The sequence below is a fragment of the Mustela nigripes genome, chromosome 16, assembly GCF_022355385.1.
Source record: "Mustela nigripes isolate SB6536 chromosome 16, MUSNIG.SB6536, whole genome shotgun sequence".
Lineage (NCBI taxonomy): Eukaryota > Metazoa > Chordata > Mammalia > Carnivora > Mustelidae > Mustela > Mustela nigripes.
Genome location: NC_081572.1, coordinates 59326415 through 59395615, shown reverse-complemented (window position 1 = coordinate 59395615; position 69201 = coordinate 59326415). Strand labels below are relative to the sequence as shown.

The 69201-nt window shown below is 61.5% G+C and overlaps 1 protein-coding gene across 3 annotated transcripts; it reads right to left on the bottom strand.

Moving 5' to 3' along the window:
- Positions 1-35284: 35284 nt before the first annotated feature.
- Positions 35285-65128, bottom strand: WSCD1 (WSC domain containing 1). Of its 3 annotated transcripts, none has more exons than XM_059379986.1 (9): positions 65043-65128; positions 56990-57690; positions 52255-52369; positions 51166-51350; positions 49830-49951; positions 42684-42843; positions 42068-42232; positions 40069-40269; positions 35285-39071 (listed from the first exon to the last, which is right to left on the bottom strand). In XM_059379986.1, the coding sequence occupies exons 2-9, from the start codon at positions 57414-57416 to the stop codon at positions 38719-38721; spliced, it is 1728 nt and encodes a 575-aa protein (XP_059235969.1). In that variant the 5' UTR covers positions 57417-57690; positions 65043-65128; the 3' UTR covers positions 35285-38718. The 3 variants fall into 3 exon arrangements, with proteins under 3 accessions (XP_059235969.1, XP_059235971.1, XP_059235970.1); XM_059379988.1 differs by lacking the exon at positions 65043-65128 and adding an exon at positions 64449-64631; XM_059379987.1 differs by lacking the exon at positions 65043-65128 and adding an exon at positions 62696-62867.
- Positions 65129-69201: the final 4073 nt, after the last annotated feature.

Below are 69201 nucleotides of genomic sequence, written 5' to 3'. Positions count from 1 at the left end.
CGGTCTCCTGGCCTGGATGCAGCGCGGACGTCAGGAGCTCCTCTGGCGTCCTCCACCCAGGCCGGCTGTCACTGGTGGGCCTCGTGGCTCTGGAGGGTGCCAGCAGATGCTGCTGCCGAGTGTGCTTCCCCGCGGCCCCGCTCCGAGCACCCACCCTCTGAGGATGCCGAGAACTCCGTCCGCATGAGTCTTCATGAATGTGCTGCGCCGAGTGAACATCCGGTCGGGGAGACCAGCCTGCTGCCTTGCGTTAAAGAAACTTTTTTTTTTTTTTTTTAATTTTAGAAAAATCTAGGGCCTGCTGAGCCCACTGACCCACACTTCCAGGCAGCGCTGGCCTCCATGTTCCCCCTGGAGTCTCTTCTGTGCCAGGCCCTTTTCTCCACCGTGCTGGGTCTGGAAGGGCTGACGTGCGTGGGCAAGCATGCCCAAGGGGCACAGATCATCGCAGGGTGGGGGGCGGCAGCCAGGGGCTGTGCTGGGAGCTGGGAGCAGGTGCAAGCCAGGCGGCATGTCACCATAGGAGAGGAGCCATGTCCATCAAGCTGGGACTGGGAAGGTGTCACTGGGAGAGGGGTACGTGGGTCTTGAAGGGTGAGAATGAGCTTCCGGACACGGATGGGGGCATATCCAGGCAGAGGCAGGGGAGTGGCAGGCTCCAGGCAGGGGTGCAGGGGAGCCTGGCATGGGTGGGAAGCATTATGGGGCTGCCGGCTGGGAGGGGCAAGCCGTGGCTGCATAGGGTCTGCCCTGGGGTCAGAGGGCTGCTCACTGTCTGGACCAGGGGCCTGGAGAGGCCCTGGGACCACTGCCCGGGGGGCTCTGGTTGAGGATCCTGATGGAGGGCCTCGGTGACACCACCAGCAACCCGCCGCCCTCCCCACCGACCCAGCCCGCCGCAAGTGTGGGTTGTGGCTTTGCCCAGGTGTCCGCCCAAGGCAGAAGTGCCTTGTGTGGTCGGAAGAGAGGATGTTTGTGGCCTGTCTCTTGGGTGTGCGCCAGGGCTGGAGGAAGAGTATGGGTTTCTTGCCCACGACACTGCTTGAAGCGGCCAAATGCCGCAGGGGTGTCTGAGGTCAGCGCGGGATCAGCAGGCCCAGCGGCTCTGTAGGTCCACGTGGGAGCGCTCACGGTTGTGGCAGAGGGGCAAGGACAAGGGGCACGCGAGGCCCGGGTTCAGCAGGGCAGGTCGACTGCCGCTAGGGGAGAGCAAAGGGCAAGCCGGGAGTGGGGGGACGACGGGTGCAAACTCCAACCCCGTGTTGAGCGCCGGCATCGTGGAGCTCCCCCACGGCACCTCCTCTGTCTGGGGCCTCCATCCACGTGCTGTCCACCTTCCCTTCTGCTGTGCCGGCACTCACTGCACCAGCTGCAGACCCAGGACCTGCTGTCAGGGGTGATTCATGCCCTTGAGGGGAAGTCACCCCTTCTGCCTGCAGTAGCGAATCTGAGGTGGCGGCTGGGCCGTGTGGGTGGGCAGACGGACAGATGGACAGACGGTGGCCTGCAGCCACGCGAGTGACAGGGCGGGCTGGCTCTGCTTGTCTCCATGCACAGGACCTAGGGCTGCCTCGGCAGGGGCTCTTGCCAGCGGGGTCCAGGCTGCTCCACTCGCTGGGATCCCGGGGCCGCCTGCTGCAGCCCTGAAGCTTAGTTAATGTGAAGATGAAGTGCTCTCCATGACGGGTCACGCTCAGTGGCTGTCTCCGTGCCAAGGACCCCGGTGGGGCCTCTGGTGTCGGAAGTCTCGCCAGCTTCTGCTCCGGCAGCAGCTTCCTCCAGGAGCCTCATTAGAATTCCTTTGGTAATTAAAACAACAGATGTTCTAATTAAAAGGTTCCTCATTAAATCACAAGTAACTGAAGCTCGAGGTGTGTCCTCCCTGAATGGTGTCATCCAGTCACCTTTGGAGGGAGGAAGAAGCATGCAGGGGCGGGAGGGAAGGGTCCCAGGCCGGCTGCCAGGTGCTGAGACGTAGGCATGGAGGGAAGCGCCCGGGAGGGGGGTGCTCGGGAGCCCACAGGGGGCAGTGGGAGAGCCGTCTGCCCATGAAGGGCTCCGTGGGGCTGGGATGGAGGACTGTCCCGCTGGAGGAGATGGGAGTGCCTTGTCTCCCTCATTCTTTCATTCTCAGGGCCAGGTGCAGAGGGTGCTCTGACAACACCCGAGTCATGGGGAGCTTGGAGCGGGAAGCCCCTGAAAAGGGCTCAAGACACTCGGTTTCCCCCGGTGGGCCACTCATTCCCATGCTGTCCCTGAGCGAGCCCTGTCTGAGCTGCAGCACCCTCGCTGGGAAAGCGACAGGGTGTCCCCCACCCATGAGCTGCTGGGGCGAGGCATGTTCCTTCAGTGTGTGCGGGGACCAAAGCATCTGGGGTATGAGCTGCGGGCTGTTGCATTTCTGAAAGACCCGGCGTCCAGGCGCTCTCTGGGTCGGGCTGCGTCTGAGGCTGAGCCTGGATCCTGCCCCTGGGCATGGGATGAGCTGCCGGAGGCTCTCCCAGGAGAGTGTGGGGGTGTCTGTGGCTAGCACCAGTGTCCACCACACCCAGCAGAGGGGCACAGCCTCTCCCACAGCCCCACCCCGGCCATGCTGCCCAGCAGGGCTCTGAAGGGCTCTGGGCAGTGACAAAGGGCTTTCGTTGGAGGACCCCACTGCGCCCTCACCGCAGGAGTGGAAGAGGAGGCTCTGCCAGCTGTGCCTCCCGCCCCACCTCCTCTCAGCTTCGTCCCCAGGCAGCTGTGGCTCAGCCTGTCTCTCATCTATAAGCCAAGGGCCACGATACCTGGAATGAGTTGCCTTGAGCATCAAGGTAATAAACTGGGGAAAACAAAGGTCCTTGCAGAGCTTACCACATGCCAGGAACTTTCTAGAACTTCACCTATGTCAATTCATTCAGTCCCCACAACAGCCCTCTGGGAGGGGCTGGGAGAGGGAAAAGATGAGCTGGGTGTGGGACTCTGGGGCTGGGGGCAGGGGTGGGATCTGGCGCTGCCCCAGGAACCTCCATGTGGCTCAGGGGATGGCGCTGACTCTGGTGCCCTAAGGCTCTGGCCAGCACCATCTTGAGCTGTCTCAGTCATCACTGAGACCCACCTCAGGGCAGCCCAGGTCCGAATGCCTAGGTGGACAGGTACAGAGGGAGCCAGCACTCCTCCTCCGGGTGACCTGACCCAAGCCAGGGTACCCAGGTCAGGTGGGGGTGGGGTGGAGGGGGCTGGATGGAAACCAAGGCCACTGCCTCAAAGACCAGGAGAAGAAGAGGGAGCGCGGGAGTGAGGGAGCTACACAGCGCACTCTTGTCCTATTTACTCCCTGTTACATCACGGGTCTTCACCCTCAAAACACGCAGTAAATATTGGTGCGTGGATGGATGGATGGATGGACAGACAGAAGGACGGAAGGATGGATGATAGATGGATGGTCAATGGGTGAGAAGCTAGAGCAATGGAGGGGTCCTATAGTTCCATTGATCGAGTACCTACCATGTGCCAGACACTGTATACCTTTCTTATCTATTTCTTACATTAACCCTGCAAGGTCAGCTTTTATTATCCCAATTTTACATAGAAAACTGCAGTTAAGTGAAATGCCTAAGTGCACGCTCCCAGAGGGTGACAGCACAGCATTCGAACCCTGAGAGGAGGATGTCCAGGGCTGTGTCCCTCCCACTGAGGCCCACAGCTCTTGCAGGACCAGAGCCAAAGTCAGCTCACCAGCTCTGTTTAGATGAGCTCTGGCCTTCCCTAGGTGTCCCCACAATGCAGTCATCCCCCTCTACCCCATGCCAGGCCCTGTGATGAGCCCCAGGAGGACAAAGATGACTGTGACTGTGGTCTCTGCCCTGGAAAGATCTGTGGTCTGGATTCAGTCCTGGCTACACAGTGGGGGGTTCTGGGTTTGAGGGATGTTCAGGGGCAGGGAAACCCAAAGGTGTAGACAGATTCCACCTGGCGTCTCTGTGAGACTTCTGTAGCTGAACTGGGTTTTGAGGTCAAGGCTGGAGCCAGGCAGATAAGGGAAATTGGGGAAGGGTCCCTCCAGGCAGAAGAAATGGCATGTGCACAATCAGAGAGGCCTGAAGCAGACTTTGAAGGTGGGCTCCTTGCTGTGGGCAGTGATGGGGTGGGGTGGCAGGGACAGGAGATGAGGCAGGAGAAGGGGAAGTTGAGGCCAAGCTATGAAGGGCCTTGAACGTCAGGTCAGGAAGAAAGGAGCCATCAGGGAGGTTTGAAGCGGGGGAGTACTGTGCTCAGGTGTGTGGTAGGGAAGCCCCAGTGGCATTGGGGATAAGGACAGCCAGAGGTGGGGACACCTGGTGGGGACAACTGGATGAGTCCAGTGGTGCTGATAAACCACAGAACTGGGGCAGATTGGGAGGAGATGACCCGCGGAGACCATCTCTGACTTCCCTGTTGCATAGCTGATGAACTCGAGGCTCAGAGAGGGGCAGTAACTGGTTCAGGTAGCTGACCGGCTTGGTAGTGGTCAGGAGGAGACGTCTTTGTCTTCCGTGACTCCTGGGTGGTGAGCAGAACCCAAGTCGTGGCTTCATGGATTGTAGAATCCCAGCACATCCGAGAGGTTTGTGTAAAATGATGCTTGTAATAAATTTTTCCCCTCGAGGACCGTGAAGTACAAAAGGAGGGGGCGAGTGCTTCGCAAGGGCTCTGATTACAGCCAAACACAGACGTTTTCAACAATTCAGGCTGCCAGCACTGCCAAGAAAAGAATGACGTGGAAGACAGCAGCTCCAGGCCCGGCTGGGAGAGAGGGGGTGTGGGGGGTTCCAGGAGACTGGGACAGGCTGAACGGGAGGCTGCAGGTGTACACCCGTCCCCCGTCTGCAGGGGACAGTCTGTTCCCTGCCCTGTGTCTGCACCCCTATGCTCCTCCCGCCACACAGGACAGGACTGGGTCATGCAGACCGTCCTCGAGGGGATGTGTCTGTGTGGATTCGTACAGAGGTGACACACTGAGTCACCCTGTGGTAGCGTGACTCTGTCCCCTGTTTTCAGAGCGGCTTCATCACTGTGCCATTGGAAAGGAAGTAAGTTAAGCGACTGAAACTTATAAAAATCTAGAATTGTATAAAATAAATTATAGCCTGCAGCCCAAACGCCTTCCTCCATTCTCCAGACCTGAAAGACCTGACCTGTGTGTCACCTCCTCCACAAAGCCTTCCTGGATTGCAGCAGTCTGCTGTGCTGCCTGCAGAACAAGACCCACAGCCACTTTGGGCTCTCAGAAGGATGGGTCTTCAGTCCCCTCCTTGGCTGGCTATGCCCCTGGACAGACCCTGCCCGCCCCCACGCCCCTGAGAGCGGAGCAGAGAAACAGACATGGTCTCCCACCCAAAGCCTCAGACGTCCCCCAGAGACGCAGCTGGGACCCGGGTGAGGGGGCCTGGCTGGCACTGCGTGCAGGAGAGGAGAGCCCGGCCCCACCCAGCTTCCATCCTGCAGGTGTGAGGTCTCTCCTCAGGCGTGGGGCCCCAGAGGGCAGCAGAGTCCCAAGTGTGGGATGTCAACCGTGAGGACGTGGAGAATGGACTGGCTGGACCAGCAGCGATGGAGACGCGCCCTTCTCTGCCTTCTTCCAAGGCTCTGACTGCAAACACGCCGGTTCCACAGACACACGGGAGGAGGGAGACTGTGTGCTGTCCTCCCCGGGGGTCCTGGCTTTCTGCAGAAGTACCCTTTCTTAGCTTCAAAACAGGATGCCGCCTCCCCGTGTCCCCACGCAGGTTGAGGAAGTGCCTTTCTTCTGGAATGTTCTTTCCCTGACCTCCCATCCTGGGGTTCCTCCCAAGAAGGCCCACCAGCTGCATCTGGATGCAACACACGTCATTCTCCGAGAGGACATTGGAAGGACACTGTCCCCTTGCAGGACGACACCCTCCTGACCCTGTTGTCTCAGCTCAGAAGGCCAGCCCCCAGCACTCACCCAGCAGTTGCACCCACACACACCCTGGGGCATTGTCCTGTGTGAACACCCCAGACTGGGTGGCCACTCAGCCTGTGGTCTGGCAGTGGTCACTACACCTTGTCACTAAGGAAATGACCCCGTTGGTTTGCTTCAGAGGAATAACAGGAAGGCGCCTCTTAAGAAGGAAGGAAGGGCTGGACCGTCCAGTGCGGTGAGGCCGAACCCCGTGGAGATGCTGGGCAGCTGCTGGGGAGGGGACGCAGAGCCCTGGTTGCCTCACCAGCTCCAGCTCACTGGCCATGGGGCCCAATGTGCCCGCCCTGGACGTGGTCATAGCGCGTCCTTTCCAGGGGCCCCTGCCCGTCTCCTTCCCTCCTGCCAGGCTGGCCTCCTTGTGGGCCTGGACAGGTCTGGCCCCTGTCTTGGAGCAGCTGCCTTCTGCTGGGGGGAACTGTTAGCAAACCAGGACGGTCCCATGGGCCACGGCCCTGATTTGGAGCATGCTGTGCTCTGCAGAGAGGCCTCTCCCAAGCCTGGGGGGCCCCGGGGGACTTCCTGGAGGAGGCAGTGTTAGCACTGTCTGGTGAGACTCTGGCCGGCTGCGAGGCCGTCCCATTAGGAGACTCTTAGAAACCTGGCACAATGACCCAGACGGCTCACCCCATGGGTAGGTCATTTCTGGGTGTTACTGTCCTTCAGACACAGCATTGTGATAGTTTCCACACAAGGTGATTCAGAAACACATGCATTAATTTCCCTTAAAATTGTCCACTTGTGCTGCTTGGCAGAGCGCAGCCCGAGACCTGAGGAACGGGAGGCAGCGGAGACTTGCATGGGATCCTGGGCTGGGAGGTCGCAGGGGCTGGAGTGCCGAGATCCAATCCCCAACGGCCACGGTCCAGCCATGTGGCTCAGCACAGTCCCACCATGAATAAACTGGCACCGGCCGGCCCCATCCTGGCTGAGGAGCAGGCTCCGCGGAGAAGCCCGTGACACTCTGTGTCTCTGAATTCGCTTGTTCAGGTTCATGTTCATGCGTGTCACCCCCACTGCGCCCGTCCAACGGGTTCCCTGTGTGGCACCAGGTGGCTGGGGTCACGGCCAGCCGTCTTGGAGGCGGATGCTCATGGAGGCCCTTGACCCCTGTCCGGGTCACCGGCAGAGGCTCCTTTGCCCACGGTGGTTCCACTGGGATTTGCTCCCCCCTGGGACTGAGCCGTGACTTAGGGTGTGTCCGTTATAGCCGTTGGGCTGAGCCTGGTCTCTGAGACCTGGTCCCTGAGACGCTGCCCGCGGGCCTGTCCTCCCATGTCGGCAGGGCTTGGGGACGGGCCGGGGCAAAGGAAGTCGGGGAGGGCGGGAGGCCGACAGGGCAGAGTGATGGGCTGGAGTCAGGAGGCCTGCGTCTTCCGTCACTGGACCCACTGGATGCAGGGGGCACAGCGGGCCCTGCCAGAGAGGAGTGCGGAAAGCGGGCGTGCGAAGGTTAAGGCAGTACCCGGGAGTGGGGGCAGGGAAAGCACACACGTGAGGTTGGCCGGAGTCCGCAGGCGGGGACAGACACGCAGTCTGCACAGAATGGGGAAGGCTTGGAGCCTTCAAGAGGAACGGAGAAACCTTGTGAGATCTGTGGCTGGGGCAGGTCCACAGTGCCTCAGTTTCCCTGGCTGTAAAATGGAATAACAATAGCACTGTCCTCCCGGCGCTGTTATGAGGACTAGAATAGGCGTCTGCCGGACAGAGCACAGGGCCGGCCCACCCTAACCGCCAACCAATTATGATTATTGATGTTACTGGTGTAGCCACAGAGGCTCTCAAAGGCCGACACTGTGGATGGCTTCAGGGTGGAGGGGAGCCGTGGGAAGCTCCAGGGTGGGGGTGGCGGGCATGCTGGAAGGGAGAGGCGGGCTGGGGCCTGAAGGACAATGCCAGGACCGATGGACACAGAAGTCGGATCTGGAGGAGCCCACTCCCAATCACAGCTGGCTGGATGGGAAACCGGGTCTTTCGTTAGGAGGTGAGTTCCCCGTCACTGGAGGCGTGCGAGTTGATGGCGAGCAGTCAGTGGGAAGAGATGCAGAACATGAGTGTGTGGGTGGGTGGGTGGGCGGTGGGCACACATCTTCTTCCCTGAATCCCGGCCACACGAGCCCTTCTGTTCCTGATGGTCTGTTCTCTAGAGGCCTGGGGCTGGGCACCCCACAGCTAGCTCAGGCTGGGCTTCCAGCTTCAGGGAAAGTTCACACAGTCGCCAGGCTCCTGCCAGCCTTGAGGGCTGTGGGGACGCTGTCCCGGACGGGCTGCAGCTCTGGGAACGGAGGGGCAGTTGTTAATCACAGTGCCAGTCACGGGTGTCCGCGCCGGTGCTCGGAGCCGCTAATAGAGCTTCGTTACGCTGTTTTGCTGGGAGAAGGTGATATTGATCAGGACTCCCTGGCCTGGTCACCCCGAACTGCAGTGGCTGGTGACGGCGGAGAAGGCCACGTCTTTCCCTGCTGCTGGGGGAAGTGCCACAGTGACCGAGGGAGGGAGAGGAGCACGGAGGAAAAGAGAAGGAGGAAGGGACAGGAGGCAGGGACAGGAACCCACGCTTTTTTCCGCCCCTGAAAAGTGGGATCTGACCAGCCAGCCAATGCCTTCACCTGGAGACAGAGGTGCATCCCTTGGGAGGCGCCACACTCACCAGCTGTCCCAGGGTGCGTTTGCAGGACTGCGGTTTCCGTCTTATCCTCGGGGATGAGCCGCTATGAATCGCTCCTCTCTGCTCTGCCTCCCTCACCCCTGCCGCAAGCATGAGACCCTCTGTGATGTGCTCACGAGGGATCCTGCAGCCTCTAGGGTGAGAGCGGGGTGCTGGGGGCGCCTGCCGCAGCCGAGGCCACAGGAGATGGGGCTCAGGCTCTCTCTGGCCATGGACGGAACCTGAGCTACTGGCAGGCAGTGCTCTCCCTCTGTGGCCCGCGGGTACTGCTGACTGTGAGCCCGGAGTGTCTGCCCCATTGCCAGGTGCTCAGCACTGAGGAGAGAAGTAGGAAATGGCTGGAGAGCCACATGCACTGTGCCGGTGCTGAGAGATAGGAGCAGGGCCAACACGAGGCCAGCCGGCAGAGAAGGGGGCACAGGACACTCCGTGGAAGGGCGTGGTGTGGCATGGAGATGTGATTCATCTTCTGGAGAGCAAGTGCATGACTAGGCATGAAGCCAGGGCTGCACCATGAAGGGCCTCTAAGTTCAGTGCCATGGAGGTGTCCCGAGAGATAGTACAATGGGAAGTGACGGGCAGCGCGCGGATTTGTGGGCTGGGGACAGGGCTGGATGGCGACTCCAGCTAGGGAGGCCGCAGAGGAGGCACTGGTAACCACCCCTGGGGCGGGGGCTGCTGAGACTCTGAACTGGGGTAGTGACAGGAGTGGTGACACCAGGATAGTGACCGAGGAATGCGTGAGTGGTTGGGCGTGGGACAGAGGAGGGGCATCCAGGGCCATGTTCCAGTCTCGGGTAACCGAGGAGACGGTGGGGAACATGGCTGTGCTAGAGCTGCTCTCCCAGGAGATTCAAGGCACAGGTGCTTGGGGGGAAGTTGCAGGTGCTCATGGCACAGGTGCAGGTGCACAGGGGCTCAGGGCACAGGTGCAGGTGCATGGGAGAGTGGGAGGCAAAGAGGGTTTGCCTGGAAGGAGCAGGAGCACAGAGCAAAGAAAAAGCCTCTGACCGAGAAACCCCTGTGCAACCTCTGGGAGCGAGCTTAATGAAGGGCAGCCCAGGACTTCCACAAATTCTTGGTTCTGAGAAGCGGGAGAGGGGAGTCCCGAGTTTTAATAGTAATTTATCTCAATTTAGGCTTTTAAACCTCAATTTATCATTGTCGTTGACAACACTTGGATTAATCTGCTGCCCAGCATCTTGTGGCGGCTGCGAACCCCAGAAGGATGAAGGGAATTAATACACATAAAGTGCTGGATTTCAGTGAATGCACACGCGCGCTAATTCCCCAGCACATAACCCAGAAACATTCGCATTCATTTCGCTTTTGTCGTCCCAACCCTCGAGGGGAAAGATGCCCAAGGATTTATTTATTCTTCCAACCTCAAATTCATCATCAAGGGCGTTTTGGGGAGAGGGGACCAGCTGGCCCTCACTCCTCCTAAGGGTCCACAATTGGATTTGCAAGGAAGGGACTGACTGCCCATTCCAGAATTTGCTAGACGTTTCCTGAGCACCTTCAACAATGCTGCAGCAGCTGGAAGTTGGCGCCCTGGATGGCTCCCCGTGGAAAGGCAGCATCTGGCACTGAGGCTGGCCAGTGTCTGCCTACCCCCATGCCCAGCTCCTGACTGCCTGGGTGGGAGCCACGTGGGGTCCTGATCCTAGAGCCTAATTCTGGTGCAGCAGACGGACTTCACCCTGGTGTGTGAGAAGAAGGCAGGACTCTGGGATGAGTGGCCTCCCACCCACCCTTCCTGCACCTGCCCCAGGCTGCTCCATGTTTGCAGACCTCCCTAAGCTTGCCTGCCCTGAGCCTGTGCACCAGTGGGCCCCTTGCCCAGCCGCTCCCTGTACACACTCGCCACCAAACTCACCCTGCTTTTTTTGCCCAGAGCAGCCCAGCTCCTGATCTGGAGTGCCCTCTCCGTCTGCGTTCCCGTAGCTGTTCACCAGGGTCAACGGCCTGAAGACAGAAACAAGCCACTCACACAGAGGTGTGCCCAGAGCCCCAGCAATGGCCCGGGAGCTGGAGGGTCCTCGGGGGCCCACTCTGCTCAAGAAGTCCCGTGTATTAGCAGGGAGAGGGCACCCTGCTGCCTTTGTCCCCAGCACTCTGGCAGGTGTTGCCCTAAGAGACTGTCTGCCCAAAGGGGCAGCTCTTGCTAACCTGTGCTCCCGGACGGTCCCCTTATTCCATCTGACACAAAGGGTAACCCTCACCAGGCACCTGCTACCCTTTGCCAAAAACACTCAGGCGCTCAGGCCATAGTCCACGCTGGAGGACACATGGTCTGCATCTCTTGCCCTTCTCAAGCTGGGCCTCCCCGACACATCCTTACACGCTGAGGGCAGTGATCAAGGTCATCATGAGGAGTAAGGAGCAGCATTAAGGGCACGTTTAAACGGTATCTTTTTTTAAAAGTGGCTGGAGAGGTTCTCGGGCTTGGCTTTCTCACTTTCTTGGAATTGGGACTGTAGGGTTTGAACTCAGCTCTAGGGAGAAAGCCCTGGGCACCTGCCCCCCATCCCAACCACCTCTGCCCCCAGATGGCTGCTAATGGTGTCTCTACGCTGGGGGCACCTCCCCATCCAGTTGGCGGCCAGGGCCTCCCCTAACTCAAGCTCCCGCTCCCCGTGCACCAGGGGACGCCCACCTCCACCCAGCGGACCGCCTCCAGGCTGGCTCTCAGCCCTCTCCTCCTGTCACCTTCCCTTGGGTGGGGCCCCAGCATGAAGCTGGTCCTGTGAAAGTTTACACTCAGGAGGCCTTCCCAGGGAAGCCAGTGGTGCGGAGTGCTGAGGTGGGAAGGGAAGGCCAGCACGGGGTCGGCCCCTGCTCAGCTCAGACCCCCCAGGGTACTTAGACCCCAACCCTTGCAATCAGAGGTTAGGCCACGGCTTGCCAACCATGTGCCATGCCACTGTGGTGGAATGGTGGAATGCTTTAAGTTTTGAGACCAGACATGGAAAGCTGTCAGACACCACACTCGAGACAGTTCACAGCTCAACGTTCGACTGTCCTACATTCCCTTGGATGACGTCACTTCTCTTCCTTCTCCCTGCTGGGCGGCAGCGGGGGGGGGGGGGGGGGGGGGGGTGGTGGGAGGGAAGCAAGTTCTGTGTGAAAATCCACAGGAAACAAGGAAACGAGGCCGGTGGTGTTGTCCAGTCCCAATCTAAGAACTGAAAAGTTGTGCAGTGCCCAACAGGCACACATGTCCCATTAGTAAGAAACTATGGTTATTTATGAATGAGGCAAGAATAGTACTTTTTGTTTTAATTTGCATATATTGTATTTCCAGCCAGCTGCTCAGCTGCTAAGCTGTTAGGATATAAATATTTGTTAAGTTGTTTGGACCTTGTTACTTAATCATGGGAGCTATTGGGTATTTCTTTTGGGCTCGGAATGCTTGCTGTGAGGAAATCACTGGGCCATCAAGGGCTCCCTGAGCTGTGGACCTTCTGCAGTCTCAGGGTTAGGGCTGCCCTGGGGGGCTGTCAACTTCCAGGCCCTTCTGGCTGCCGGCAGAGGGGCCTCCAGCAGCCCCGGGGGGCGGCCCTCCAGCCAGGAGGCCGGTCTGCATCTGCTGGGAGGAGGCCCGTGGGAGCGGGCGTGGGAGCCCCGCGGTAAAGGGAACTGAGTGGGGACGGGCAGACGCGGGTTCACGGTATCACGGTATCACGGGTGCTTCGCGGGCGCCCCCGGGGATCTTAAGGGCTGCCATTCTGGCTCGGGGTCCTGGGGTAAGGCCTGAGACGTCCCTGCCTAACATGCTCACACGGGTGTGTGGTCCCCACGTGGCGCCCCTTCGGGGCTCACAGACTCCCCGTCCGCGAGGGACGCGGGTTCGCAGGGAAGCCCCAGAGCCCGACGGCCCCGAGCCTGGTTCGGGGGCCGGTTCAGTCTCGGCTGCTGGCAGTGCGGAGCCCCGCCCCGAGGGGCCGCGGCTAGAATCCAAGACTCGGACCATCGCCTGGGACAAGGATGGGCGCGTGGAGACAGCGCCGGCGGATGCAGGAAGGGGGGACCCCACCACCAGAATGCTGGCCCCGGGGCCCCGAGCGCCCTTCACAGAGGAGACACAGGGCCAGATCGGCGCTCAGGACCTGAGACCCCAAACCGCCCCAAACCCGGTCACTGGCGATCGCCCTGAGTCCATGCCCAGCAGCGGGTGCCTGGAGCCCCAGGAGCTGGCAGGGCCGCCAGCACCAGACTTCCGGGTGCAACGCTGCCTGCTACCTTACCGGCGAAATGGGTTTATTCAGGGACAGCAGCGCCTGGCCCAGCGGGTCGCAGCGGGCGGGACCCGAGCCGAGCTCCTCCGTGGGACGGCGCGGCTACTGTTAGCCGAGAGCCCATTGGACCGCGCTGGGAGCCGCAAGTGCGCCGGCTTCTCATTGGCTGGGCTGTTGCTTGGCCGAGAGAAAAATCTGCCTTCCCGCTGCAGGGGCGGCGGCTCCTGTCCCTGGGTCAGCGGTGAGCTGTGGGCGCCCCACTCCACCAGAGTGGTTTCCCTCCGTCCTTACTGGAATGTGGGGCTCGGTGCCCTGGCCCAGGCGTTGGGGCACACACTGGGGAGAGCAGCGGTGTCAGCGGCCACCCTGGGCAAGCAGCAGGTGCCCCCACTGAACCTGCTCTGGGGTGGGGGCTGGCTCCCACCGAGCCAGGTTGGCTGCAGTGAGCATCCTGCAGGGCCCCCTGATGCACCAGGCACCCAACCCACTCTCCTCCCGAGGGCGGCTCCGTCTCACAGACCCCTGCGTCCGTCCATCCCTGCTACCAACACCAGAGGGATCCCAACTCAGGCTGTGCCCCGGAAGATGGCTGGAGAAGGCAAGCCAGCTCTCTGGGGGCTTGGACATCGGAAGGACCCGGGTCTGATCCTGGCCTCACCCACAGCTAACTGTGTACTCGGACTGTGCCATGGTCCCCTCTCCTAACCCTGCTGCGGAGTGGTGCTCCCACTCCTGTCCTCGAAGCACCTTGCTGTCCCTGCCTGCTGAAGACCTGAACAGGAGGTGTGGAGTGCCTGCCCTGTAGAAGGCTCCCACTGATTCCAAGAAGTCCTTCTGTAAGTGCAGGACTGACAAACGGGTGCCCACTGCACTGCTTGGGGCAGGCACCATGGGGCATGGATTTAAAACCCTCTTCCTGTTACAGGATTCTTATTAGCTTCTGACTGATGAGGTGGAGGTGGAGTCCTCCTTCCGCACATCTCAGACCTCCCGGCCAGGAACTGAGCCTACATCCTGGCTTCGTGGGCCTGGGTTGTCTTTTTTATGAGTTTCTCGGCAATAGACACAGCTTTACCAACTCCTGTCACTCCAACAAGAGAGTGAAGGTGCCGGGTGTTTCCAGGACACTAGTAATAGCAATGCTGACTCAGTGGTCCAGGGAATGTGGCTGGAGACCCAGGGTCCTCCCCCGGGCACCCCAGGGCCCCTCCTCAGACCTGTGCCCTTCTCTGGGGCCTGGGGCTCTGCTTTCCAAGTACATGTAATGATGAACCTCACTCTGTGACCTGCTCTGTGCGTGGTCAGTCCAAGATTGGGGGGGGGGGGTTGCTCTCAAGATGGGCATTGGGGCCCTTCCTTGGGGCCTCCTTTGAATGCCTGTGAGTGGAGAGGGTGGCGGGTCAGTGTGGATCGTGCATCAGTCTGGACCCCTGGCAGCTCTGGGGTTTGCTGATGCCAGCTTCTGTGATGCCACAGGTTGGGCCCGGGGTCAGGAGTGAGGCCAGGTGAGGCCTAGGTGATGTCCAGGGCTCCTGGGGCGTTGGCAGTAGATAAAGGTGTGAGCACGCCGGGGACAATGTGAGCCCTTAAGCCCGGCCGTCTGTACCACAAAGGACGTTGTGCCCATGGTGAAAACGGCTTCCTCTGCTCAGACCTTGAGGCTAATATGTATTTTGATATGTATATTATATTATTTTATATAACATGTATATATAAAAATGTAATATGTATATTATATTAAGAAATTCAAATAAAAATATATAAAGAAGAAAAGGCAAAAAAAAATCACACAAGATATCACTACCTAGAAAGGACCACTGCTAACATTTTAGTGAACATGATTTGGGCGGATTTTTCTTTATGTGTGTGTGTGGGGGGGTGTGCGTGCGCGTGTGTGAACCGCTTTCTGAGGAGGGTGGGTTTTGTTTGATGAAACATCCATGGGGAGCTGGCCCCGTACCCCTCAGTGGGTTTGGATGCAAGCAGGGTAGCCTAGGTCTGAATTCAGTCCTCAAAGGAGAACGGAGTTGCGGTGTTTCATGAGGTGAGAAAGCACTCCGAGGTTTCGGGGCCAGTCAGGGGCTAGAGTGAGCGATGGAGCGGAGAGTAGGCCAGATACGGAGCCCAGCTGGGCAGGAGGCTGGACCCCTGGCTGTGGGAATGGCCACAGAACCTTTGAAAATCAGATGAAAACACCAGGGACTGAATTTTAGGAGCTTTAACAGGCTTCCCCAAGCCTCCGACGTGCTGGCTCCCCACACGGGAGTGTGAGTGTTGGGGGTGCTTGGGGGACAGGGTTGAACCCACAGCATGGCTGTCCTGGTCTGGAGCCACCACAAGGACACGGGGTAGGAAGGCCATCCTTCTGCACCAGGACAGGACAGGGAGGGGGACAGAGGTGGCCACATGAGCAAACTCCTTTGGGAACTCACTGAAGGATTGGGGTCAGGGGCTCCCCAACTTGTGGATGGGGGTTCAAGCCATGTTTCTGTGGATGAGAAGCGGTGGACTCCCCCAGCCACGCGGGACATAGACTTACGCCCGCAGAGTTTTATTTGAACGGTTTTCCCCCCACACTCGCTGTTTCGCATCTTTTCCCTCCGACCCATGCCCTGCGCTCCGGGCTTGTCAGTAACGGGGTGTCTAAGCCCCTCTTCCCGACGTCCAGCCGGAAAGTCCCTGGAGAGGAGCCGCCTGCGTGTGCTGATTGGCTTTCCGGGGATTTCAGACCCTTGCGAGGTTAACTCTCTGTGTGTGCCTTTCACGCCCGTCGAGGCGGCCACTTAAGGGCTCGGGTTAGAATCTCAAAAAGCTAAAATCCCACTGTTGGGTTTTTATCTCTGTTTCCTTCCCGAGAATCAGTTGTCTGAAGGCAGGCCCCACGCGCCCAGACGGTCTCCACAGACTGTAGAGAGTGATGCCGATTTTGATAAAAAGCCCTTCGGGCTGTTGCTGATGCAGAAGTCCCCTGACTCTGCCCCCCCTCTCCCCGACTTTGAGGCTGGAGCCTGCCTGCTGGAGCCTTTCCCACAGCCTCACCTCCCGGCCCTGCCCCACGCCTGCAGCTGGGAAGAGGGCAAAGCCTACCCAGGGGGGAAAGGGTTTCGTGTCCCCCGAGACATTCCCCAGTTCTAGCGGCAGAGATTAATCAGCCACAGGCCACTTTGGAGCCAACCTGGTCTGGCATCTCCACTTAAGACGGGGAAACTGAGGCCCACAATCGCACAGTTTGCAAGTAGGGCAGCTGCAGACGCTCTGAGTGCTGGAGACACTTTAGGTGACATTTTAAGAGACGTTTTAAGTCTTTCTACTTTCCATGGCACCTTTCTACTGCCGTCTTTCAGCGGAGACACAAGAGGCAGGAGAGAGGGGGTCTAGAGGTCACTGTGCCTTCGTGGCCCCCGAGCGGTCTCTGCCTTATGCCTGTCTGTCCAGGGGTCTGTCTGTCACCGCTGTGAGCCTGGGGACGTCCTGGCTGGACTGCATACATGAATAATTCAGTAAAAGTGGATAATTTCCATGGCAACCTTGCTGGCACGTGACCTGCCCCGGCCTTCTGGGGCTGGGCTTGCCCCAGTAAAGAGATGCGTTTGTCAGGCTGCGAGGAGGGAACGGGGATAGGGCTCCCGCCTGCGGGACTGGAAGGAAAGTAGGTCGGCAGCCGCCGGACGGGAGCTCACAGAGCCCTGTTTAAGGCGGGGGCGGCCAGACAGATGGACAGGGCTGTGGAAGGCCCCATGCCGCAGTGTTGGGAGGACTGCCCTTCCAGGCAGGGGACAGACACGTCTGTTGGCCCCAGGAGCCCCCGAATCTGGGATGAAGACCATGCAAAACCCTTTATCACTCCCCAGCTGGCCAAGGCCATCCAGACCCTCAGCTGCAGAGCCGTTGGCACATCCCTTCAGGGTGAGACAGGGAGACCGAGGCCCAGAGCTGCCTCAGTGGCTTAGCTGGGCGGTGACCAAGCCTGGACGTGGACCCCAGCCCGGCAGCCTCTCTACCGTGGCCCACCAAGACCCACGTGTGGAAGCTGCAGTCGGAAGGGGGAACGCGGTCCGTCTTCCCATTTAAGCCAGTAACTCAGATGTCCGGGCCACCTGGGGGGGTCTGAGGACACCATCTGGGCACCTGTGAGGCTGAGGTGAGGGGTTGGCTTGGGGGGAGTGGGGGCTAAGTCTACAGCAGTTGGGGACTCAGACCAAGGTCAAGGTCAAGGTAAAGGCCAGAGTGTTCCAGTTGGGCTTGTCCTGGAGGAACGGGAGCCGTCCCTCTGTGGAACTTGCTCACGGTGCTTGGTCGCCCTCGCTGCAGCATCCAGAGCCAGGCCGCACCTCCAGGAGGGAAAGGGCAGGGTCCCCAGGGGCCTGCCGGAGTCAGGGGAGAGCAGACACAGGTGTGGCTGGGGTCAGGAGTGATGTCACACCCGGGGGCTTCAGGAGATGGGGGCGGCCGATGAGGGGCGGGGGGGGGGGGGCCGGCCTGATCGGGAGACGGCTGCCACCGTCCCGGCCCTGCTGCTCTCCCCGGTGGGGTGATGTGGCCTTGCAAGCCTCTGAGGGCCTCCCAAGTGTGCTTCCTCGGAGGGCAGGGAGACACAGAAGTCAGGGCGGCCCCTCCAGGTTGGTAGGCGGCCGGTCTCATCCGGGGTAAGCACAGGCATCGGGAGGGTCTGTGCTGGAGGAGGCCTTGCCCGGGCTCAGGCACACAGACAGACCCTGCAGGCGTTCTCAGCACCCCCGCAGTCTGGGGGCCGCGTCCTGGGAGCAGCCTCTGAGAGCAGGAAGGAGAGCTGCGTGCACATCCCAAGGACGGGGGGCTGGTGAGGCACCTCATAGGGCCGGGGGCCAGCTCTTCTCTATGACTGCCCCAGCGGTGCCTGGGACCCCGGGCTCCTCGTGAGCGGCGAGGGGCAGGGTGCTCTCTTCACACCCGAGGTGGAGCGCTGCCCCTGTGTGGGGATCCTCGCTCTCTCCAGCACTGTCTCCGGCCCGCGGGGTCTTGCCCGTCATCCCCCTTCCGGCTGCTGCTCTGTGCCACTGCCCAGGCCCCCATCCAAGCCCTGAAGGTCTCGTCTGCTCTGGGCGGAGAGCTCAGCACACGCTCTGGCACATCCCGGAAGTAGGGCTCTGGGCACGCCCAGAAGTGGACCTTTGAAAGTGCTTCCTCCCTCCCCTCCGCCCTCCTCCCCAGAGTCAAGCCGCTCATATCCTGCACAGGTGGCCCTGTAGGTGGAGACCCTTCTCCTGGCGTTCTGGGCACTCTGGGTGATGACCTCGCCACACCCAAGTCTGATCCTCGGAAGTCAAAGGGGCTTTGGTGGATAGGACTGACTTTACGGTCTGGGGATGGGAACTGACCCTGGATGACCTGGGGGACCCTCCCTCAAGAGGAAGGCAGAAGGAAATGTGCTTGTAGAGGAAACACGTCCATTGAGGCAGGAGGCCGTGCCTAGAGGAGCAGGGAATGGGGCTGTGGAGGTTGGAAAATGCAGGAAACAGGTCAGGCCAGGGATGCTGGCCCTGTGGACGCCTGGGTCCGGCCAGCAAGGTTGCTTAGGATGTCCACCCTCCAGACTGCAAGAAAGCAGCGTTTGTGGTCCTGGTACTTGGGCGGGGGGGGGGGGGGTCCTGCTCGGTGCCCCACGTCCACCTGCTGCTCCCTCAAGGCTCCCAGTCTCATGGACACCGGCGTGCACCTGCTCCATCCCCCAGCCTGGCAGCCACGGCCAACTCAGGGTCTGCTGCAGAGCGGGAGTCAGGCCAAGAGGGAGCATGAGCTCCTGTGCTCCTACACAGGGACAGGGCGTGGTCATGAAGGACATCACTCTCGGACGTGTCTGGTGGGGGCCTGGGAGCCCTGTGCCCACTTTGTGCTGTCATGGACGTCAGCATTTGTCTGCAGTGTAAATGTCACCCTGGGTGGAGCTCCTTTGTGCAGTACACAACCGGAACAACCACACAGGGTGGCCCTGATGAGCTGCTTGGCCTTGGGCAAACTGACATCTGAAAGCCTCTCTCTCTTCTGTAAGATAGGAGTACTGAGAACAGGCCCTCAGAGTGCTATCCCGACTCGTGTGGGCTCTGGAATAAGCCATTAATAAGCAGGCGTGGTGTCATCGTGGCTGTCCTTGTCCTGCTCAGAAAGGTAGTCCAGGCACTCCCGGCCCGAGGTCACACAGCCAGCAAAGGGCAGAGCCGCAAGGACTCAGACCTCCTGAGTCTGAGGGACTTCATGCTTCCTCCCTTCAGCTTCTAGGCAGAGGACAGGGGAGGGGGAGAAGGGCCCAGCAGGTGGAGCTCTGCCCTGGAGCCCCTGTGTGGGCTGGGGAGGGGCTGGCACCGCCATGGACTGGACCGCAGCCACAGGAGAGGAAAATGAAGTGACAGTCTCCGAGCGTGGTCTCTCTTTTTCCGATTCAGCTGCGTCTGCCGGCAGCCAGTATCCTCATCACAGGCCGGGGGGACCTGGGTCTTTGGGAACCTCTGTCATAGCAACATAAATCTCAGCCCTGGCAGAGACACTCCTCCAAGTCACGCTGTGCACTCCCACCTTCGTCCTGGGTGCATGCCTGTTATTTGACAAGTTGATTTGGAGGCTTTGCAGCCACTGTGAAGAGATGTCTCCTCCTGTGTCCCGTTACGGGTTCGCTCAGCAGGCTGGAACAGCAGGAACAGCCACGGGGCAGCCAACCCCGTGACCGGCAGATGGCTCACGTCACCTGCAGTCACCGTGCGGCTGGCGCCACTGCCCTGGAGGGTGGGGGAACAGGGACCTGTCTGGGCACCGCCAGCGTGGCCTGCCCACCCCCCGGCCTTTGCTAACCATCTGCCAGCTCCTGTGCTCCACCCGGCGCCCGGGCCTGCATCCCAAAACAGCTGCAAGCTGGAGGCCCAGATTCTGAAGTCCTGGCCTCTCCACCTAGTAGGCTGTTCTCCATCAGGGCAACCGTGTCTCCCAACCTGGGCCACAGGGAGCCAGGGTCGTTCCGCATGACAGGGAGCCAGGCCGGGGCGAATGCAGTGCAAGGACACCACTCAAATCCCACAGAGCCAAAGACAGCCTCTCAGCAGGGAGTGTCAATAGTCTGGCTGCTGGGAAACACGTGCCGTGTGGTGGGGTGGACACAGAGTGGTGAGGGGGAGACCCTGCAGACCAGAGTTTGGAGCCAGGGAGACCCCGCGGACCAGAATGTATGAGCTGGAGAGACCCTGTAGACCAGAGTGCAGAGCCTGGGAGACCCTGCAGACCAGAGCTTATGAGCAGGAGACCCCACAAAACAGAGCACGTGAGCAGGAAAACCCTGTTTATGCGCCTGTGCTGTGTGCATGAGCAGGGAACCCCGCAGACCAGGATGGGTGAGCCGGGGACCCTACAGACCGGAGCGAGTGAGCCAGGAGACCATGCAGACTAGAGCGCGTGAGCTGGGGCCCCCACAGACGGACAGTTACAGCAGGCGCCTTCCAAGCACACGCTGTGTCCCAGGTGGGCCCTCTCTTCTGTCCATGGGTCCATTCACCTGCACCCTTAACTCCACACCAACCCAGGGAGCAAAGGGTTGTTTTTACCAACTTCCCCCTCCATTTTACAGAGGCAGAAACTGGGGGCGAGGGGTTAAGCACTCTGCCCCAAATCTCAGGGCTCCTGGTCTGCGTGCTGGGGGTGGAATCCTGGTGAGCCCTGGCCTCTGGGAGCCCAGATTTCGTGGCACCCAGACACGGGGAGGCTGGGACTCTGCCCCCTCAGCACCCACGAGACTCTAACAAGCTGCCTGCTGCCCCTTAACTGTCCCTGGGGGATCCGGAATCAGTGGTCCTTCCAGCCCCGCGCAGCCGCTGTGGCTCCGATGTCCGTGGCTGTGGCTGCGTCTCTCCATCTGTCTCTGTGTCCGTGTGTCCTCTGCCCTGTGCGTGTGTGTCTGGTAAAGACACTTGTCCCTGGGTTGGGGGATGATCTGGGACCTGATCTCCTGTTGAGATCCTTCGTTTAATTACATCAGCCAAGACCCGTTAAAGGTAACCGCTGCAGGTTGCAGGGTCGCGAATGCAGCTGTGCCTCTCTGGGGGTCGCTACTCAGCACCCTGCGGACTGCGACGCCTGCCGCAGTGAGCGTGGTCCTGAGAGTAGAAGCGCCACCGCCCACAGGGGACGAGGGAAGATCTTAGAGGAGGCACTTGTGCGCGTGGGAGGGGCTGGATGACCCGCGGGAGACACTGCACACTTGGCTGGCAGTGGCCCGTGGGAGCGAGGGCGAGCCCTGTGCTCTGGGCACCGGGGGCTGTTGGCTGTCCGTGGCTGTGGGCTATGTGACCGATGTCACAGGCCGGGCAAGAGGGGTGCTGCCCTTCCCACCCCTTCGGCCAGGTGCCGCCGTGGGACCGCTCAGCGGGCGGGTAGAGGGCACCTGATGTTGGGTGGGGGCCGGGGTGAGTCCGGCAAGAGCACGTTCACACACAGCGCGGGACACCGCAGCACACGGCGCAGAGAGAGGAGGAGGACCCGGCTGCCCCAGGCAGGGTCCTGAAGGCATGTGCCCCGCAAGCAGGGGCAGGTGGGCTGAGGGACATGGAGGCTCCAGGGAGCCAGCGGGTCAGCTGGATGTGCAGCTGGGGAGGAGGCGGGGGCGGGGGCGGGGTCAGGAAGGGGAGGAGGAGGAGCGGGCAGGAGGACAGGCTACCTGGGGCACTGGGAGCAGAACACGTGGCGGGAGCGAGAGGAGCGCATGGTGGGGGCTGGGCATGCAGGTGGGGGCGCGAGGTCTGGTCAGAGAGCAGATTGGTGGGTTTGTGGACAGTCCCCAGCTATGCTCGCAATCGCCATCCAGCGTGGCCTAGGGAAGGGACCGTCATGGATGGAGCCTGATTTAGGGGGTGTTGCTCCCTTGGGGGGTGGCAGGGTCCAGCAGACCCTGGGCCCTCCGCTCTCCGGCAGGCGCGGGCGTGAGTGCAGAACAGAGGGAACTGGGAGGCCAGAGGGACGGTGTGCACTGCGCCCCCCAGAACTGGAAAGAGGAGCCTGACTCACAGGGGGCAGGGTGGGGCTTCGAACCCAGGGAGGCCAGAACCCAAAGCACGCGCCTGCGCCTCACACCGTGCCACCTCCTGGTCTCGGAAGGCTGCGGGGTGGGGGTGGGGGGGGGCGGCCAGCTGTGCAGATGTGCAGTGCCGCTGGAGGTGGGGTCTCGGTGCACTGATGGCCCCGCACCCTCCAGACCCACAGAAGCATAAATGAGCTCGCACTTTGACGCTGGCCTCGGCTCCCGAAGACCCGTCAGCTCTGGGGACACTGAGGAAGCGTGACCCTTTGTCTTCCGGTCACAAGGCAGGTTCCCCGGAGCATGCTCAGGCTGGCGGGGCAGGCAGTGGTCCCCACCTCCCCCGTGGAGCGCCATGGACCAGGGAGGCAGGGGTGAGGCCTACTTGGAGTCCAAGGGCCCCAGGCAGGGCATGCCCCCCCATCCCGGTACTTTCCCCCAGGGGGTGTTTCCCGGCCCATTAACACATGCGTGCTTGGCTGGGTCTCCATTTGTCGCGGCAAACATCAGGCATGTGGTAATGGTTCTCTTAAACCATGGCCGGTTGGGTCTTAATGTCTGTTTAATGACACCTGCTATGAAGGCTCCCATAACGGAGCTCATAATGGCAGACGAGGGGCTGTTAGGCCAGGGAAGGACAGCTCTGGATGGTGGGCTGCCTCTTGGGGGGGGTGGAAGGACTGGGGGGAGCCACCTAGAGCTCCCCTTGTTCTGCTGGGCCCCTGAGAGCAGGGGACACAGAAGTGGCTCTAGGGGATGTGGCCAACACCAGAGCCATCCGGGTTTCCTTTACCGACCACTAACCCACGCTGAGTGAACAGGAAGCACTTGGTTTCCCGTGCGGGACTGGGGGTAAGAAATACCAGGGATGGGGAGCTGGGGACAGGTCCCTCCCTGCCAGGTCCCTCCCAGCGGCAAGTGGGTCCCTCCCTGCCCTCCTGCCCCAGCCTCAACCTCCACACTCGGGTGCGGGACAGAGACGGCTTGCGAGGGTGCGTAGAGACATCACCGGCCATCGCGGCCGTTCTCAGACGCTCTCTTTGTCCTCATGCCTCCCCCCTTGTGGTACTGAGGTGCACTCAGACAGCTGGGGCCTGCTTGCTCCTGGGGCACCTGCCCCCCTCGGGAGGAGGGGTCTCTAGGTGTGGGCGTCGTTGGTCACACACGAGTAACCGGAAGCCTTCCATGATGAACAGAATGTCCCCTGTGCTTGACAGGTGCGCGGTGGGACCAGAGGCCGAAGTGGTTAGCACGGCCGGCCTGCTGGGCGCTCTCAGACGGGAGCACACCCGGGAGTTTGCCAGCGGCCAGGGAGGACGCTCTGTGAGGAGGGGATGGTGTGTGGAACAAGGGGTCACAGGAGGCCACCCACGTCCCCCAGACGACCGGACAGGGAGCTCCTGCATGCCCTCTGAGGGGGCGCTCAGAACTGCGGCTGAGCACCCAGCATCTTCCTCGAATACGATTAATTCTTTCCATTGGCAGGAAAGTTAAAACATTTTTATATTGAAGCCAACAAAATATATCACAGTAAAAAAGCAAACATTGCATGATCTTTTTTTTTTTTTTTTTTTAGGATTGAATTTTAAAAAGTGAGGTGAGTTTTGTGTCACCCCGGGCCTTGCTGAAATGTCCGTGGAGGGCAGCGTCGGCACTCGGGGCCTGGAGGACGGGAGCTAGAGGGGCTGTTGACGGCGAGGGTCACTCTGGGGAGGTTCTCATCTGGGGGTGAGCTGGGAGCAGACCCGCGTTGGAAACAAGCGAGGCGGACGGTTCACGAAGGACTGAAGGCAGGAGGCAGGCTTGGAACCTGCCGGAATGGCCAACATTAGAGGCCCCATGGGATGGGACGATGGTTGGGAGGAGCAGAGGGGTCCGCCCGGAAAGATCTCTGAGGTTCGGAGCCCGCGGCACTCCCACTGGCTGGAACTGCAGGCCCCGTGAAGCACCTGGCGTCCACACCCGCTCACCATGCCGCCATGCCGTGTGCTCATGACATCAGCAACCACACAGTGTGGCCCTACGGAGTGCTTCCTGCACGTCCGGCGCCCTGCGGGCTCCCACTCTCTGGGGCACGTTCACCCGCGAGACAGCTGCTGAAGCCAGAGCTGCCTGGGACTAAGTAGACCGCGGCTCAGACAGGTGCCCAGGAGCACATCCGGAGCCCAAGGCCCCTCCAGCATGTCACTGTCCCCTGGGTCCCAGGTGGTCAGAGGTTCCGTTCAGGTGTTTCTGGAGAGAAGGCAAACGAGCAGAGAAACTTTGTCCTTTTACTCAGAAAGGAATGTGCTCACCAAAATTTCCATCCGTGCTCATGGACGGGGACCAGGGCGCGTGGCCCACGTGGCCACAGGGAGCCTGGGAAGGTGAGCCGTCATCAGGAAGCATGGCCGCCCCGACCCACGCAGGGTCCTCTCAGGGAACAAGGGGGTGTGGTGGACGCGTGTCGGCTGACGTGACTATCTCCACCGTCCTGGGATGTGATTACCGTTTCCTAATTTGACAGAGGAGGGGATTAAGGGGCAGGCAAGCCAGGTCATCTTTTCTGAAGACTACATAGTAGACGGGGGACCATATCTCTGTAGGCGACCTGAGGGCAGGACCGTGTGTTTCTCCTTTGCTCTGTGTATCTGTGACCCCAGCGCCAGACAGAAGCCACCTGGCTCGACGCCTGATCGAATGCCTCGTTGATGGCCCAGTGAAGTCCCGTGCACGTCTCAGAGGAAAGAGTTCCGGAAGCCTCCCCACCCCGGCATGTGGTTCCTCTGGGCCCAGGCAGCGTGGCTGTGCCAGGAGGACCAGGTTCGGCCAACCGCCAGCCCAGCCACGTTCAGCCGAGCTCACCGGGACCGAAGAAGGTTCTCAAGGAGTGTTTTTAACAAGTTGTAAATAATATCTCACCAAGTCCCATCGCTGCCTAGAACTGATGCGGCTGATGAAACGCAATCATGATCCCGTGAATCACTTCTGTCTGTTTACAAGAACGTTTCATTCACCTCCTTCCAGAAGGACGCACAGAACACGCTCTAAAAGAAGACATATCTGGTGCTGACATACGGGAAGCCGGTGTTGCATTCCGATTCCTCACTGGCTTGTGCAGTGTGTGCAAAAGAAGGGAAACTCGTGATTACTGGGGATTTAAAAAAAATACTCACAGATAATTTGTCTTAAGAAGAACCACGGGCATCTGCAGAGCGATGACCTTACCTCCCCGTGGTCTGCTCTTGGGTCAGAAACGTGGCCGGCGCCCTGCGAGGTGATTGCTGGCTTCTGGCCCGGCTCTCTCCCTCTCAAAGAAAGGGCGTGTGTCTCGGCCTCCTGCAGAACCACCCCGCCCTTCTCCCCATCGCCCCTGCTAAGGCTGACACAGACCTCCGTATGTTGGCACATGAACTAAGGAATAAGCCTCTGGAATAAAGTTGGAATATTCTGGACGGGGAAGTCTTCCCTGCTGCAGCAACCGTCCGTATGACAGTCGGGCTTAAGGAGGAAGAGGGGGAGCTCAGACGCCCAGGTTTGCTTCAACCCGTGAACCGAGCAGCCGTGCCACATAACAAAGCATCCTGACCTTCGGTGGCTTGAGACAAAGGCTATTTCTTCTCATGGCCAGGGCTCAGCAGGTCGACCGTGCTACGGCTGATCTGGGCTACCCTCGTTCAGGGGCGGGTCAGCAGGGCATGGCTCCAGGCTCCTGGCTAGACTTGGGTCTTTTCCTCGGGTTTCTCCAGAGGCCACATCTGAAGTGGTGCCTCTGCCTGGTGCATAACCTTCTTGGGGATCCCAGGAACGTGAGCTCGCCCCACTCCAGGGCACAAGGACATGGCAAGCCTCCGGCAGCATTACATCTACGAATATCTTGTTAGTCCAGACGGGTCACTCGGTCCACTGTGCACCTCCCTCCCAAGGGCAGGGAGCAGGGCCGGGCCTTGGGGCCCTGGGGCCCAGGGAGGGGCCGTGGGGCCAGGGGAAGCCTGAGAAGTAAGTTCTATAATGAGGCAGCGAAGCCTCGGAACCGGGGATTCGATCTGTCCCAGAGGAAGCCATGGGGTGGTAGAGTGGTGGGGTGGGGTGGGGTGGGGTGGGGCGGGGGGAGCAGAGAAATGCAGGAGAAACAGAGGGAGGACACGGAGGGGGCAACAGGTGGAACATGCATGGGAAGGGAAAGGGCGAATCTGTCCTAGGCCCCCCGCGTCCAGTTTCAGCCCCAGAAAGGTGAGAGCCACAGGTATAGGTGGGGCATTCCTGAGGGACGCAGCCCACATGCTGCCAAGATGCTCTGGGCTGGAAAGGTCACAGCCGCATCTGCCTTCCCCTGCAGAGAAGCCGTGAGCCCTAGTTTCCCCGCAGTCAGTCGGTCTGTTAGCAAATACCCGCCGTGGTGGAGGTCTGGATGGCAGGCGGGCGAGCAGACCTGCGCCAGCATGGGGCTCCTTCCCACCGTCCTCGGCTGCCACCCAACCTCTGCTCCCCAGGCCCCGCTTTTCTGACAGTCTCTCGCCCGGTCCCCGGATCGACTTCCCTGTTAGCGAGCGACACAGGCTGCCACTCCTTCATGAGACCTCCCCTTTCCCCGGGATTCTGCTTTCTGGCTCTCATTAGCATTTCCCTCCGGTCCCCCTGAACATTTCTCCTCAGTGTCTTTTCCCGGCGCACTGAACGTTCAAGGAGGGGAGTGTTGGCGGCAGAGATGCAGAGAAGCACTTAACAGGAAATGGTCCAAAATCTTTTGCCCTGGAAGCGCCGGGAGCCTCCTGCTCGCAGCCTGTCCTGTGATGTGGGGTTGGGTGGATGACGAGCTCGTCTGACACCTGTGTGACCTGCTGTCCGTGTGGGCAGTGACCCCAGTGACCCACCCTGCCTCCTGTCATAAGTGGCATTGGCAGAGTCCTTTGCACCACCCTTCTGGGCTCCTGGGGGTTAGGCCCGCAGCCAAGGGAGTTGGACCGCCCAGGGCCTGGCCGGGGGTGGGCTGCTCTCCTGACCACCCTGCACAAGGGGAAGGGGCTCAGGCTTCACCTACAAATTTCATCGCCTGCTTCTCCCACATCAGGGACCTTCAACCTGCCTTTCCGCTCCCTCCCGCACTCCCCCCTGCACTCTGCTAAAACTGCCCCGTGCTAGTCTGAACTCCTGCCCACCCTCTTCCTGCCTCTTCATCACGCTTGACTGTCACCTCCTCCATGAAGCTCTCCCTGATTCTCTGGCAGGAGTCATCCACGCCGCCTCTCTTCTGGAGCACTCATTGTGGTGCAACTTACCTCCTTCCCCACCTGACTGCTGCTTCCTGGCCGTGGGGAATTTGCCTCAGGCTTTGCTTTCCCCCCCAGTGCCCAGCTAATGATTCCAGTGGAGTAGTTCCTCAATAAGTAGGCGAGAGACCATCAAATTGGGGTAGGAGTGGCAATCGGAGAGCTCTGGTCCCCACCTTGCGGCTTCGGAAGAGAGGAGAGTGAAATCAGTTTTTATTGAATCGGCCTGCTCTTTGCAGAGTGATTTTGTGATCTCTTTCATTGGGCCAATTACAGTTATGAAGATGAATTACGACAGGCGGCCCCCGCGTGCCTGCATTACCGTGTGCTAGCTGCGTAATTAGTGGCCGGCGTCTAGGAGGGGAGTTTGTTGGATGTTTCCATCAGAAAAAAAAAGAGAAAGAAACACACATTATGATCCATAAAAAACAATGAACAATGATAATTTCATTTTTATTGGTCATTTTAAAACATTCGCTGATAATTTCCCCCATGCTTAATAGGCACATGCTTGCGTCCTTCAAGTAAATCCATAAACTTGTCACAGAAACGCAGTCTTACATGATTGTTCAGCGTCCTGCTGTCGTGAAGCCCAAATGAGCAACTTCCCAAGGCACCAGATGTGGGGTTCCTGGAGGGTGTTGACCCGGCCTTACGGGTTACCGGGGGCAGAAGGACTCTCGTGAGAGTGAGCACTGACTGTCCAGCTGTCCTCCAGCCAAGGGGGTTTAAATGTGAGAGCGTTTATCCTGTTTTGCATTTGATTTAAAACAGGATGAGCCCTTCTAACAGGTATAGGTACTTTCTGCAGATAATTAGGAGGAGGCTTGAGGTCCTTGGGGTGGGGGACGGAAAGCAGCACAGATAGGAGCGAAGCCTGGGCTCTGGAGGGAGGGGCCTCTGCAGCCTTCAGGATGCCCACAAGACCCCCCTCCTGTCTGTGCTGTGGAGCTGGACAGAACTCTGAGTAGTGCGTGTGTGTCTGTGATCATGTGTGTGTGAGCGTGTGAGCATGAACATGCACATACCCGTGTGATCCTGTCTGTGTGTTAGTGCATTGGGACATGCGTATGCATGTGCACGTGTGTCTCCAAGTGAGCAGGTGGGTCGTGTGTGTACGTATGTGATCATGTGTGTCTGCCTGTGAGTTTGATTGTGTATGCATGTGAATGAGTGTGCACGTGTGTGCGAATGTGTGTACATGTGCACAGATGAGTGTGAGCACGCATCTTCATGTGATCATGTGTGTGGACGTGAGTGTGTGGACATGTGTGTGAACACGTGTGTGCATGCGAGTGGGTGGGTGGGTGTGAGCATGTACGTGTGTGTGGGTGGGTGTGAGCATGCATGTACACACATGATCGTTTCTGTGTTACTATGTGGGGAACATGCGTGTACGCATGCGCGTGTGTCTCCGGGTGGGTGTGCACATGTGGGTCATGTGTGTACATGTGATCGTGTATGTCTGTTGTGCGTGATTGTGTGTGTGTGAATGAGTGCCTGTGGGTGTGTATGTGTGTGTGCGTGTGAGCACGCATGACTGTGTGTTCCCATGTCTCCAGAATCCCCCGTGGGGAGTGAGTGGGGACGAGAGGTCAGGATGCGCTGCAGGGCTGGGGCTCTGTGCAGCATCAGGTGAGGCAGGGCAGCAGCTGGCAGGCAGGGGCGTCAGGCTCCGTCTGTGTGTGCTCCTGGCCGCGCCCCACGGGCATGTGGCCTCTCCCTGAGCTGAGCGTGTCTGCCACAGCCCACCAATGCCCTGGGCTTCTCTGGGACCGACACGCAGATCACTCCTCCCGCACTTCCGCTGTGCCCGCTGCTCTGCCCGCCCCCACGGTTCCCACAAGCAGAGTCGCAGCTGTGGCCCGGCGTCTGCTGGGTCGTGGCGGCTCTCCATCTGCCCTCACTCTTGCTTCCAGCGGCCTGCTTGGCTCTCTTTGGCTCTGCAGACGTTTCCTGCCTGCACTCTCTCTGCCACCATGTAGCCATGTTTGAACCTGCTTTTCCCGGAGGCTCCCAACACCAGAGTTCCCACCCCGTGGGCCTGGGTCCTCCTCCAAGTCTGTGTCCCCCGAGACCATCGCAGGCCTGGACCCAGAAGGATAGGTCATCCTTGTCTGTATCCCTGGGAGTGTGTGGGGTGGCACACGCTGGTGTGGCTTCCATTGTAAGCAGGGTTTTCCCAAGTGGCAGGAAATGCCGGGTCTCGCCACGTGGGCACTAGGTAATCCTTGTGTTAGTCAACAAGCAGGTAATTATTCTGTGTTTGTGTGATTTCCCCTCTCATGACTCATTTGCTCCTCCGTGTGCTCGAATAGTCATTCAACAAACATTGAGTGAGCACCTAATGAAGCCAGTGGGTCTGAGCCGTTCGTGCAGGAGCCGGGTTCAAATCGCAGCCCATCACACCACCCGACTGCTCAGAAGCCCGTTTGCTTATCTGTTCGGGGGGCCTCCTGAGGCTGATCAGAGGAACACCGTACAATTCCGTGTTAAAGGCCCCATAGTTCTCCACTGCTGTCGCTGCCGTGGGTGTCCTCACCATTAAACCCCACCAAGGCTCACAGTCCAGCAAAGGCCGGGACGAGGGTTACCTGTAGTCTGTTCTGTCCCAGGGGATCAGGAGAGGCTGAGGGAGGAGGCACGTTCCTCCATGCTGGGCCTTGAAGGATAGTTAAAAGGCTACTAGTCAGTGGGGATGGGCAGGGGGGAGGCATCCCAGGAAGATGGAGGAGCACGAATGGCCAGGTGGATTGATGATGGAGGCCATGAAGAGGAAGGTTGTGTGGCCAGATTACAGAGAGCCTTAGAGAGCCTCGAATGCCAAGCCAAGTGGGGCATCTGGGTTGTATTCTGCTGGCCGTGGGGAGGGATTCCTGCGTCTTAAACAAGGGAGTGGTGGGATCCGATCGGTGCCAAGGGGACAAGTTGCCATTATAAAAATAAATACGTTCCCCGGGACTAAGGAAGTTGGCAGGAATGCGCGGCCAGATTTTCAATGCTCCGCCTGTGCGCTCGCTTCCTGCCGCAGGAAAGGGGGCCAGGAAGGGGGGTGTCACGGGAGCTTCGAGGCCTCTCGTCCAAAGTAGGCAGCCAACTGGGCTTGCCAGGGACCGCGAGGAAGGGGACGTGATGCAGGTGGCCTCTGGCCCCGTGCCGGGCTTCCTCCTGTCCTCGTCGCCTCAGCAGCTCCTGGAGACCCAGAGGAACCACAGGCGGGAAACGGGGGAAGGCAGGAGTGATGGGGTCCACGTGAATATGCTCTGTGGCACTGAGACAGATCACTTCAGTCTCCCAAGACACGGTGTCCCTGTCGCTGTGGGAGCTCCTTGGCACCGGCCGTGGCTGTGAGGACTCAGGGGGACAGTGTGAATGTCTGGGACGCACTGTGGGGTGCACAGCAGGTGCCCATCAAACAGCAGGTGTGGGGGGGCGGGGGGCTTCAGAGCCAAAGAGGCTCACACACCGGCTCCCGCCTCCCACCACCCCTGCTCCACCACCCTTCTCACCCAAGGGCCCTGCCGCAGGCGCACTGGACAGGACGTGGGACTCGTGGCTCCCACCCGGGAGGGTTTCACCACCCTTCTCCCAAGCAGGCAGCGCTCGCATCCTACGTCTTTTCTTCCAGGACCTTCGAAGTTTTCGCTGTAAGTGGTAAAACACATCAGTGAATTTCCCCATGAATATTTATTGAAATGGCACTTTTAATACAAAGCCATTTTAGTGAAACTCCCAGGAAATGCATTCCATGCAGCCATTGATCTTAAAATATTTACTACGAATATGCTCGTCTTGGAACTATTACACGCTGCCTCTTGTTATTTGTTCTGGATGAAATCGCAGGGATCTGGCACGCGTGGTTTTACAAGCTGAGCAGGGCTGGCGAGATGATCTGGACGGCGTTCGGCTTCCTTTCTCCCTGGCCCCCAATGTGTGGGTTTCTGCTGCTCCTCCGCGACTCTCGGGCGGGGGGGGGGGAGGCGCTGAGGGCTAGCCTGTGGCAGTCGAGCTCTGAGAACAGACGCCTCGAGAATCAGGGGCACAAGGGCTCATCTTGCTGGACGCCCCAACTTACCCATGAAGGTGCCCCTTCACTTGGGGCCACTTCCCAACCCACCCACTGCATCGGCAAAACCTGGAGAAGGTGGAGAAGCTGCGAGGTCCAGGAAGACACAGGGATGCCGGAATTTCATACGTTCTGGGGCGGGTGTGTATGCTAAGGCTTTTTGGAGAGGAGGCCACCAACATCCTTCACAACTAGGATGCCACCTATCCCCTGAGCCAACTTTGATGCTTGGGTCCCGCAGACCTCAAAGTACTCGTACGTAAGTGTTCGTACCGAGCAGCCCTTGTTGCACGAGGCCAGCAGGGGCCCCAGCCACAAACAGCATCTCTGGACAGCGGGGAATCGTGGACAAGGTGCTTCCCACTTCCGTGGCCCCATGGCCTCGGAGGACTGCTGACCGCTCAAGGGGTGTCAGTGCAAACCTCCAAGCACAGACCTTCATGTGCATGTACAAGTACTATAAGCGTGGGATAGACAGACTGAAGAAGGAGGACTCAAACAGACGAGGTAAAAGGTTCAGTGTTTCCCTGGGGCCAGCGGGGTGCACGTGCTGCACGTTGGAGGCCCTTGCTGGAGAATGTTATGCACCGTCCCACAGCCTACAGCATGTCATCGAGTAGGGACCTGAAAGACGGAAAATTGGGTGCCTCGTAGGATCTTGTTGCAAAAACATACAGTGGCTGTCAGAAATCTCGTATGTCAGTCTGCAGATGGTGGGTAGAGACTTATGGCTACAGAGGGGCAGATAGAGATGCACGCATGTGTCTTTCCTAGCATGGCATGGATGGGGGATCCTCGGCTGTGAGCCCTGGGGCCACGGTGAGGGCTGGATGGGGAAGGGGCTCAGCGTTAGGTACGGAGCAGCAGAACAGGGGACAAAGGTCGGGGGATGCCGTTAGGCCGTCTTCCCGACCATCCATCAACAGGGTTTTGGACAAAAACCCGCTGCTTTGTCCCCGGTTTTGCAAACAGGATATGGGTGGACCAAGAATGTGTGTCTTCCATTCGGACAACTCCCTGGAAAGCTCAGCACTGCGGTTTGTCCCCCTTGTCCTGCCTGCCGTGCGGATGCCACAGCTCACTTTTGTCCCCCAGCGTCTCAGCCCATGGGGGAGGGGGTTCACAGGTGTCATCAGCTCCGATCCCCGCCCCCCCCACTAGCTCACAAACAGGAAGCATGAGGCAGTAGTTGCTGTCCCGGAAAACTTGAAAATCAGATGGTTTAGGATTTTCGTGCATCCCTACTTCCTTCCCCTGATAGTTGCTGTACCTCCGGCCTGCGAGTCCTGTGCCAGGAATGGAGGGTAGGAACGTCCGTACAAAATATAGCATTTGAGTGGATTGAAAACGGTGATTATCCAACTTAAAACATAAGGAATGAAAGGAACCCACAAAATCTGATTTAAGCATTTTTTTTCTGTTTTTCCATGGAGCTGTCTGTTTTGGGGAAGACTTGATAGAGACTGGGCTCTCGGTGAAGGTCTGGCTGTTACGATGACCCCGGTGAGGTCAGTGTTTGGAGCAGGTGCAAAGGTGATGCTTTTTCCCCAGATTGTGTGGACGGCATCCATAGAACTGTCAGGGGGCCAAGACGGGTGAGGTCTTCGATCTTCTTTCAAATTTCTCGGATTTAGTTTTTTTTTTTTTCTAATAAAGAACTTGAGCTTCAGGGAGGAGAGGATGCTACCCAAGGTCACACAGCATCTCCTGGCGATGCTCATAGGTCATCCGATCCAGTCTCCGTGGTCAAGCGTCTGGTTCTCACGGCAGCTGGTTAGGGAAGCACTTGCTCAGCTTCTCCTTCCCTGAAACGAACGCGGACGGTGACGTGGTCAGGAAGGCGGGGAAGGGGCAGCAACGACAAACGCTGAGAAGCGGCAAACGGACGAGAAGGTCAGAGGTGGGGAGCGCTCAGCACACAGCCGGGCTCGTGCCGCAGAAAGGCAGGCGTGTCCCACCGGGAGTCAGTGGAATTGGGGAGCAGGAGGTGGCCCAGGCGTGATTCACAGGGTCGTTGACTGAGGTCCCAAACCTGGGCCCACCAGGAAGGTTGTCCGGGCACCATTCTCCTCTCCTGGAATGAACACAGATCCTCTGACACTCCAATGAGGACCAGAAGCACCAAAGAGACCACAAACCCGACAACGAGAGAAACTCCCAGCCAAGGAAATAGCGTTAACAGCACCGAGTGCATTTAATGTCCGTCGGCAGACGTGAAAGGGCACCATCCACGAAACTGGGCAGACTGTGATAAAAATTAATTAGAAGTTCCAGGAATTAAAAAAAAAAACATGTAATTATGGAAATGGGCAGATGGGTTAACGGGAACTGTACGCGGGGGAGAGCAAATGATCTTTTTTGAGGACAAAGTGCAGGACCCGCGCGGTGGGATCGAAAGGGCATGTGTGGGAAACCGCCCGCTGTGTCTCCCAGATGCAGCCCGGCTCTGGAGTCCAGACACCAGCCAGTGAGGAATTCAAGAAGGACGTGGGGGGAGGGGCAACATTCAACCCCAAAATCATCAATGGCGTTTTCAAACTAAAGAAGTCCAGATACTGAAAGGCCCACCGTGCGCTGTGCACGATTAACTAAAAAGGAGTGCAGAGTGGCTAGTGTGGACTGGGGACACGGCTCTGACTCATGGGGACACGGGTGTAACCGGCCCCACGATGATATCCTCAAACACCCCCCATAGTCAGTGCAGACCAGCAGGGGACGGGAGCAGAAAGTACGGATTTCCAGATTTTTCCCACTTTGGTGTTGTGGCCGTCAGACCCCGTCTTGGTCCACAGGGATCCCCACCTCCTAGGGTTTGTGCTTTCATGGGACCCCTGCCCCTGAGTGGGGGTCTGTCCCTTGGGATGCGGCAACAGGGACCGGACGGTCTTCCTGGGATCAGGTAGGAGACGTGGGACCCTCCAGCCAGCAGCCGCTCTGCAGCGACCTTCCTGGGAGAGGCCCACGTGTCAGGGCCGACTGTGGGTCGCAGGGACCGAGGGCCTCTGTCCTACAACCACAGAAACTCAGTACCGCCAACAGTGTGGGGGAGCCTAGACGCGGACACGCCCATCAGGCCTATGGTGGGAACACAGACCGCTAACACCACCTTGATGGCAGGCAGCCCAGGGAGGTCTACCCAGACGTCCGACCCACGGGAGCCGGGGGAGGGTGCCTGGGGGTCGGCTCGAGCTGCTGGGTTCGTGGTAATTTGTCACGTGGCAAAGGCAAGCCGCCCAACTGATGATGGTGGGGTGTGATCTCAACCGTGGCCAGTAGCACTGTCGGCCAGGTGCAGGGGGCCCTGCCAGGTGGGCGGGGGTCACTGGGTCAACTGGGTGTGGGGCTCAGACAGTGGGGACAAGATCAGTGAGTGACCTGACGCCAACGTCCAGGTGACCGCTGTCTCGTGGTCAGGAGGGCTGGTGTGCGACGGGAGGGGGCACCCGCTTGTCCTGTGGGTGAGCGTCCCAAGCTTATCAGTCAGCTCCCTTGGGAGACAGGACCCTCTCCCACCTGGGACACCTGGGAGAGAGCACGGACACCCCGGCACGGCGAGGTCCTTCTCCCTGCTCCTAGAGGGCAGGTCTTCAAGTCCTGGCCCTTGGCGCTGACCTTGGGCGCCCACCAAAGTGTGTTCCAGCAGAGAACTGGCCGTGAGATTAACGGGGTCACTTCCAGACAAGCTGGCTGGATGCCCCGTCGGCAGCGACACCCAAGAGCTATAGGGTCGTAACAGAAGGGCGGCGGTTTTGTAGAAGGAGCCACACTCCTACCCGCGCTCTTGAGCACTCGTCCCTCCAGCGTGACCTCCAGGGTGTCCGGGTCCCTCATCTGTGAAGCAGAGGGCCGGCGCGTGGACCTGCTCAGCCCAGGAGCTAGATCTCTCCTCCCACAGAGGCGCCTGTGGGCCGAGGGCTCTGTTGTAGTTAAAAGGCTCCGTCCGCGACCCCCCAGCTCGAACTGGGCCGAAGCCCAGCCCCCGCCTGCAGCCGCCACGGAGACAGAATGACAGAACATGGGGCCAAGCCCGCAGCCGATGAGGAAGAGAAACCCAACTGCAGCCGAGGTGAACGAGAAGAGGGTTTATTGGCTCGTGTAACCAACCCGCCCAGAGCAGGGCGATTGCAGTCAATCTTGAGTGTACATAACGATGCGAGTTCCTGGCTCCTGTGCCCCCTGACGGTCCCGCGGTATAACCGGTGACACCTGAGGGTGGGCCCCTCCGCAGGCCCAGGGTTGCTGCCTCCCCTCCCACCAGCAGCGCACGTGCTTCCCAATGTCCTGAGATGCCCCCCATGGCCACACCACCATAGCTCATGTGACCATCCCCAAAACCACTGTAGCCAGAGAGATGGAAGGAGCCACTGGCTTTGCCCAGCTGGGGCCCCACCCAGGAGATGACAGTGACCTTAAATAGCCCCACCCCAGAAACAAGGGCTGCTAGAGAGGGATACGGGGGCGGGAAATGGGGGCACAGCCCTGCCCGGCTCAAGCTCTGGCTTCCACTCCATTTCGACCTCATTCAGGCCAACTGGTCCTGGTGGGAGCAGCAAGCAGGGGGTGCCCAGACCCATCAGTTTCCCACTAGACCCCCACAAACCACACTGCACAACCCCAGCGAGCTTCCGGCCACAGGAGACACACCTCTGCCCCAAGCATTCCTGCAGCCATGAAGACCCCTGCAGCACTCCCATCTCCCCACTGAGGGCCCCCCAGGAACCAAGGAGCTCCTGCCATGTTTTAAGGGGAAAATGAATTCTGGTGTGCAAACATTATCACACATTCATGCACTCGGGATCTAATTTTAGCTGCAAGAAACTTGTTACAAGATGCTCACATAATTAAGCAGCTTTCTTCCCGGGGTCTGGAAGCCTGTCTATTCTTCTGTTTCATTTACACATCACTGGGATTATCAGAAATGTGTTTTCGTTTTTTAAAATTATGTATTTTGGTGTTTCCAAATTGATCCACAACAGGAGATGAAAACCATGGAAATTACATGTCTTAACGCAGGTCTGTGTGACTTTGGCCCGCCATTAAACCTGGAATCTGCAACAGTGGGGATTTGTCACAACTCTCCCCCAGATTCACACTGGCTTTTGCACCCTGGCTGCTTGATGGAGAAGCTGAGAGCTCCAGGAGGCCTCACTTGCACAAACAGACAGCCAGAGCTCTTCCCGTGCCTCCAGGCTCTCCCACAGGAAGAACCAGCCACAGGGCTTTTGCATGTCTTTGCTCATCAGATACCCAGGAGCACCAGCCCCCTGTAGGGTGCCCGACCATGTGGACCGACTCAGCGTGACCTGGATGTACACTGACCCCATGTTTCTACTCATCTGCAGGTCTGGCTGAGGTGCCTTGTAAACCATAAGGCCATCAGAGCAACCGGCTCTCCCCCGGGAAGGAAGGGAGGTTCTCTGCACACCTGCAGCAGGAAGTGGACCAGGTACCGGGGGTCTGGCTGATGCTGTCCTGATTTGGGGTTGGGCAGGAGGAAGGAAGGCCCAAGGGTCAGTGGGCCGGGCCCTCCAGCCATACCTCTGCCCTTCCCAGCCTCCCCAGCGTCTGGGTCTTCTCCCCGAAGTCCGCGAAGAGTGAGGGCCAGAGCTAGGAGCTGGCTCAGGAGGAAGCCAGCATCCGGCTCTCCATTCTGTCGAGACTCTAGGCTTGCTTGGGGGGGGCGGTGTGCAGGGACCCTTGGGCCATCTTCCACGGCAGGTGGGGCCCCCTGGCAGGCCTCACCTCTTCCTACGACTCCAGAGAAACAGTTTCGTCAGGGGCCTTCCCAGAGTGAACCGCGGAGATAGGGCCGTGCCAATAAGCGTTGCCAGCATTAAGCGGAGCGCGGCTGGGGGACGGCCCAGGACAGGCTCAGCACCACAGTGGGTTCCTCACGGACGGGCGTGGAGGCCTCCCTCCGAGGAAGGGCAGCCCACCGGGCCCTCCACCCCACCTGCTCTCATATGGTGGCTCTCGGCATCCCGGGAACGGGGGGAGTGCAGGGTCGGGACATTCCAATGCTGGTTTCCCCAAATCTCTCACCCCGTTTTCTTCCCCTGCAGCAGCTTGGCTCAGGCTGCAGGAGGGCAGAGCAAGGGGCCCTGCCACCAACACCCCAAGCCTGGAAAAGCTGTTGAGGGGCCCATCCACCATCGTCCACCTGGCAGGGGTACAACCCCCCCAACACACTGGAGACCTGGTAGCGCGGCCTCATTCTGAACCCGAGGTACCCCTGAAGGGAGCTCTGTCCCTCCAGGCTGAGCACCAGGTGGCTGAGGATGGTCCCGCTCTGTGTCCCCACCTCTGTCCTCACCCACCCACTCCGCCCCCAGCTGTAGAAACTCAGACACACACGCCCCACAGCCCATCCCCCTGTTCTCCAAGCCCCCGAGCCTTTGCACACACTGTTTTCTCTGCCTCAAGGTCCTTCCCTCGGGTCTGCTGGGGTAATTCCTACAGATGCCTCCAGACCAGCCTGCACGGTGACCCTGAGCCTGCATAGCATGCACAGTCCTCTGCTACTGGGTTTCTTCCCCTCTGTGACCACCCTCTTCTGTCCCGAGGCTGTGAGCTGGGGTGGGCGACTTTCCTACCTCTCCCCCCAGCCCCCGGCCAGCTAGCACACAGCAGCCCGCTGCGCTCCTGAGGACCCTCCCTCCAGGGTGAATGAGTGGGAAAGATTGGCAGGCTCCCACAAAGACAGATGGCAGGCTCCCACAGAATGAGTGTGGCGAGGAGGCCCAGGGACCCAGCGGCGGGGGATGGGGTTGTGTGTGAAGTCAGAGGGTTTGGCCATGGCCCCTCCCCCGACGGTTGTGTGGATGGGGGACATGGCCCAGTGGGTGGGGCCACAGGTCCAAGTGACACCAAGACCCATCCCTCCCGGATCTCCCCATGTGCACCCCAAGCTCCCCCCGGAGGCCAGCCCTTCCCTGACCCATGCCCTCTTGCCCCACACCCTGCCTCCAGGACATGGAAGGAAAAAGTCAGGCAAGGGGGCTCCTCCAGGCGTGCTAATGTTGGACGGGGCAGTGGGGGTGCAAAGAGCTATGGCAGTCCTGAGGTCAGTGTGCAGCGTGGGGATGGGGGGGAGGCTCCACCCTGAGCTGCCAGCCAGTCTGCGGAGAAGGGAGATGCAGGACTGTGGTCCCGGGGGCCTGGTGGCCATACCACAGGGGCTCACAGGGGGTCAGATGTGCCATGTAGGGTCACAGGGTCCAGCAGCCTCTGTGAGCTCATGCCCACACTGCGGTACTCGCTGCCCACAGCGCTGACCCCCCCCCCACCCCCAAGGACCCTGGCCAGCAAGCCCGCAGCGGGAAGCAGGAGAGTCGCACCCGGGGCCCAGCACGCACGTGGCCCGGCGTGCCAAGTCCGAGGTGGTCCCCGCAAGCGTGCAGTGGTGTGTGTGGCGGGTCTGTGAGCGCGGGGGTTCTGCGGCGGCTCCGGCAGCCAGGCCCGCGGAGCAGCGTCCAGCGGCGCGGGCGGAGCCGCCGGGCCGTCATCTGGGCACGTACTCGCCGGGCAGCCCGGCCCCGCTGTGGTCGCGCAGCGCCTTGTCCACCGTCCGGATGTAGCCGTCGATCAGCGCCCGCATCTCGGGGGTGAAGGGCTCGGGGTCGAGCGGGCGCCGGCCGCGCCGTCGGAAGCTGCCTTCCTTGTTGTTTTCCACGCACAGCAGCCGCTCCTCGCTCACGGACACGTTGAGGAAGGCCACCATCTCCCGCAGCGTGGGCAGCAGGCTGTGCCGCAGCTCCTCGTAGTGCACCACCAGCAGCCGCTTGCCGAACCGCAGCCAGTCCAGCACGTGCGAGGACCACCAGGCCGCGTAGCTGCGCACGAAGTCCGGCCACTCTGCGGGGAGAGACACGCAGGTCGGCCCCGCCTCCGGGCGCGATGGGTGGGGAGCCGGGGAGGCGGCCGACCAGGGCAGGCGGCCCCTCGGACCAGGCCCTCCGGGCGGCCTGCAGGCAGTAAGAGCGGCACCTCGGGGCCAGCCTGGGTCACTGGGCCACGTCTGCATCGGTGGCCGTGCCGCCCCACACGAGGACAGTTGCGGCGTGTGTGTAGGGAGCTGGTTCCCTCTCTCATGGACGGTGAGTGCCCTGACCGCGGGGCCCACGTCAGGACAGGGAGATCCATGGGGCCCACACGGCACAGCGGTGTTCATCACGGGGTGGATGGGTGACCCTCATCCATGCTCACCTTGCCCCAGGTGACGGGGGACGAGCAGGGGCACCACGAGGACGGGTGCAGGCCCGGGCGCCCGCCCAGGTCCTCCTGTGAAGCTAAGTGAGCGTGGTCCCTGCCTGATGCCGACCACGTCTCACGGGGGTGGCCAGTCCACCCCGTGACACCGCCGGGCAGCCGGCAACATTTGGGGAGGATCTATCCCTGAGAGCTCTGTCCCGGCACACTGAGACGTGTGCTGGGGCTTTTGTCTTGGTGGGGACAGTGTCAATATCCACAAACACAGCTTGTGACCATCCTGCCACCTCGGAGGGTGTGGGGACCCTTCGCTTTCCCTGGTCCTCACGACCACCCTCAGACAGGGACTGCTCTGGTGTCTCCGGGGGGTAAACTGAGGCCCCTGGGAGCTGAGGAGGAACCAGAGCTCTGCCTCCTGCACCTGGGGCACCAGCAAGGGGCAGAGTGGGCTGGAGGGGATGGGGGCATCTGCCAGGGCAGGGTCTGTGGGGACGGGCCTGCCTGCCCGATGGCCCCACACCTGCTGCCCTCTGACTGCTCAGTGTCCCGACACTCGACACCCGGACCCGTGTCCTGGCCACACTGCGGCAGGGCCGGGACGGGTGTCTCCGCACAGGAGAAGAGCTGCCCCCCTTCTGCCCACCTTTGCTCTTCCAGTTCCGGTCGGCTGCGTAGCCCAGGTGCCCAGCACACTTGCGGTTGAACTCGGCCACCAGGGACCGGTACGGGTTCCGGATCAGCAGGATGGCCGAGTCGAACATCTCGATCTCCCTGCGGCCGCTCTCGTGGGTCTTCACGCAGATGGTGCGCCGGCTGCGCCAGTGGTCCTTCTCGCCCTTGAACCCTGCGGGGAGACGGGGGGCCTGAGCACGGTGGTGGACCCTGCTGTGGCAGCCGGCAGCGCTGAGCACACCTCCAGGAGACCCCACAAGTCTGGGGGCGGGACCTGACGCCCCTCTACAACCTCTGGAGCGTGCGTGTGGGTGTCTGCACGGCGATTTCCCGCCAGCATCGCCAACATCCCATAAAAGAGTCGTGGCCACAGGCGTGGCTCAGAGTGGGCAGGACCCCTGCCAAATTCACACAGCAGCACAGGGCTCTGGGCACCTGGTACAGGTGTCCCCATGAGGCCGGGCTTCCAGCCCCCGCCCGGCGGTGGACTCCGGGGCCCTGTGGCAGGGTCCCAGCCCTTCCCACCCGTAACAAAGTCACACATGGGTCAGCAAGATGCTGTGGGCTTGTTTGGTGGAGGCCTTTATGCTGGGGATGGAGGCGCTCCACGTGCGGTCCCACGGAGCAGAGGGCCTCCCAGGAACTAGGAGTCGGGGACGGGTCAGGGGTGAGCAGGATGTCACAGAAGGAACCTGGAGGGGTGCCCCGGAACCTAGACTCCGGCCACGTCCCACTAGATCTGGGGTCCGCCAGCCAGGGATCAATGCTCCATAAACGAGCACGCGTGTCTCCTGGGCTCTTGGGGACAGCGACAAGCAGGGGCGGGGCGTGGCACGCAAAGGTGCAGCAGGCAGGGCTAGGTTCTTTGATGCTGGGAACAAGGCTCCTCTGAGGCGGGTTTGCCGCCTGGAACCCAACACAGTTCAAACGGATCTCTGGCCCAGGCCTAACAACCGCCAGCCTTTGCCAGGGCTCCTACTGCCCAGCACCTGGGACAAGGGGAGGAGGAACCAGACCACAGGCCGTAAACACGGGATCAGGATCAGCATTGGGTCCCCAGTGCCCCAAGACCTGCAGTGCCTTCTGTGTGCAGCAGGCTGTCCCCCCAGCAGCCACGCTCTGTGTCCCATGGGCCGCAGTAGCCCAGAATAGATGGTGTACCCATGCGTGTCACTGGAGGGTTGATGCAGAGGCTAGCGGCCACCCCGCGCCAGTCCCACAAGCCTCAGAGGGGGAACCTCCAGGGCCATGACATGTGGCCACGCCAGCCACTGGGCCCCCGGGCCACTTGCAGAACAAGTCCGCCAGCTGTGCAAACGGGTACAGCCCTCTAGACCAGCAGGTGACCAGCAGCCTGTGCTGCAGGACTCCACGGGCACCAGGCCACAGCAGACAGGACCCTGGGACAGGTCATCTGGCCACCCCACTGGGGGAGCCAGTAGCACTCAGGAATTAAGGATGAACGACCAGCTTTCCTGGCTTCTCCCGCCAGATCCAGAGCCCCCCACCAAGCTGAGGAAGCTGTGGACATGGGCTTCTCTTCCTAAACCGCACTCCAGTCAGGAACCTGGACGCAACAGGGGTGACACCTGACGGCAGACCAACAGCCCCTCGCTTGGCCGGGTTCTCGGTCCTACTCCGCACAGGGAGGCCTCTCGCTTCTACAGGGGGAGACTAGGGGCCACACAACTCCCGGGGGCTTTGCACCATCTTGAAAAACACAGCGTTTTGAGGAGCTCCTTCTGGCCTCACAGAACATCTGACAAATGAGCCAGTGACGTCTCACCGAGTTACCGCGAGTTCTGACAACAGAGGAAATTCAGAAAGTGGTAGTAGTGTGGGTGTGCAAGCCGCCAGGATGGATGTCCCGAGTCCCGGGCCGGCCGCATGGCTGGGAATGTGTTTGCAGTGCTGGTTCCCCGGCCCCTGGGGCCGGCCCCGGGACTCCAGGCCCCGCGTCCCTCACTCACCCTTGTTGTACAGGGTCCCGTCAAAGTAGTAGCTCCCCGTGTAGAAGCCGGTGGCATGCTCGATGAGGTGCCGCGCCCACGTGTTCCCGGCTCCCGGGAAGCTCGAGAGAGCCACAAACACCTTGGCCTTGGTGGGCAGGAACCGACGGTCTGTGCAGCGAGTATCTGAAAGGCCAGAAGCTGACCACCGACTGCCCAACCCGGACCCACCGCCCGCAGACTCCTGTTTCACCCATGGGGAAACCAAGGCAGGCCCGAGGAGGAGAGGGGATGGCCGCCAGGGCCGTGCTCAGAGAGAGCTCTCCGGATGATGAGGCCTCCCACAGCCCAGGCAGCGATCCCTGGCTACCCACACAGCACAGAACATTCCAGGTTCTGCCGGACGGTGGTGGGGCCCCACCTCATGGCTCTCCTGCTGTTCCTCAAAGCACCTCCGTCCCCAGACTCGCGGAAAGGCCGGGTGCGTCTTGTGCCCAGCCTCCAGGGACGGTGGTGGCCTCCCCTCCCCACCCTAGGACGCATGCATTCACACTCGTCTCTCCCAACGCCCAGAGAGCACATGCAACGGACATGGGGGAGGGCCCCACATGCCTCGTGCCCCAGGCACCAAACTCACCCTGTACGGGCGTCTGGTAAACCGCACAGTACTCGGCCAGCCTCTGTGCCTTGGGCTCCTGGCCACACAGTGCACTGTCCACGGCATCCCGGAGGTTGAACTGAGGTGTGGGATAAGCACAGTAGCACTCCCAGCCCCGCAGGATGGCCAGGGGGAACTCCTGCCAGGGAGCGAGGAGGGAGAAGCATGTGGGGTGCCCGCCGGGGCCAGGCCTCCCGGCTCACATCAGCACGGACGGTGTCCATCCTTCCCGCGCCAGCCCAGGGGAGGCAGGACGCACGGGACGTGACTTCTGCCCCCAGCAGCTCAGAGCGGGCCGGGGACCCGACAACGGTCAGCGTGAGCCAGGCCCGGGGCTAACCTTGGGGGCCCGGCGGGAGTGCAGGGAGGACCGGGCGCCCGGGACAGGGGCGTCTGCAGGAGCCAGTGCGCGCAAGGGTCAGGATGAGGCAGGTGAGCGCACAGACTGTGTTGTGGGCCCACTGGTCGTGAGTCCCGAAGGGACCTCTGGCGTTCCCCTGGGGTTCCCTGGGGAGACCAGCCCAACCCAGCTGCGGGGGCAGGGGGTGCAGGCCGGGGAATTCCCGAAGTCCCTGCTGCTCTGCCAGGATTAGGGGTGGGGCAGTGCCTTGCGGTGAGGCCAGCCCCTGACCTCCTCTGTGGGATTCGTTCCCTCCTCCCTCTGCCCCCACAGAGGAGACCGCTGGGTGCTGGGCGACCTCGGGCACGGTGCCTGCCGAGCCTCTCTGTGCTTCACCACCGAACACGGGCAATCAGGGACTCGCACGTCCCTGACGAGGGCGGCCCAGCATGGGGCACGGCACGCGGGTGCCCCCGGGTACCCAGCCCCGTCCTCCGTGCCTGCCCCTGCCTCTTGCAAATGGAAATGCAGGGGGGGAGGCGGCAGGGAGGGAGGAGGGAGCCAGAGGCAGCACCGCACAGACCTTTTTATTTTTTACTCACAGCAAAAATCTCGTAAATAAATAAAGAAAAGAAAAATCAATAGCGTTTTCTGAGCGTGGCTTGGCAAAGTGAGGATCTCCGCGCTCAGAAAGTCGCCCGTCCCAGCCTCGGTGGGGGGTGAGGGGCGATGCAGCCTGTGGGGGGGCTCCTGTGCTCAGGCGTGTGGCCCCCAGTGCCCTGCACCCCTACCAGAGCCTCTCCCCGCCTCCCTCCTCCTCCTGGAGGCCCGCGGGCTGCTGCACCCCTGCCAGGAGCTCCCAGGGTCCTGGCCCTGTCCCTCTGCGAGCTGAGCTGCCACGTGGGGACAGAAGCCTAGACCCTGCGCTGTTCTGACACTACATACCCCCACCACGCGCCCCTGCGTGCCCCCCACGTACCCCCACCATGCACCTCCATGCGCCCCACCATGCACCCCTGTGCGCCCCACCATGCACCCCTGTGCGCCCCACCATGCACCCCTGCGCACCCCCATGCACCCCACTACCCATGCCCATCGTTGCTACAGCACCAAACGCCCCCCCAAGGCAGGAAAAGCCCTTAAACAGCCCGGGGGCCCCATCCAGAATGCTAGTCTCTATAAAATAGACAAGTCCTTTGGCTGCTGGCTTGGAAGAGGGGGAGGACCTGGCTTCCCTCTGGCCTCCTCCCCAGCTTATCTTCTCCCCTGGGACCAGAGCCCCAGTCCCCAGGCTTTTTCTGGACAAGGCTCGAGACAGGGATTTTTGGAGGATGGAGGACAGGGGAGGCAGTAGCTCAGGGTGTCTGGGCTTCCTGGGCATAGGGACCAGGGAGGAAGCAGCAGGCATGTAGCCCGTCAGATCCCAACACTGACCCTGACCGTCCGAGCCTCAGTTTCCCTGTCTGCGAGCACCTTCTCATCTCTCAGGACTCCACTGCCCCCCCATGCTTGGGGGACCTGAGGGTTTGATGCTCTGCCCGTAGGCTCCTCTCCAAGGTCCCCATGCCCAGAAGGTCGGAAGCCCCACCCCCACTGCACCTGTCAAACCCGTCCATGGCCACAGCAGCCCAGCCCCCCAGCAGCCACACCCTCGGGCACCGCAGCGAGGCCTGCATTGACATGTAGGGCTGGGACCAGGACCGGGCCATGAAGCAGCACCGGCGGAGCACCCAGCTATCTCTCTGCACTATGCGGCCTCTGTCCCAAGCCTACGTCCTTCCCCCACCTCAGGATGCGGCTGTATTCGGAGACAGGGTCTCTAAGGAAGGAATCCAATTAAAATAGGGCCATGGCAGGTGCAAGCCAATCCGACTGGTGTGGCCATAAAAAGAGATTCGGACACAGACACGCAGATGACCATAAGAACACACAGGCACAGGATGCCCGTCTGTGAGCCCACGGGGCCTGAGAAGAAACAAGCCCAATGACACCCCACCTTGGGCTTCTGGTTTCCAGAGCCCCGAGAAGTGGCACTTTGTTCTGTGGCACTTTGTTCGGGCAGTTGTGGTGACCTTCTACGCTGGGGTCCTTACGGTCCTTGGCCATGCACCACTGGCACATGCAGAGCTCAGGACATTTGCACCTGCTCTTCTCTCTGTGTGGAAGGTCCTGCCCCCAGACCTCCCCCTTATTCAAACCTCTTTTTCTGAGAGACCTTTACTAGCCACCCTGGGTCACACCACCACACCCTTCGCACCCCCACGAGACCCCTATGCCTTTGCTGAGACCTCTGGTTCAGCCCGTGGGAATCACTAGGTCCTGTTTCCTCCCGCAGTCAGCCACGGCTCCAACTTGCGCTCGGCGGTTGTCCAGCTACCCTAGAACATCCTGGAAACAGGATCCCTCGGTGCAGACTTTCCCTTCCCTCAGAAATCCATGTGCCCACGCTGGATCCCCGTGGAGGAACCCGCAGCTATGGTCCATGTGCAGACGCATCATGGGGCCTCCGTTCGCCCCACACGTCTGGGCTCCATCTACTGGGTCCTCACGAGCGCCAGCAGGACCGGGTCCTGGAAGGAAGTGTCCCTCTACCAGTGGCCACCCCTGTGGGGGTCGCACCCCACCAGCGACCCGAGCCCCTCCTCTTCCTCGAGTGGATGAAACCATCAGGTTCTGGGCGCGTGCGGAGCACGGGGGAGCGCGGACAGTAATGCAGTTTTATTTACAACAGAACAGAACTGGATTCTGAAAACACAGGACAATTTCCAACCCCTCGGGGATTTCTAGGACATGATTTCCATAAAAATTAAATATTGATGAAAGTTTCTCTGCCAGCTTCCCTGCTGCCCCCACCCCCACCGTCTTCTCAACGGTTGGAGAAGGGGAGGCAGGAGGGGGACACAGATGTGAGACCGTTTCTATCGGAGGGGCACAGGGGGACGGGGTGGGGAGACAGGTCTCCACCCGGAACTGCATCCAGAGCCTGGGCTTGGTGGCTGCCGCAGGCACAGTGATTCAGTCCAGTGCTGGGTCATGGCAGCAACGGCTGGGCCCTCCCGTCCCGGGAGTCCCCCGGCAAAGGCACAGTCGTGGTCACAGGTCAGGGAGTGGACGTCCCAGCAGGCCCGTCCGTCTCTGTCCTCCTTGAGCACCTTCCTTGCGGTCGGTCCCCAGAATTATAGAGAATCACCAAAACGCCAGAGATCAGAACTCGGGCTTCAGGAGGGCAAACTGAGGTGAGGAGGGAGGTGCCGAGCAGCCCAAGACTTCAGACCGTGAGACTGATTGGGGGCAGAAGCAGCCTGGGGCTCTGCCCAAGACCACACTCAACTCCATGGACACACTCACGAAAATGGGGGGTTTTTGGTGATATCTGCAAACCAGCACAGAGCTTGCCTTCACCGATCTCCTGGCTCCCTTCACCCCGAGACCGCTCTGGACATGCACACCCAGAAGGACAGAAGGTGCCTGGGGGCGGTGGCTGCTGGGATGGGTGTGGAGGGCAAGCGTCACGGTCAACCACAGCCCGTCTGCAGAGCCCATCACCGAGCGCATGTCTTCTGCTGACACAACGCCCCTGCTGTCGGGCTGCAAAGTAGGAGCTGTGGGTCGGGGAGGCAGCCCTGGAGCCGGGACCAGCTCACACTGCCCCCTGCCATGGAAACCCACGGCTCTGAACAGCATCGTGAGAATCAGTGAGAATGCCATGGCTCAGGGCCACGAGTCTGGCCGGGACCACAAGGCAAGGACGTGTCTGCACAGAGACATGCACCCAGGTCACGGACTCTGAAGCCACCTTCCACTGTCTTTGGAATGAGGCCATGTGAATCACTTCTGGAAACGCACCTGAAGTCTCACGAGTGACGCCAAGAGACAGAGTCCCTCACACCAGTGACTCCACATGTGATGACGTGAGAAGAGCATTACAGGCCACTAAAAGGCTGACCTAATGCCACTAAAAGGCTGACCTTCGGGAATGTTCGTGGCAGCGCGGCTCGTAACCGCGAAGAAAGAGCCCAGAGTGGGCAGGACGGGGGCTCACCCCACGAGGGACACGGGGAACAAAGGGAAACGGAAGGAGAGATTCTTTGTTTTTCTTTAAGCAGCCTCCGTGCCCAACATGGAGCCTGAGGCAGGACTCAATCTCACGACCCCGAGACCATGAGCTGAGCTAAGAGTCAGACGCTCGACCGGCTGAGCCACCCACGTGCCCCAAAAGACTTAACGTTAAAGATGCGAATCCCATCAACATGCCCGTCGAACGGAGGACCTGAAGATGTGAGATGCCATTTGGTGGTGTCCTCTGATGCGGCAACATCACTGGTGGGTTCTCATTTAATTTCACGTTTTCCAAACTTTCTAAAATAGTTTTGTGTTACCTTTAGAGACACCCACCCCCAGGACAATAAATTTTCAATGAAGACACACATGGTGTAACATTGACAGGTTTACGGCCAAAATCATGAGAAAACCCCAAGGCTGTGCCGGGTCGTCATCGGCCAACAGGACCGGTGAGCATTTTAGCAACGGGAAAAACCTACCAATGTCCAGGGGCTTAATTCACAAAACCCAGAGGCTCACTGCCCCCACCACTGGCCAGCTGCAGAGGCAGCGCCCCTCCCCCACCCCGGGATAGCCTGCACCTGCTGGGATCCAGGTGGGTCCGGCAGAACAGCCGTGGTGCAGGGAACGAGCCGGATCAGCACCACGGGAAAGCCCGAGAAAACCCGCTCGAGCCATCAGCCGTCTATAGGAAGAGCTCACACTGTCTCCCTTCGTTCTCGCCCTCCGACAGACCAGGAGCAGGTGCAGGGAGAGGGGACCTCTGGCTGCACGCAGGATCCCTGTGGAAGTGTCAGGGGCCAGCAGCCCATCTGCCCACGGTGCTGGAGTCCCTCACCGGCCCCACGTCTGGCGTGGACACAGGGCAGGTCTGTCCCTACAGCCACAGAGTATCAGACCAGATGGGTTCTCTGTGCTCAGACACACGTGACTCAGACACGCGGTGCCGAGCCCCGTGCCCTTGGTCAGATGGTCTTGGCACAGACAGTGCCCCACCTGTCCTTCTGTCTGGCCACATCGCGGCGTTCCTGAACCATCACGACCAACCCACAAAGCACGGTGGAGACGTCCCTTCTGGGGCCACAAATGCCCCTGACGGTGCTCGTCCCAGACCGGCCCTCAAGAAGCCCAGCCCGACCCCAGCCTTGGCTCCGCGTGGGGGTCCGTGAAGTCGCCGCGGCCTCGCTTGCCAAAGCGGGACACAGAAAACCACGGAAGTGCTCCCCAGCAGGGGAGGGGTCGCGTAAGCAACAGGACGTCGGCGCGACTGAGCCCAAAATGGGGAAAGTGCTGCCCGTGCCAGGACAGAGCGGTCCCTGAGCCCGACAGAGACCGTTCGAACGAGGAACAGGAGCTGCCCATCCCCTCCCCCGACACTGCTCTGCAGGAACTGTGGCATCGTTCCGATGGCACGGGTCCCTACCCCCACAGCCACGACCCCCGCTGGCTTGGGCAGCATGTGGGGGGCAGCGTGTCCCCCTTGGAGCACCGGGAGACTAAAGTGGGTCACCCGGCATGTGGGGCACCTCCACGTTTGCAGATGGAGCGGCCAGGTCTGGCGCAGCCAAGCTCCTTGGACTGGCGATGGCAGCAGGCGCTCCTGGGGCTGTGGACCTCTGGCGGGTGCGCGGAAGCCCTGGGAGGGCAGCACATAGAAGGTGCACATGGCCCTCCCCTCCCACGTGGGGAGCATGGGAACACGGGCCCTCGCCGTATGCCCCAAGGACGCCCCAGACACCCCGAAATGCTAGAGCCACAGAGACCCACTCCAAAGGCTGCGGCTTAGGTTGGAAAGTGCCGGAAAGGCTCTGTCTCAGCCCTGATGGGCGCGACTCAAGAGACACCAGGGAGGGCAGGCTCCCCGCATCCCCAGAAGCCCACTTCCTCCAGCTCCGAGACACCAGCCAGGTCAGAACCAGAGGCCCTGCCTGGGTCCAAATCCCAGCTCCGCCATGTAGGGGATGGGTGACCTTGGGCAGCATGTGTGACCTTCTCCACCTCCGTTTCCTCACCTACAATCACAGCGTGTCTCAGCACCCACCAGGCATGGCCATCAGGAGGGCAGAGTGACTTACTATGTGGCGAGCAGTGTGGCCGCTGCCAGATCGACGAGGACATATGTCCATCATCAGGACGCTCCCATCCTAGCCCCATCCTGTTACGTGGCCTCCAGTCACAGTCCCCAGCACAGGGGAGCAGCCCTGACCTCAGCCTACTCCCATGCCCCGGGGCCCACACGTGGGGCCACTGGACCGCACCCCAGACCTCAACACTCTGGGGGTTTCGTCGCTTACCAGCCCCACCTGGCCTTGACCACTGTATCCCACCTAGAGCTCCTGCATGAGGACGGGACGGAGGCCTCAGCACCGCCCCCCCCGCTCTCTGCAGAATCGTCTCTGCGCCCCGGCTGAGCCAAAGGCATGCGTGTGACCCTGGCCCTGACGCCGGGTTCAGTGCCCAGCCTTGTCCATGGGTACAACCGATGAGCCGTCCACTCTCCCCAAGCCTGAGCCAGCACATCCCACTAACAAAGCCAGTCAGTCTGACACCTGCCATCGGGGAAGGCACGATCCTTCCAGCCTCGCGGCCCATTGGACAGCACCTGGCCAGCCTGGGGTGCCCACGTAAGCACAGACCACACAGCCATCCCAAACCTGCGTCCAGCCCTGGCTCCTGGCCCGTGCAGCGCACAGCATAGGCGCACACATCACAGGTGCCCTTACCTTCTGGGAACAAAACCCCGAGCACGCGTCCACCGTCATGTTGGCCTGTGCCAGGGAGTCCGGGAAGGTGTGGGTGCCGTTCTCCGGCAGTCGGAAGCACCCACGGTACGTGACGGTCCTCCCTGTGGGGAGAGAACAGGTCTCTGGTGAGACACGGTGCCCCTGGCTGTTGGTGCCTGTCAGGGGGAAACGGTGGCTTCAGGGTCTGGAAAGTGGCAAATAGAGTCGATGAGGCAGGTTTCGAACCAGAGAGCAGCCCTGGACGGTGTGTGGCGGGCCAACCTCCTGAGACCCCGGGCCCCCGAACCTCGCCACCACGGTCACCGACAGGGGACCACGTGGCTGCAGCTGCTGACCTCAGGCCACTTCTCCTGCCAGCTCCGCGGGATGGTTTCTGCCCCCTCTCTGTCCCTCCTTCTTCTCCAACCAGCTCTACAGGATGGTGTCTGTCCCCCTCCATTCCTCCTTCCTTCTCTCGCCAGCTCTGGGGGATGGTGTCCGTGCTCGCCCCATCCCTCCTTCCTTCCACAGATCTGCACGAGGCCACCCAAGAAGCTGATATTCTGGAAAATTCTATGTCCCAGGCGTGAGGAGAAAAGTAGATCCAGAAACGTGAAATGCCGCCACGGCCCCTTGCTGTGCTGCCTTCTCAAGAAGGCTCCCCGAGCCTACAAGCCGTCCTCCAGCCCAGCTGGAGTAGTGCAGCCCCGAGTGGGGTCCTGGCTGCTGGGCCTTCTGGAATGTCCAGCTCTGACAGCTTGCACTCTGGCCATACTCATGAGGGCTGCTTAGGCGGCAGCCTCGCTGTAGTGCCCACTTTGCCCGCCCGCCTCAATAGCGTGGAGACCCTGTCACCAGCCAGCACCCCGGGTGGCGTCTCCATGCACGACCATAGAACAGGACCAGGCCTGGAGTCTGGGAGCCTGTCAGGTGGGCCAGTGCTCTGCGGTCCCAGCGCCAGTGGGCCCAGCGAGTGCCCGGAAAGGATGGATACGTGAGGAGTGGTGTGACTTGTCATGGGCTGGTGGTCCCAGTGGCACCGGCTGCCTCCATCGGTGCCACCATCACCGGGAGGGGCTGCCGTCCAGGCCACGGGGCCCCCTCATGCCCGGGGACAGCCCAGGGCCTCTGAGCCACACAGCACGTGCGAGACGCCAGGATGAGTGTGTCTGTCCCGCAGGCCGTGAGCCCACGCAGCCCTCGGCTGCCCCCGTGCCCCCCACGTGAGCCCCTCCAGTGAGGCCGGCAGGGAAGGGAGACCGCCGGCTCTTGCCCGTGTTGAGGGCGCGGGGCCGCAGGTGGGAGTCAGAGCACAGGGAGAGGCGGGCACACTCACGCTTCCTGGAGCCGGGCGGCAGCTCCTCCACGCGGTAGACGGACAGCCAGCCCACGCCCCCGCACACGGAGCCTTTCTCCCCTTTGCACTCGTGGTTACACGCCTCGGGCCCAACACTGGTCACCGGGAGCCGGTTCCCGCAGTAGCACTCGGCCCCGGCCTCCAGGCCCGCGTACGCGTAGGACCTGCAGGGAGAGTAGCCCAGCTGAGTCGCTGCCCCGGCCCCATGGAAGCGATGACCAAGGTCGGGGTCAGGTTGGGAGACCCGAGGTCCCACCGCGGGAACAGTGGGCCTGAGGCCGTGGCGGGCTGTGAAGGGGCTCTCAGGGCCAGAGGACGGGAGCCCGAACTCGGGACACCTGTCAGCTCCTGGGACGCAGCACTCCCACCGTGGATGATTTCAGCACCGGGCTCGCATTGGTCCCTGCTGGGCCAGCACGAGTCTGGAACACCAGCCTCCAGGCCTCCGCCCAGGGCCGCTCCCCACCTGCGCGTAGCAGGCATGGCCCCAGCACGGGGGAGGAAAGATGGCGGACAGGCCCCAGGGCGGGCCACACGGACGCCAGCTCTGGAGACAGGCCAGCACGTTCATGTCCCCGGGTCCGAGGACTGAAAACTCCTGTGCTCCTCATCCCCATTGGTGGCCACCAGCTGGCCATGGGGCGCAACGGTCGCTGTCTACCTGCAAGGCTGTTCCCCGAACTGCTGGGGAGGTAGAAGGGGACTGAGCTGCTGTCACTTTCCACTTGGTCTACGCTGCAAGGCTGAGCCGGGACCCATCCTATCTGTTCCAGACTCAGTTTCTCTGTAATGGATCATGACCAAGCCAGAGGGCTTCCCGGAAGAGGTGGCATTGAAGCCAAGCCTTCTACTAGAGTCTGAACACACAAGTAAATGGAGACCCAGGGGAGGAAAACCACCCGCTAGCATGGCGGCCAGCTCCCTGGGCACCGTCGTGAGCCCGCATCACGTCTTCTTGTGCCCGGAGGGGTTGCTGATCCATGCGGCTCCAGTCAGAGCAGGACGCCCCCCGCAGCCACATGCCCCCTCATCCAGAGGCAGACTCCGCAGCCCGGGGCTCTCACTCACCGCTCCGCGCACGCGTCCTGGCAGTGGGAGACGGTCATCTTCCTCAAGTCGAAAAACACGGCGCCCTTCAGGGTTCTGTCCCGGCCACCGTCGCTGAAGCAGCCGACGTACGTGCCTGAGGATGGGAACACAGCGGAGGCTCAGGTCCGGGACAGGACGGTCCTGTCGCACGCCCGCCCTTGGGGGGACCCTCAGAGGGCCCAGGGCACCCGGTGAGGCCGCACCTGCCCCCGGCGCTCCCGGACGCCTGCGGCGGATGGCCCACTGTCCCCTCACACACCTGCCAGGAGCCGGCAGAGGCCTGAACAGCAGCCCCATGCTCCTCCAGCCCCACCTCGCCTCCTGGGACCCTCGTCTCCATTCATGCCCATCCCCCGCCCCCACGGAGGTGCAGACGGGGCAGGCCCTGTCACCTACGATCCAGAGAGAGGAAATCGGTTATGTACAGTTATGGAAAGTCCGACCTTCACTACAATAAGGAGCATCTTGCAACCAGGAACAGGATCTCAAGAAAAGTCTGTGGTCCCGGGTCAGGGGAGGGGAGCTGCCGTCGCTGGAGGCACGGACGCAGCGAGTCGGGTGGTAAGGGAGCCGTCCACGTGGGACTCCACAGTGCCGGGGACTGCTGAGCCCTCGCCTGTGCAGAAGGGGACGCTGGGGGACCGGACCCGCCAAGCGGTCACGTGTTGGCCCTGTGTGACAGGTAAGCGCCCTCCCCGTCACCGACACAGAGGGGACTCCCAGACACGTGCAGGGAAGCCGGAGAGCACGAGCACAGCGAGCACAGCACACCGGGCCGCGTGCACACACCGCCACATGGCCCAGGAACTCTCCCGGTCCCACGCCAGCGGCTGGGCCAAGATGTGGATGGGGCGCCCCTCGTGCAGACACTGCCTTCTCAGTAAGGCAGCACACACTGCCTCTGGGGGGTGACAAGCCCAGGGTGTCCCCACAGCCGGCGGAGTGGCACCCTGACCCCCCAGTCCTGGTGCCCTGAGGGCAGACGACACTCTCTGTGTTCCTGCCAGGATCCCGGCCCAGAGCAGGAGCCCAGGGCTGCCCGCTGGGGGGTTTGGAGAAGCATGTCCCCCACCTTCATTCCCAGGGACAAAGCCGGGAGCAATCGTCCCGTCTGTGAACACCACACCTAACTCTGCCTCTGACCTTGGCTACATCATGACAATGTTCTGTGCCTCAGTTTCCCTAACTGTCCAGTGGATTTAAGGTCCACCACCTGCCCCATCCCGCCCAAGCCCCTTCCTCTTGCCCCTGGCATGGACCTGTGCCTGTTCCCCGATCATGTCCACCGTCTGCTTCCTGCCTATCCTCGTCGGGCGTCCCCAACCATGCCAGCCCGCCACAGACCACCAGCCCGCCACGGGCCACCAGCCCGCCACAGACCAACCACCTGCCACGGCCTCTCCTTTCTCCAGATTCGGACATTCTGTATCTGAAACGCTTGCCAATGCCCAAGCCCTTCTCAGTAACTGCTGCTGTTAGAACGCTCTTACACATGTGTGCCCTGTGTCCACAGGGTCCCACCGCACCCCGCACACGGTCAACACCCTGTACCACAGTAGGTTGGGGCCCCCAGAACCAGGCTGAGGCTCCCCAAGGGTGGGGCAGGTGAGCAGGAGCTCGGACACAGGAGGGGCAGGCCTGCCGGCCCCCCACACACAGCTCCTGGGCCCGGAATAAGCAGCAGGAGGTGAGCAGGTGCCCGGAGACGGGATTCCACCACAGAGCCAAGGTGGCCAAAGCAGAACCCAGGGACGGCGGGGAGCAAAGGTCACCATCCTCACTGTCTGCTCGCGGGGCCGTGAGCCTCCGTGTCCCCTTGGCCCGGACACCTGGCAGCTAGCCACATAGCCACGTAGCCACAGGCATGGGCTCTCGCTCAGGACACCAGCACCCCCAGGGTCACAGACAGGTGAGGACCCCTGAGACCCCTCCCCCCGCAGCAGGATAGAGGGTTACCCTCGACCTGGTACTTGGTGGAGGAAAACTAACCTTTGAGAAATTTCCGGTGTGTCGCACAGCAAAGAAGAAATTCTATTACAACTTTCAATTAAGCTGCAAAACACAAGCTCACGGGTCGTTTTCATGGGAAATGAGCCAAAAATGTGTCGAGGGGCCCATGGCATGCGTGGAATGCAAGTCAGGCGGGAGGGGGCGTGACTCTGGGCCCGTGCCACCCCCTTCCTGCCAGAGCTGGGCCTCCCCACCTGTAAGTGGGGACGGACGGCCCCGCGGGCTCAGGGAGGGTTGAGAGAGGGAGGTAACATGCAGTGGTGTCTGGCACAAGGCCCAGCCCATGGTGCTGCCGAGCGGCGGCTGCGTTGACCCCAACAACGATCAGGACGCGGACTCTCCAGTCCTTCGTCCCTGAGACCTGAGTCAGAGGGTGGGACCCGTGCAGGACGCCCACTGGGGTGCCCCTGGTGCCTTCATTGTGCTCGGCAGCCGGACGCTGGCTGGAAAATGGCAGCAGGAGACCTGAGCCATGAGCAGGAGAGGAGGAAGCACTTGGAGCCGCAGGGCCGGGCTCTCCGCCGGCCGCACCACGGGGCGCGCAGAAGGCCCGGGACCCACACGCCTGCAACGTCCGGCAGAGCTGCGAGCCCTTCGTGCTGGAAAATCACCGGCCGGCTCTTCCAGCTCTGACAGAGGCGAGGGTGTGCGGCGGAGAGAGGATGTCCGGGGGACACACTGGGACACATTCTGAGGCGGATTTATTGCTTTCGGCGAAAACGGAGGCGACGCATTATTGTCTGTGACTCCGCATCTGTTCATTTGCGCGTCAACACGGACGCTCCGTGCAGCTGCTAACGACGACTTTGGAGATATTGGAATGTCTTTGGAAATCACTATCAATAAAAAACAAACTGGCGAGGGGAAGTTACTATTTCTCCCCTAGTAAACTTACTGACATTTTATTCCATTATGGACATTGTCCAAGGTATAATGAAATGCTCGGTGATTGATGGCCTCCTGCCGCTTCCGCGCCGCGCAGGAGCCCCTTCCAGGAGCGTGGCGGGCTGCCCGGCCACAAAGAGCTACCCTCTTTGTCTGCAGGCCCAGCAGCTGGCCCGCATGGGCCGCTGGGCCCTGTGACGAGCGTGGCCAGCCTGGAGGCGGGGAGGGCGCCCCAGGGGCTCACGGCGGTCAGCATCCTGATTGCCCCAGAACTGTTGCCCCATGACCCTGCGGTCCTGATTTCTTCAGTGGCTGCAACACCCTGTCCACCGCTTCGCCTGGGGGAGATGACGTGGAGACAAGGGGTGCCCCCGGGGTTCAGACTGGGTCACTCCATACCTCCCCTCCCGCTGGCCGGGTCATAAAGACCTTCACCTGGGCCTCGGTGCTGCTTTGCGGCGATGGTCCACCCCCAGACTGAGCTCTTCAAGTGCACGGAGAAGGGTAGACTGGTGCATGGACCCCCGAGGAGGGTGCACAGGGAGAAATAAAGAATTGACCTTTGGCCAATCTGCCCAAGGCCACAGAGTCAGCGACCAGAAATACCAAAAGAGAAACCCAGGTCTATTTTCAAAACCTGTGCTCTTTTCCCTGGCTGCTGCTCAAGCGTTTTGTGTTGACTTTGTCAGTCATTCACACTTTAGTCTAAACGCGTCACGCTGGTATAGTCTGCATAGAGACCCGGCTTCCTAGGGCGCTGGGGCAAGTTTACAGAAGGCAGCCTGTGCAGTGAGCTGCAGAATCCATTCCTCTTGTCCCCCTCATTCTTAGGGGGGAGCCTTGCTAAGGAACTCCACAGCAAGTGCTCTGACCTACGTGACCTCAGGAGAAATCTCCTTCTGTGGAGACAGAAAGATACTGTCCTCCGGGCTTCACTGACCGTCAGTCATCTCCCCAACATGAAGGCCTCAGGGGATCCTCCTCTTCCCTGGATCATCTCACTATCTTGGCAGTGAAGCCAGGCTCCCTGGCCTTGCCCTCCTCCTGACCTGCCACCTCCAGGCTGTACTCCGAGATGTCTCCTGGTCCCTCCCCTGCCACTTGCTCTTCCCCAGCTCCCTCCTTGCTCCCTGCCAGTCTCCTGGGGTCACACCCCAAACAGACCACAGCTTCTGGGGAATTGCCAGGGGAGTGACCCTGGCAACTGACAGAACATCCCCACCTTCCTGAGTTTCCCCGCAGGATCAGGACGTCATAGTCAGGGTATTTCCATCAACGTGTCATTTATAGGTACACCACAAATGCCATATGATTAGCTGGTTTAACAATAAAAGAGCAGCCACCAGGGACTGCCACCACGGACTGGTGCCGGGAAGCACACCAGGCCCCTGGGGCCAGGGGTCTCCACCTACGCGAGCCCCCAAATCACCCCGGACAGTGCTGTGCAGACACGGCCCCCAGCCTGTGATCGGGGGAGGCTGAGGACCTGCACGTGGGACAGGCTGCTGCCCTGGGCCCTCCCTGCTGTCCCATGCCATCCCCACACGAGCCCTGGGCTGGGTATGCCTATCTCTATGCCCCAGGGACCTGGGGACCTTAGGTCAGGGGTCCGAGGTCACTGTTAAGTCAGGACGCAAGCGGATGTGCACCTGAACCCAGAGGCCAGGCTCTGGGACCTGCCCAGCCAGTGAGTGGGAAGAACTCAGTGGTCTGGAGGCTGCAGGTGGGGTCTGAGAAGGGGAAAGCCACCCCTGGTCCTGGGCAGGGCTCCGGGGAGCGGCCCCGCAACACGCCAGGGAGTCCAGAGCTAGGCACCTACCTCGGCTGCTGGCCGCGGGCCTGGGGGCCTCAGGGCCCGGAGCGGGTGGCCCCTGGGGGTCCCCCATGAAGTGTTGGAACCAGCGGCGTCTCAGCTGCCGCAGTTCCGAGTTCCGGCTCCGGAGCCCGCGGGGGCCGGGCCGGGGTCGGGCTGGGGGCCTCCGCAGCATGTCCACGCCGAGCAGCAGCTCCGGGCTGACGCGGGGGGCCTGCAGTGCCCTGCTGTCCAGTAGGCCCACGCCCAGTGCCACGGCGGCCACGGGCAAGGCCTGCAGGGGGCCGGGTGCTCGGGGCCCTGGTGGAAGGGCCACGCGGGCGCGCTGCAGCAGCAGCAGGCTGCCGGTCATCAGGTAGGCGGCTGTGAGGAGGAACAGCAGGACCTGCGTGCGCCGCAGCAGCGTCTGCAGTCGGAAGAAGGGCCTGGCCATGCCCCCGGGCGGCGGGGCTCCCGGCTGGGGCCTGGGCACGGCTCCTAGCGCCCGGGTGGGAGGGAGGCCAGGGCACCCAGAGGCCTCATCTCCGCATGCTGGGGCCGGCCTCTGCTCCTTGGGGCTCCCGGTCCTCCCGATCTGTCTCCAGCAGGGGCCCCAACAGCACCATCACGCGTCTCCGGCCACTGGGCCCCACGGCTGTGGCTCCTGCCCCAGGGTCACCAACTCTGCCATCGCTGGGCTCTGCCAACGCCCATGCCTGGCTGGGGATCTGAAAGAGGAGAGAGAGCACGCTTAGATGCTAGGGGAGGGGCACGGTGCCGCCACGCCGGGGTCAGGAGCCCCTGCTCCAGCCTCTGTTTCCCAAAGGGGACGCCTGTGCTGCAGGAGCCCCAGAGAGCAGGGCTCAAGTCCCAGCTCCGTGACCGGTTGGCTGTGTGCCCCTGGGCAGTCCCTCAGGCCTCAGCTTCCCCATCTGTAAAATCGGAATGACGCCCCCTCCCCCTGAGCAGCCCCGGACATCCAGGGACAGAGATGGCTCCACACAGAATCCTCTCAGGCCAGGCCCGGAGCCGAACACTGACCTAGCACCTTGTTCAACCCTCAGGGCAGCCCAGAGAGGGAGACGGTGGAACAGCCCCATTTCACAGATGAGGCAAAGGGGGCCAAAGAACTTCCCCACGTCGTTCCGCTGGCAAACAGAACAACCAAGGTTTGAAACGGTCTGTTTCAGGGCCTGAACTCTAAACCAATAACTTTCTCAGCCAGCAATGGATGCCAGCATGCACAAGTGTACCCAGCCCTGGGCATGCGTATGCAGCAGGCGCTCCATGCATGCACGAAGTCTGCCAATGGCCCCTCCCCAGAGCGCCTTGGTCCTGGAAGTTGCGTTCTGGGAACTGCTTCGCAGAGCCTGGTGGCTCTAGCCCGGGAGAGGGTGAGGGGCCACGCACCTGCTGATGGAGACTGGGGCCCCTAGCGGGAAAGCCGGAGGCACTCAGCGCGGCCTCCCAGGCTGCCCTCGGCTCTCATGCTGGGCTTTGGCTCCGGGTAGCGGTGCCTCTGAAGTGGGCTGCTAGGGGCTGGCAGGGGCTCTGCAGCTGCCAGGAGCCAGGCCGCTGCATGAGGGTGGCCCTCGGCACAAGGACAGTCTTGTCCTGGGAAAAAAAGCTCCCAGGAGCATGACTAACATGGCCCGGGACCCCCGCCAGGCCCACAGCCCCTCAATGGCTGCTCTGTGAGCAGGGCACAGCCGGCCTGGTGTGAGCAGAAAGACAATGTTTGGGCCCCCATGGCCTGGCATTCCCAGGGCAGAGATCCAGAGCGCCACCCCCCCACCCCACTGGCCAGCACAGCCCTTTCCAGCTCAGCTCGCAGAACCCCCGGTCCCGAGGCCCCAGAGAGGGTTGGGTCTGGGATCGCGGGGGCAGGCCCTCTGTCCGCAGCCGGAGCTGGATTTAAACTGTGAGCCGGGAAGCCGTTTGCACGGGTCTTGAGCTCTTACTTTCTTGTTAAGCTGGCGTGCGCCAGGCCCGCCCCAGCCAGCCTCGTCAGATTTGTAACGCTACAGAGAAAATCCCAAGAAATCCTGCCTGATCCCCCGGCCTCCAGCTCTGGACCTCCAATCCACCCTCCACAAGGCCGCCAGGGCGATCCTCCGAACACACGAATCTGATCACCGTGCTCCCCGGCTCAAAACCCCTGTCAAAACCTCCCCGTGGCTTTGGGGCACACTCCGAGCTCCTCAGTGGGACGCACGAGACCCCTCCTGGGCTTCTCCACTGCCCAGCCCTTCCCTTTGGCTTCCCGTCACACGTGTGTGCAAGCACGCATGCCCCACGCCCCAGGGAGCCACCGGCACACGCCGTCCTGGCGCCTCTTCTATCTCTCCCGCTCTCTTAGCTCTGCGAAGTTCTGTGTATCCTCCACCTCTGAGCCCAGGAGTCACCTCCTCCAAGAAGCCTTCCCTGATATCAGAAAGCCACCCCTCCTGTGGGGTCTTGGAGCCCCGAGCCCTCAGGGAACACTAACCCAGAGCTGGGGGGCCCAGCCCGAAATGTGGGGAAACATGTATGGTGGGCCAGGCGCCGTCAGGGCCCATCGTTCAGGATCCCAGTGATCATGGACCCCACAGTGCCCTCTGGAGTCAGCCCCTCCCAGAGGGGCCTCCTGGTCTGGGGAGGGGGCCTGGGCGTGGAGGCAGGGCCGGTCGTTTTCAGCGTCCTCTAAAGCAGCCTGCCACCCTTGCGGCCAGCCTCACACCACCCCCCACCCCGTCACCCCTACCTCTCCTTATGACGGGCACCGAGCACACCTCACCTACTGGCAGGCACTGATGGTGGATGCTTGCTGAGGCCTGGGGGTGGCCAGAGGAGGGGCAGCTGCACGGAAGCTCCCGGCCCAGCCAGGGTCAGGGCAAGCTGCCAATGCCTAGGGGTCATCCAACCATGGCCTGTCTGCGTGGGTCAGAGCCCATTGGCGGTGCCTGCGGCACCCCAAACCCCCATGGGGCAAGGCATGGCTCAGAATGGCGCCTCAGGCTCCTCATCTGTGAAATAGGACCAACAGCAAGGCCGTGGGATCTGCCCACAGGGAAAACTGCTCCCTACAAAGCTTGGTGCTCGCTGTCACGAACACCGAGGAGGGGTCCCCGGCAGCCGAGCCACGGGTGAATTCAGTCTCTGGGAACCCCTCGCCTCCCTCGTAGCCCCTGCTCTCTGGGGTGGGCCGGGCACCCCGTCCTTGCTCGAAGCCGCCCCTAGGCGCTTCCCTGTTGTGCTCCCCTCCCTGAAGCACTCCTGGCGCGAAGGAGGAGCCAGTCTGGGCCGCAGCCGCCCATGGCCCTGCCCCGTCCTGGCCTGTGGTCAGACCACCGAGCTGTCCCGTGCCCCCAGCCCAGCGATCCCTATGCAGCCCTGTGGGGTGCCCTGTCCGCTGGGAGTCTGGGCCATTCTTTCCCAAGCTGCTCTCCCCCACGTGGCACTTCCTGTCTTGTCATCAAACAACACGCTCAAGGGAGAGAACGAGGGGACATGCTGCTGCATGAGGCTGGGGCCTTGTCAGCCGGGGGGGGGGGGGGGCTCAGCCCCCCAGAGAAGGGCAGGGGCTGGAGGAACGAAGGATCCCACGACCCAGGGTCTTCTGGGGTCTCAGGAGGAAGCAGGACCCTCTCGTGGGCGGGGCCTCAGGAAACCTGGGTCCTCTCCTGGTACTGGGTTGCTGTCCGGGTCCCAGGGGGCAGCAGGTGCTGAGCCTGCAGGTGAGGGATGTTGGGCAGATGCCGCCTGCTCGGCGAGACAGGGGGACGGGGCTCCCAGGGACTGAGCAGGTGGGGGTGGCGGCAGCAGGGAGAGGAAAGCAACAGCCCCTGAGGCCTGGAGAAAGAGCTCTGAGGGTTCCAAGCCCAACCCCGGGTCACTGAGTTTCGGTCAGGTGACTCTGCCTCCCTCACCTCCCCCCAGAAAGGACAGGCAGTGACAGGTGAGGGGAGAAAGACTCCGGGAGCCCCCAGAAGCATCTCAGCCCTGTGACCATGGCCTGAGGACAGGGACCCTTGGGGTTCAGAGCCGCACACTCCTAGTGGGGCAAGAAGCTTGCAGACAGAGGCACGGGGCCAAGCATGCTGCTCGCCCCGCAGGAGATGGGCAGTGGGGTCCCCACAGCCCTGAGCTCCAGCTTCCACGACGGGAGGACAGGGGGTTCCTCAGCCTCAGGACCTCCAGGAGGCTGTGCTGGGGAGCCTCCAGTGGGGCTTGGGGCTCTGAATTAGCTCCCTCTGCTTTCTCCCTCCCCTGCAGCCTTGCCACTGCCCTGCTCAGGGCCTGTCATTGGACACCCTGCCCCCTCCAAAAGGCTGGACCTAAGAAAGTGATCTCCCTAACACAGAACCAGTAACTGCTGCTGTTTGCAGGGGCTCCCGAGGACCCGGCGGCCAGGCCCAAATTCCCCAGCCTGACGCTCCGTCTCCCAGCCCCTTGCAGAAGGCCACGTTCCAGGTACTGTGTCCGCAGGCCCGTGGGAGCCGCACCACGCCCCCTCAGGCACGTTCTTCTGTTGGCCAGGAGCCCTGGGGCCCCTCGCATGACTCTGAAATGCTCTGTGACCATCAAGGCTCAGCTTCCATGCCACATCTTCCATGAAGCCTTCCTGATCCCCCAGAGCCGATGCTGGGACAGGATGTTCCATGAACAGTGCCCGGGTGTCCTGCCCCAGGTCGGGGCCACATGCTACTCGGCCCACACCTCCTCCCAGCCTGGGAGCCCGCTGAGGCCACACACACTCAGGGCCCCTGACCAGCTTTGGGGTGAGCACAGGGCAGACCCGCTGGAGATCCGTGCCCGTGGCTGTCCACGTCCTGGGGACCCCTGCCTCTGCACCCTGGAGGCTCAGAGCCAAGAGAGAAAGGACCCCCCTGAATTCAAATCCCCGGGCCCTCGGGCGGGATGAGGTCGGGGAATGGGAATGGGATCCCTCTGACTTTGAAAAGGCAGATGCGTTGATCTTCTGAACGCAAAACTTACGTGAGAAAGTCTAAAATAAGAAATGCCGTTAAGAAGGTATAAAGCGTAAGAGGAAGGTCAAAACTCCGTTTACCGTGGAGTCCAGAGAGGATGGTCCCTTCTACCCCGCCGAGGTTCATACAAACGGGGCCTCCTGCGCCGCACCAGACACCAAAAGATGCTCTCACGCAGCACCACGTGCGCGAAAGGAGCAGAGCGGGCATCGAACACGGAGGCTCCCCGTAAACCCGAGAGGCAGGGTCACCGCGGGCCGTCGTAGGGACCCGGCTGCTGTCAGAGTCGGGGCCACGGAGCCGGGCCACGGACGAGACAGGAGACCCACGCTTTCTGAGGTGCCGCATCACACGCCCCCCTCCGCTGGAGCCCCGGGCTGCAGAGACAGTGGGCAACCACCGCGAGGCCTGCCGCCGTCCCTTGCCCGTGCGTGGATCTGGAGCCCAGTGCAGCCTTGGAATGGCCCAGCGCAGCCTCCTGGGCTGCCGCCGGCCCAGCTCATCCAGAACTCTGGCTTGTTCATTGGTTCGTGTGCTTCTCCCACTTGGGGGCCACCCCTGGAGGGTCATCCAAGGCCCTCAGCAATTCAGATAAATCCGGGTGAGTGAGCGGAGCATGCAGACTCAGCCTCAGGCCCCTCTGACTCCCGCAGTCGCTGGGATGGGGACTCACCCTACAGGAGGGGGTGCCTCGGGTGCTCCTGCCCTCCAAACCCTCTTGGCTCCCTCGGGCCAAGACGGTCGCCCTCTGGGAAGGACTCACATCGCCAAGGAGCTCCAGCGGCAAGAGAAGAGAAGCCCCGCGGAAGGAAGGGGCCTCGGCAGCCACAGGTGCGCCCTGTTCACGGCTCCCTAAATTAGCCTGTTCTCCATCCCCTTCTCACATCCAGGCTGGCAGGCGGCTCCTCCCCAACCACGTTCTCCAAAGCGTCCCACTTCCGGTAATTGTGCGGGCGGCGGGTCAACGCGGTGATTAGGACAGGCACGGCAAGGAGAGATCGGGAGAAACAGTGTGAAAACAAGACTTTAAGGCCCGAGGAGTGGGTAGGCGCAGCCAGATTCATGCGCTGGTGCCCCCCACGAGCCTGCCTGCCCTGCCGGCTGGGGTGAGGATCACGGGCCTCTCGAAGATAAAGGCCCTGATAGTCAAAACACCGTGCCGTCCCCACTGCCTGGGCCCTGACCGTGAGCTGGCGGGGCTGGCCCCCAGTCTGAGCCGGGCGGGAGGGGAAGCCAAGTGTGTCTGCGTGAGACCCGGCCCTTGCAAGAGCTTCCGTTTGGCAAGATTCAGTTCCAGCCTCCAGGCATGGGGAGCCCTTGCAGCCAGCCCCCAGGGAGCCAGCCCCGTAGTCACTCCTCAGCACCGGGCCTTACCTGACCTGGCCAGGGACTCAGGCCAACCCACGGGTGTCCAGAATATCCACTTCTGCCTGATTAGACAGATTGGAGGGAAAGGATGGGGTCTGGCCTCCTGCGTAATCCAGGCTGCCCTTCACTTCCTGCCGGATATGCCGCAGGCCACCGGCCACACCCCACAGGGCTCCTTCCCCCGCTGCAAAGAGGGGTCCCCTCACCCCACACCAAGCATTCCTCCAAAGGAGTCTGAAAGTACTCCTGCCCAGACTTGGGAGAGCGCAGCCGTGGATGAGGGCCACGGGGCTCCCCCTGGAGAGGACGGGGCTGCCAGGAGCAGCCCCCCGGCCCAGCCGCCCGCCAAGCAGCCGTGATCGCAAGTGTGCGTGGAACACGGACACATGTGCTCTCGGACCAACCCAGCTGCTGCTCCTCACAGACCCCCCAGGGCTCTAGCAACCCACTGGACACCTTCTTCAAGGGGCTTCTGAGACCCGAGCCAAGGGAATGTGGTGGGGGAGGCTGTGGGAGGCAACCTCCCCTTGCCCCTTCTCCAGCATTTGCAAGGGGCAGGAAGGGGCTGCTGCAGGCAGAAGGGCCCGCCAGCTTTTCCCTCCTCTCTCTCCCCATCAGCCCTCCCTTCTCTAACCCGGTGGCCAGCCCAGGCAATTTGGAGGAAAAACAAAAGGCCCCATCTGTGGGTCCCAGCTGAGGCTGTCCCAACCTGGGACAGCCCCGTAGCTCCCTAAACTAAAGCAGGCCTTTCCAGAACAGGAGGGGGTGATGGCGTGAGACGCTGCTGGTCAGAGAAGTACAGTGGAGTTCCCACTCGGTCCGGCTCGGAGCAGCCGGGAAGGGCGCCTGGGCAGCAGCGGGATCCCGGATGCGGGGTCAGGGCTGTGGGAGCCGAACCTCGGTGTCCAGCCTCCCCCGACTCCGACAAGGGCAGGCGCCCCTCTGCACCCCTGCGTCCCTGGGGAGAACCAGCAGCCACTGCCCAAGGGTGGGGATGCTCAGAAAGCAGACCCCCGCAGGGCCACCCTGAAGCTCCGGACATACAAGAAAAACGCAATGAGCAGCCCCGGGTCCTGTCTCCGTCCCCACCTAGGGAGATGCAGAGCTCACTCTGGGTAATTTTGCCAACAAAATACATAAATACATACGTTCCGCCTTCGCCTCTGCCTCCGTTCAAGTTCACGGAGAGACAGAGCGAGCCTCGGCTGACCGGAAGCCTCTCTTAGCAGCGGAGTGACGGGGAGCTGCTCGGGCACACGTCTCCTGAGCGAGGCAGCGCGCGCCCCAAACCCGGCGCTCGTCCCCCGCCTCGCCGGATCCACCGCTCCCTCCGCGGAAACGGACAGTCACGGAGAATTCCGGAGGGTGGGGATAGCGCGTCCAAAGCTGCCCTGCGCGCCCCTGGCCACCCCGCCCGGGCCCCCTCCAGCGCCGCCCCCACGCGCGCACCCACACCTCCCCGGCCAGCCGCCCCGAGAAGAGCAGGTGCACCCCCCCGGCTCGCCCCGAGCCCCCTCCAGCGCTGCCCCCGCGCGCGCACCCACCCACACCTCGCCGGCCAGCCGCCCCGGCCCAGAGGCGCCCCCCCGCCAGCCGCTCCAAGCCCCCGCAGGTGCAGCCCCGCCGCGCTCCGGCCGCGTCTACACAAACTTGTTCGCGGCCGTCTGGGAAGGAGCCCGCCCGCCCCTCGCGCGGGGGTCCCGGCGGGGGTCCCGGCGGGGCGCCCCGGAGACAGCACTCACCCCGCGATCGCGGCCGGCTGGGGCGCCGGCTCCGGCGGCCACGCGCCCGCTCCCGGGCGCCGAGCCCGCAGCCCCGCAGCGCCCGGACCCCGGCGCCCCCGCGAGCGGCCCGACGCGCCCAGGGGGAAGAGGGCGCCGCCGCCAGGGTCCCGGGGCTGCGGGCGTCCGGGCGGAGCGGGCGGAGCGGGCGGCGCGGGCGGGCGCCGGGCGGGCGGTGCGGGCGGCGGGGGGCGGCGGGCTCTGCACATGCTCACTCGCGCGGCCCGGGGACAGCGGCCGGCCGCCCCGGGTCCTAGAGGCGCCCGCGCCCGCCGCCGCCCGCCGCGTGGGAGGGGGCGCGCTGGGGGCCAGGGCCGCTTCCGGGCCGGCGGGTGAGGCCGGCGCTCCGGGGCAGAGAGAGGGACACGCGTGCGTTGCCCACGCGCGCACACGGCACCCTCGCGCGCACACGCAGGGCCCCGCTGGTGTGGTGCACGCAGCCGGCGGGTGCATTGGCGCTCACACCCTCGCACGCGTGTCCACACTGCCACATCACCGAGACGCACGGGGATGGGGCACCGGCTGATGGAGACAAACCGAGTCACTGCTTCCCAGCCCCGCGGACACCCACTCGCGCTTACACCCACCCACACACAGCTCTGTCCCACTCACAGACCCACTCACAGACCACACGGGACACGGTGACAGGCACACACAGTGTCACACACTTGGTGGTACTCCGGTGCCAAGACAGTCAGACACACACTGACTCACTGTCCCATCCGCGGCTGGACACGGACACCCACATCCTCACGTACACAGACACATGGGCACAGCCACACACAGAGGCACCATCGCACGGACACATCCCAGACCCTTGTCCCCCACCGGCAGGCTCAGGGCAGCTACTACACTGCCCCACACCAACCCTCGGGGACTGACCCACACCTAGATACAGTCGCCCACGGAAGCAGTGCCACACTCCTGCAGAGAGTCACACAGGGCAGGGACCCAGAGGCACACGTGCACGCGCGTGCATACACACACACACACACACACGTGGCAGCAGGCTCGGATACAGACACTCGGGTATACAACCACAGGGCTATCCAAAGTCCCCCCCCCCTTGCAAAGGGCTGGATCCAACCCCAAGGATTTCCCCTCCAAGTGTCTCCCCTACCCCTGCTCCTCAGAAACCTCCAAGCCACAGCAGCACCCCTGCGGGTGCATGGGGGGGCTGTCCTCACCCAGGGCTGGCTGCTGAGATGCTCCCCGAGGCTGAGCAGCAGCAGAGGCTGCGGGAGCAGGTGGCTGTGGTGCAGCTCTGACCCTGGCTTCCTAAAAGGGAGTTTCGTGCGTCTCACGACCGCTAGGGGCAGAGCTGCTTGGCGAGACTCAGAGGAACAGCTTTTCAACAGGTGCAGGGCGGGCAAGGAAGGGATTGGACTGGGACCCGTCGGAGACCCGCTGTGTGAACCCGCTGTGTGAAGGACAGCCTGGTGGCACCAGAGCGGAAGGGGCTGGCTTGAGGGGACACATCCAAGCCCCATACTTAGAACAGAGTCGATCCCCTCTGGAGTTGTGGGCGTGCTGGGTGAGAGGGTACCGGGGTCAGACACGTCCAGTGCTGCCCCAGTGTTCCTGGCTTGGCAGAAGAGCCCCTGTGCGTGTCCCTTACAGACTGTGAGTGTTTGCCCGGGGCTCACGTGGGTGACGCTGGCCCAGCTGCCTCCTGCCCTTTATCTCACTGGAGACTCACAGTAAGGCAGGGTTTGCCTTCCTGTGCCACCTTCCAGAGGAAGCTCCTGACGCCCCAAGTGGACGAATGCCCGACGGGCACAGCGCGTGGAGCCCAGGAGCTCTTCCAGGGGGGCTCGTGGGACAGCACTTAAGCTGTGAAGGCTGTGTGCTCCTGCAAGGGTGGAGAGTCGTCTCGGGAAAGAGAAAGGTTGGCTGGGCATCTGTGCCTTTTGTGTGCCCAGTGCCACACGGCACCTGCTGTGAAAAGCCCTCCAGGGGGCACGGGAGAGAGGTAAGAGCAGCTGCAGTCTCCGGGAGAGACATGCAGGAGGAGGGAGACAGCAGAATCCAGGAAGTGCTGGAGAAGGGCTTGGAGACGGGTGGGGGCCGCCGGTAAGGTATACGGAGGGTCAGGGTTGGGACGAAGCCTCCTCTGTGGCAGCGGTGACCCATAGGAGGACCCAAGGAGGCCTCCTGGACTAGGCCTGACAGTGGAGCCACTCCCATCCCCCATCGAGCTCTACCTCACAGCTGTCCTGTCAGCACGGCTGGGACTGCTCGACCGCTGTCCCCACGTCATCTTCATCCATATCCCAGAAGGTTCGCTAACACGTTGGCGGTCCCACAGTGGGACTGACATGTCCAGTTACCACTGACCGTCAAGTCGCCACCTCCCACTCCCCTGCAGGTCTGGAGTGAGAGACCAGACCCTCTGCTCCCACTCCAGTCCTGCCTCTGTGTCTGTCTCTTGACGCCATCTGCTTCTCTCTTTCTGGATCCGTGATTGGATTCCAAGTAGGTACATTGTCTCCTAACTGCACATCGGTCACTGGTTTACCCACCCATCCTTCCTCCTTCCTTTCACTTAATCACTGAGCAAAGCACCCATTGCATTAGATTTTGTGTTGAACTAAGAAGACTCTTTGATCAGAAAAGGCAGTCCCTCTAGGGAGTGTCCAGTGTGGAGCCCTGGGCAAGGAAACACGCCCGAAGTGAGAACGTACCACAAACAAGGAGCCCTACTGCACCTGCTGAGGGGCTTGTAGCTTCAAGCCGTCGCCACTTGGCCAAAACCATTCCTCTGCTGGTAGCGGAGCACAAGCAGCGTTTGCCTGCTGTGGGCGTGACACTGAAAGTTTAGAGGAATTCAGGGAAGGCTTCATGGAGGAGGTGACATTTCAGCGGACTCTTTAAGGGGAAGTAGGCATGACCTGAGTTCCAGGGAGCAGGCACCATTCCAAGCAGGGGAGTTGTCCTGCGTGAGGGTAGGGAGGTGAGAAACACGCGGTATGTTGGAGGAGTTCCCGGTAAATCGATGTGGCTGGGGTAAGGTTGGCGGTGGCTGCAGAGGAGACTGGCCAGCCTCATTCAGGTCGCTGAGTCCCGCGGGCACACAGGGCTGCAGACCCAGCCCGCGCCCTCACCACGGCCCTGCTCCTCCGCGGCGGCCACCTGGCCCTCCACCTCAGGAAATACCCAGTGAAGTGTGGGCCGTCAGCCCCCATTTCTGCCCTTCATCGACGGGGACAGCCTGGTGGTCACGGGCCGCAGGGTGAGCAGCCTGGGCAGGGGCTCGGGTCCCAGCTCCGCACCTCCCCTCCCACCTGGGGAAAGTCACCATCTCTCTGAGCCTCACCGTCTTTGCCTATGAAAGAGAGACGACGCGGGCTGTCAGGAGGCTCAATAAAACGCGTGTGGCAGGTGCAGTGCGCGGCCTGCTGCGGAGAAATCACACAACACATCCCAGCAAATATTGTGTACAGCACTGTCTCCCCAACTCCTATGATCTGAAAACGCCACCTGTGAGTGCTTTCTGGACCGCCACCCCCCACCCCCGACTAGCAAGGCCGCCCTGATGTGGCTCGCTGACCAGCTCCCGGGCTGCAGAAAATGCATCACGCCATCGTGCCCCAGGACACCCGTGTTTTTGTCTCTCGTCTCCTTCCGGACCGTCACAGGCCTCCACACCTGGGTTGCCAGCCACCGCACAGCCAGGGAACTGTCTGTCTCGTTCACAGCTCTGTCCTTGGGCTCCAACTTAATTCCTGGCACATAGACACGCTCACTAAATATTTATTAAATAAATAATTGATTGATTTTTTTAAATGCAATAAGTCTAGCATGACATATTTTTAATGAATCCGAGCGGGTCCCCAGTGGTTGGCTATGGAGCTTCCCAGGAATTCAGAGACAGCTCCCGCCCCCTCAGGCCATAGGCTCCTGCATCCAGCCCTCCCGCAGTCATCTGGGGGATTCAGCTGGCCGCCAGCGAGACCCTGCATTGGGGAGAGTATGAAGGCTTCACGGAGCTGATCCCCTGCCACCGGCCTCGGTGGGATGATGGGGCACCAGCGCCCAGCCACCTGCTTCCAAGCAACCTCCTGCTCTGACCACGGAGCCCTCGGCTGCTGGCCCACAGGCTTCCCTGCTCCCCACCCAG

Excerpts from the sequence above, each read along its gene's own strand:
- WSCD1 (XM_059379986.1), bottom strand. The coding sequence starts at position 57,416 with ATGGCCAGGCCCTTCTTCCGACTGCAGACGCTGCTGCGGCGCACGCAG. Across the intron at positions 49,952-51,165 it reads GCCGCCCGGCTCCAGGAAGC|GGAGGACCGTCACGTACCGT; the intron begins GTGAGTGTGCCC and ends CTCTCCCCACAG. Across the intron at positions 42,844-49,829 it reads CGGGGTTTTGTTCCCAGAAG|GAGTTCCCCCTGGCCATCCT; the intron begins GTAAGGGCACCT and ends GCTCCCTGGCAG.